Source organism: Paroedura picta, chromosome 7 (genome assembly GCF_049243985.1).
Source record: "Paroedura picta isolate Pp20150507F chromosome 7, Ppicta_v3.0, whole genome shotgun sequence".
Lineage (NCBI taxonomy): Eukaryota > Metazoa > Chordata > Lepidosauria > Squamata > Gekkonidae > Paroedura > Paroedura picta.
In genome coordinates, this window is record NC_135375.1 from 70183747 (window position 1) to 70245759 (window position 62013).

Sequence of the window (62013 nt, forward strand, 5' to 3'; positions counted from 1 at the left end):
ACATCTTGCTGTATCCATATTTCTTTACCGTATAGCTAATGAAGGTGAGGAATAGTAGAAAAATTAACATGGCTCATCCATTTTATGAAGTACTGCAACTGAAGTCAAAATCGCCAGGTCAATCTGAGACTAGACTTACAGTGAAGTCTTAAAAACATAACATTAGGTAGCACCTGCTGGATCAGGACCAATGGGCCATCAAATCCAACAGCCAACCTTGCTAGGATAAACCAACTGGGGACTGAGGCTGACCCCCGCTGCATGCTGTCTCCCAGCATTGATACTGAGGTTTTGCGGCCTATATAGATTAGGACTGTCAGCTCTAAGATGGGAAATTCCAATATTTTGCATAGGGTTAAGTCTTGACAGGAGGGAAGGGAGAGACTAATGCCACATACTACAGATTCCAAAGTATAGTCTCCAGAGAAACTGATCTCTGTCCACTGGAGATCAATTGTAATCCTGGGAGACTGCCAGCAATCACCTGGAGGATGGAAACCTATTACAGATGGAAGTTCCTTTCAGCTACTGTACCCAATAACCACTGATATGCCTTTCTTCCCTGAGAGTGTTTAGCCCTCTTTTAAAGTTATCTAAGCTTGTGGCCATTCCTCCATCCACTGGCAGTTAATTCCACAGTTTAACTACACATGGACTAAATAAATTCTGAACTGTTGGCTAACAGTTTCATTGGGTAGAATAAAGTTTGAGTCCAGTGACATCTTAATGACCATCCAAGTTTCCTTCAAAATATTTTATGTGCATGAATAGTCAACTGCACCCAAACTTCGTTCTGCTGCTTCAACATGCCTACCTACCTGAACCTAATTTCTTTGGGTGTTCCTGAGTTCTAGTATTATGTAGAAACTAGAATTAAAGCCCGTTGTAGCAGATATAACCGGCACTAGCAGGGGGAGAGGGGGGGAAATAGCAAAGAGAGAGGGAGGTAAAAAGGAAGAGAGTGATTAAGATAGAGAGAGCTTGGCACTGGGAAGAGTAAGGGGAGGGGGTTGTCCAGTCTGTAAGAAAATTAAGTTGAATATGTGTGTTGGAGGGGGGGTTGTGGTGGCGTGGTGACAAATGAGTGCATGGGCGTGGAGAGATGGGTGTCAAGAACCTGTGGTTTTGAATGTTCGTTGAATGTGGGAGAGGACTGATCTTTGGGAATTGTGGCATAGTGGTTACAGATGAGCTTTCAAGCACCCAGCAAGCCTCAGTTGTCTCCAAGCAGTTTAAAATAGCCTTCCCTTCCTCTCCCCGTAAGAGTCATCCTGTCAGGGAAGTGGGGCTGAGAGCTTTGTTAGACCTGGGAATGGCCCACAGGCACCCAGGAGGCTTCAGGTATCTCTCAGCAGTTTAAAATTGTTTTCCCTTCCTCTCCCTGTAATAGGCACAGCTGTGCTGGCCGCATCTTGATTGGCCCGTATTCCCTCACAGGCACCCAGAATATGCTCCTCTCACAAATATATAGAGGAACCATGGATACGATTGTGCCTCTACTTCCTCCATTCCACACATAATTTCATAGACTCCCATCATGCCTCTTAGCTGTCTTTTCTCTAGACTGAGAAGTCCCAGACCTCCCTCATAGTAAAAGTTCTCCAATCTTCTAACACCTGGTTTGCCCTCATTTGTACTTTTTCCAGCTGTGCAATATCCTTGCAGAGAAATCAGTGACCAGAACTGTATACAGCATTCTAAGTGGGGCCAAACAACAGATATATGCAGGAGTGTTACAATACTCATGTTTTATTCTCAGTCCCTTTATTTTAATTCTTATCATGGAGTTGGCCTGTATTCACAGTCAATATTAGAGATTCAGAGCCAACAGTTCTGCACCTTCGCTCAACTATATTAGCAATCCATGTATTATAAGTAGCACATCCTTCATTGTTTGATTAAAAATTCCCTAAATCTATTCTGACTAATGGTATTTTGAACTATTGGGATGATCTCCACTAATGATTTCTAAGGCGACAAAAGTACCTAAGTTGCCGCCATTAGTTGCAATTTTCTAATGCTTCTGAGATACTGCTATTGTGTGAAATTAAAGGACACCTTTCTTAAATAGCTGGCCTGAGACACCCCCCCCCCCAATAGCTTCTTTTCCAATTCCTCAGAGCAGATTAACATGCTTTTGTGAGATTTGGAGATAACTTCCTGTATGATCAAACCCTTCTTGGCTTAGACCTTAGCTCAAAAGCAATTACTAAACTAATGAGTAGGGGAAAAAGGGCCTAGCAACATTACCACCCCCCTGCCCAGTAAGCTCTGGGGCTGAACAGTGTTTCAAGGCTCAACATATTCCCAATCAGCCCTACAGGGTTAGTTTAGATAAACTCTCCCCTCAACATCTAATTACTTGGGGTGTTTATCATAGAAAGTGGCAAAGACTTAGCTGCAGCTGCCATTGATGCAACAGGAGCTGACAGTGAGAAGCGCTGGGGGGGGGGAGGTCCTACGGGTGGGAGCTGCGCAAGAGTGTTGCACCGCACCATTGACATCCGGTTGTGGGCTTGGAGTGCCTTAAAAGGCGCCATGTGGACAAGCCCTGCCTCTTGACACCAAGCTTGCTACCCAAGCAGCTTCCCTCCCACCCACCCTGTTTTGTTAGCTGTTAAACTTATGTCTGTATGGCCACTTGATGATGTCTTTATATTGCAGTTTGTCACAGCTGGCAGGTTTGGCATGAGATGGAGCTTGTTTGGGGAGAGTAGCAGGTCTACAAGCAGGGCCAACCTGGCTGGGAGGCATGGGGCTCACAGTGCCAGGTAGCCAGGGGTGGGACCAAGAAGGTGGATGCCTCTCCTGGGCACCCCAGGACTTAAGGGTGGCCTGGGGGGGTGGCAAGGGAAGTGGATGTTTCCTCTTGGCACCTCAGGTGGACACTTCCCTATGGTGGGAATCTGGCAAGGGTTCCTGCTGGCTCTTCCTGTGTGTGGGATCCCAGCAGCAAGAAGACCTGTGTTCCTAGTGGGGATCTGGATAGGCTCCAGACCGCTGCTAGGTCCAGGTTCTTGTGATCTTCTCACTGAAAGTCAGGCTCCCTCTCCCATGCTGTGCCAACACTCCTGGAAATTATTAATAAAGCAGTGGCCTTTTTAAGCCAATGGAAATGTGTACATGCCTTTCTTGAGCCCAAAATGCCCTCCTGCAAGTAAATACTCTGTTGTACTACAAACACATGATTCTTTTGATAAACTATGTGTTGGGGACCAATTACGAAATTATCCCATGTCTACAGAGCACAGTAAATAAAAATAAAATCTCCCTCCTAATTAATTGCAGAGCAAACCCAAAGAATTCTTGTTTGAGTCACATGATGTTCCACTAATCATTGCCTTGGCCTAGTGTGAAGGGCATTGTTCTGCTTCTGTATGACACCCAAAACAAGTGCACTCCATCTAAGGATGCCAACCTCAAGATAATACATGGAGATCACCCAGAATTATCCCCAGATAGAATACCTTCCCTTGTAGAAAAAGGGCTGGTGGTAGGGGAGAACTCCATGGCATTTGACCCCACTAGCATTCTTCCCTTTAAGACCTACCCCCAAATCTCTTGAACATTCCCAAGCCAGGACTGGCAAACCAAGCTCTATCTACACTAATTAGTGCAGTGATTTATGAAGGCCCATCCCTTTATCTCACCCTTTGGAGTACAAGGGGCAGCAAAATTACCCTTTCCATTGGAGCAGTGAGGTGAAGATCTTAAATCAGCAGGGAACAGCCATGGAGAACTACAGACAAACACTTCTAATGTTCTCTCCATGGCCCATTTAGATGCTTGAAATACTATATATTGATGACCTTTTACAGTTGACACAATACATGTGTCATAAATTAAACTCATCAGTTTCACCAGATAAACTGCAGGCATTCCTTTGATATAAAAAAACTTCCAGGACAATGCGGTTCCCTAGCAAGTCATGCAGTATGTTTGTGAAGTCATGAGATGGATTTCTAAGACCACCAGATTGAACCATAATGCTTTAGCTACAGCATTCATAAAACATATATGAATAGGATCATAACTTGTACATGAAAGCTTTCTCACTACAAGTACAAGGCTATTTTTGTCAATACCCACACATCTACCATATTCCAGCAATAATATGAGTGTACCAAAAGCTTGAAAAACCAGTCCTTTATTACAAAAGAACCACAGACCGGGAACAAACAGCCTCACCCCTCCTTCGAAAGTATTCATGGAAAGTCTGAGCATATCTCGGAGTGAGACTCTGCTACTCCTACTCATACGTAATGTAACTTGCTAATTTATGGTTAAGCAATTAGTTCCTTTGCATTCCCTAAGCTCATATTTTAATCGGCACCTAAAGTTGGCCAGAAAGCGAAAACTCAACTAGCATTAAATAGTTAAGCAATGTCATATCCAAGGCTCTTCCCCCCCCCCCCCCAGCAGGCACATTTTTTCCTTCTAAGTCATTTGCTAGTGGATAAAAATAATTTGCTTTTTCCATGGTAACTCCCTTCCTCCTTTACAAGCACAATTCTTCAAGTTGGAAACTCTAAAAAACTCACAGGGGAGTAGCCTTTCTAGTTTAAATGTTATGAAACATTAGCAGCCAGCCCAGTAAACAAAAAGTACAGTTTACAGGCAGTTTAATATATTCACTTGGGAGCAAAACCCCAACCCTAGTGCAACAAATAGTCTTGTTAACACTATAAATAAGCAGCATTCAGTAAATAACATACCAACAATATATTTATACAATCATCAGCAGCAACATAAAGTTTTTAAAAAAGAATCATACCTTCTGCTTCCTAGAACTCTAAAACGCTACCCTCGGGTATGGAAAGTTACTGACTGCAGGACTAAAGCTTCAGTCTTGTGGTTCTTATAAAGGCAATCAGGAAGCCACACCTAGCAACCAAGGTTTATTCCTGCAACTCTTCTGATTGGTTGCTGTGTGGCAGAGGGCTAAACAAGAGATCTAGCCAAAACACACCCGCACTTAAAGACAAACTGCCCACTGAAACGAAGAAAGGGATTGTTGAGAAACAGCAGCTTGGCCAGATGAATGAAGGGTGTAGATCAGTACTCATGAGTTCAGTACTGGTGATTTAAAAAAACCTAAAAACATACAAGCTGTGTTGGATCAGACCAGGGCCTAGTCTGCACACATGAGATAATGCACTTTCAATGCACTTTAGAAGTAGATTTTCCTGTTCTGCACAGGAAAACCCAACTGCGAAAGCACATTGAAAGTGCATTATCTATTGTATGCAGACTAGGCCCAGTAGTCCACCTAATCTAGAATCCTGTCTCATGCAGTGGCCAACAATGAGGTATAGAGACCAAGGCCTCCTATGATGGGGTTTAGAGGTTTACTGCCCTTTAGTCACCGTAGCTAGTAGCCATTGATAGACCTCCACTCCATAGTCACTGGTGCTAATAGTGGAAAGGACTGTGTGAAGTGCAGCTGCTGCTGTGTTTCACACAGGCCAATGTATCCATGCATACCAAACACAGAACTCCCATCCTCACCAAGAATGGGCTTCCAGCGTTCTGTCCAGGATTTCTGATTCTGGGCCCCAGCGGCAGGAGGAACTGCTTCCATTCTTTGTATCAGAAACCAGCTCTAGCTACCAGATGCTGCTGCAGGAAGATCTGCCAAACTTCATCAGATGCAGAGGGAGAGATTTGGGCAGAGGCTAGTGTGCCACAGAAGCAGGAGACTTGCAGTGGAGTTGCCAGAATGATTGGAATATCAGAGAAGCGGGGCCTGCAGAGAGGTGTAGGACTGGTACTGTTGCATGAAGCTGGCAGCTCAGCACCCATCCACCACTGCCTGTGAACTTGAGTCACCACAGGATCAGGGCTGCCAACCACCTAGGATGCTCAGCCATTGATGAGTTGCACCTGTCCCTGGCTGACTCAGCAGGATGATGAGTTGCACCTGTTTCTGAATGACCTAACCCAGTTATCTTGATAGAAAGAGTGAACTGGTGTGGAAGCAACTTATCTACGGTTGTTGTGTGTCTGTTGTCATTTGTCTTATTCCAGACCTCAGTATACTTGGCATGGCTTATGCTCTATGGGTTTGCACTTCTATTTTTGATGCTTAGACTTCCAAATACCTATGCCTTGATCCCTGGACTTTATTTTGATTATGCTTCTTGTCTCTTGCCTCAGGTGCTTCCTTGAAGTTAGATGTATTCTGAATTTGTGCCTATGTACACATTGAAGCATTTTGTCCACTGGGATTTGTTTTTTTTTGTGGGGGGGGATATTTTAGAAGGCTGCCAATAGGGGGTGGGGAAATGAAACATAATGAAGTTGGCTAATGTTAGGGATGGAGTTTGTAGAAAAGGAAGAAGCTACCCATTTTCCTTGGTTCAATACTAAGTATCTGCCCATTTCTGTAGTGACAATCTCCATACATTAAATTGAATATCAGTCTGGGATGGAGCAATCTGAGATGAAACCAGGGAGAAGGAGAGTACTCTTTGTTCTGTTTTGAACAGTTTGGCAACTCTAGAGAAACAAAAATGAACCAAGCTTCAAACTGATGCCTGAAGGCCAATGTCTTAGATCAGAAAGGGGAAAAGTAATGGCTCCAGTTCAAAAATGCACTGCCCTATGACTAACCTGTAATCTTTAGCTAAGATTATTTTGCATAGTATTACCTCTATAGGAAAACATGACAAGACTGATTAATTTCCCAGGGACAATTAAGTGATGTGGATAGTAATGATCAAATTGATTGCATCTACCTATGATGTAGAATGAAGGTAATTACTCAGAACTTCGGATTCAGGAAATCACTGAATGAGAAACTTTGAAGTGGTTAAAGATTATGGTGAACAACAGCAAAATGTTCTTCCTTTTTCTGTTTAATATTTTCTGCAAACCGTAAGACATGTTTACATGGTGAAACTGTTAAATGGGTAAGATGGCTAGGAGGCAAAGTGGAAGGGAAAAAAGATTTTGTTCACCAGACATTAGCAGTTCATTGCTGTGTATTATTTTAAAACTAGGTGCAACCATGTGGATGAAATGGCTGCATGATTTATTTTTTCCTCCCTGTGATCAGCAGCACTAGTTTGGGAACATCTCTGATGATGGGGAAGTAATGAACATGAATTGGCTCTATCACACACAGAGATGTACACATGTATCTGCAGGATGTGTATTTTGCTGTAACATGTATACCGAGACCAGGGACTGAAGGGTAAACTAGAAGGATAGGTAAGTTCACCCCAGCCCACTGCCTCTCAGAAACAGAAGTGCCCCAGGGGAAACAACCCAAGCCAGTGTCACTGATCATGGGCATGGACAGTTTGCTCAGCCCCTTACTCCATGCAGCTGCCCTTGCAGATGACAGGACCAGAGCCAGCACAACTGCTCCTTCTCTCCCTCTCTGCATGTAAAATGAACACATGGGGTTGTCATGTGCACTGGGCTAAAATGTAACAGCAGCAAGCAAAACAATTCAAAACAGAAAGACTTATGAAAAAACCAACCTGCATCAGTAATAGCTCCCAACCACCAAAACAAAACAAAAAATAAAGGCAAGAAACTGATGATAAAACCAAATAAAGGCAGTATTAGTAAGGGAAATGTGTGGCTCCATTCTGAAAGGAATAAAACCTTTAAAGCAGGGGTAGTCAACCTGTGGTCTTCCAGATGTTCATGGACTACAATTCCTATGAGCCCCTGCCAGCAGCTGCTGACAGGGACTCATGGGAATTGTAGTCCATGAACATCTAGGGCAGTGGTCCCCAACCTGCGGGCTGCGGCCCGGCGGCGGGCCGCAAAGGCCATGGCGCCGGGCCGCGGTTCCCTCTCCCCGCCCCCCCTCCCACCGCAGTAAAAAACTTCCCGGGCCGCAAGCTTGCGGCCCGGGAAGCTTCTTACTGCGGGGAGGGCGGGGAGAGGGAAGCCCGATCAGCGGGCGCACCTCGCGGGCGTGGCTTGATCCGTGGGCGTGGCCCGCAGGTGCGGCCCGATGCGTGGCCGTGGCCCGCGCGGGCGCGGCCCGATGCCCTGCCGGTCCCCAGCCTAATAAAGGTTGGGGACCACTGATCTAGGGGACCACAGGTTGACTACTCCTGCTTTAAAGGATATCTGGAACAACACTGATTTCAGCAGCTCCCAGAAGGCCTGAAGTCAGGCTGCCCACCTCCAGGTGGGTCCTGGAGATCCTTTAGAATTACAGCTTCTGCCAGCCTACAGAGATCAATTCTCCCAAAGAAAAAGGACACTTCGGCTGGAGGACTTTATGGCATGGGGATCCCTGCCACCCCAGGCTCTATCCTCAAATCTCCAGGAGTTTTCCAATCAGTATCTAGCTATCCTACCCCAGTGGCCATGGGGACCTGACAAGGGAGTATGGTGAACTTCCAGGATTCCTGGTGAAACTTAAGGGAGTGCCTGCTGATCAAAAATAAAGGTCCAGGCATCAACTAGTTAATAGATGTTAGGCAAATCTCTCTTTCTGAGCCACTGTTAGTCACCAGTTACTCTTAATGATCTCACCAGGCTGATAGAAGGCCAAAAGTTTTATAAAGCATTTTGCATAGTGGCTTCCTGAAGATGAAGCATATTACCTTGAATTAAATATCCCTGATGACATTGGCATTTATTGCCAAGTAACAATCTGATCCTATGCATATTTACACAGAAATAAGTTTTAATGAGACTTGCTCTCCTGTAAGTAAAGTACAATATTGTCTCACTTTTAGGGCATCTTTACAGAGTGTGTAAAGAGAGAGACCTGAGGGCAGGATCTGCGTAAAGACAAACATGCATACTTACGATGTGGAAAACAAGCAGGCCACATGGACATGGTAGCAATTAATCAGCACTGTCTATCTACCACCTAAGTCTGATCAGAGAGGGCAGTCTATAAATTAAATAATAATAATCTGTGTTAGTCCTAAAGTAACATTCCCTCTCCCAGAAAAAACTATATCACCACAAAAACTGCTTTTCCCCAGTCAACTATTTTTTTTTGCTTTTTGTCCTGTCTGAATTTAAATTCAGATCAAAATTCTATCCAGACTCTCCAGTCACACCTGGGTTAGCATGTCAAAGATTAATCTTAGTGAATTTTGAGGGCTTATTGGTTAGTATTCATGAGCCTCTTGTGGTGCAGAGTGGTAAGGCAGCAGACATGCAGTCTGAAATCTGGGAGTTCGATCCCAGCAGCCGGCTCAAGGTTGACTCAGCCTTCAATCCTTCCGAGGTCAGTAAAATGAGTACCCAGCTTGCTGGGGGGTAAACGGTAATGACTGGGGAAGGCACTGGCAAACCACCCCGTATTGAGTCTGCCAAGAAAACGCTAGAGGGCATCTCCCCAAGGGTCAGACATGACCCGGTGCTTGCACAGGGGATTCCTTTACCTTTACCTGGTTAGTATTCATTACTAACAGTAACTAAGTAAATGAAGGCTTAGAAAAGCAGGAGTATAGGAACCCCGGTGATAACTCGAACTGCCTCAACTTAAATGTGCTTTTAATATAGCATATCTATATTGCTTTGTTAGAGAAGAACTTCCATCTTGGGACCAAACTAGGTGTGCTTAAGAAGAAGAGGAGGAGTTGGTTCTTATATGCCGCTTTTCTCTACCCGAAGGAGTCTCAAAGCAGTTAAGTGTAACTCTGCCTACTAGTTTTATTTTAAAACAAAAAGAGCTGTTTTTTGTACCCCGCTTTTCATTACCCGGGGGAGTCTCAAAGCAGCTTACAATCAGCTACACTTCCTTTCCCCACAACAGACACCGTGTGAGGTAAGTGAGGCCAAGAGAGGTTTGAGAAAGCTGTGACTGTCCCAAGGTCACCCAGCTGACTGCTTGTGGGGAAGGAGTCCAGAATCAAACCTGGTTCTCCAGATTAAACTCTGCTGCTTTTAACCACACTGACCAAAGGAGGCTGCTGGTTTGAACACTGTTGAATCATTTCCTTTACTACCAAGCTGTTTCAAATCCCACATAATATCTGTTTAGGCCCTTTGGAGAGACCTATAAACAACATGTGCAGTAGAAGAAATTATCTTTCAAAAAGAACATCCAAGTGCTTCCAGGGATGTTCTCTGGCAACCAGAAGACTCACTTAAGAGGCAGTAGTACTTCCTAAGACCAGCTACCACTATTTTGGCATAGCCACCCATAAGAAAGCAGCACAGGGACTGGCACAACCCTCTGGTGGCTTGCTAGTTCCCTTCAGTGCTCTGATTCTGCACACGGGTACCAATTCACAAGTACCTCTGCCTAATGGGGGGGGGGGAGCAAGCAGTGAACAAATGAGCAGACATATACCCCAGTGACAATATTGCTAGCAAAGGCATCATAATTTACTATCATCTTCCTTTAGTTTAGGTTCATTCAGTATCTGCTTGATAGCAGCTAACTAATGTGGCAAAGAAACTGCAGCTTTGCTCATTCACTGAAAAGAGTCACCAAGGGGTGTTTTTCCAAGCGGCTTAGGGAAAGACTGTGTGCCTTCAGGCACGGCCCTGACAAGTAGAAGCTCCATGACTCAGAGGCACAGCCCTCGGCTTCCTCCTCCTGTTGGTGAGAGAATTTCCCCTTTGTGGGCTACAAATCCCAGCACTCCCTTTGCCAGCTCAGTTCTGCAAGCCGTTTGACTTTCGTTGCTGCCTGTACTGCCCTGTGTCTAGGAATTTCATCTGTTATGTGGCAATTTATGAGTGCATCTGTTAGGAATATCTCGAGTAGGAAAGAAGGGGAAATCACTAGTACTGGGCAGGGCTTTGGTGTGCCAGTTCAATGGAACTAACTCAGATGAAAAGGGGTGGGAGAAGTCTTACCTCCTAACCCCTCCTTCAGTTCTTTCTGCTGGGAAAGGATCACAAACGCAACACTGCCCTGACAGGACATATAGGGTTATGTTCACAAAGAAGTATAGTACTTCCACCAGCATAATAGTTAATGCTGGCAACTGTAAGCCTTGGAACTAGGGTATGATGTTGCATCAGAGTGCTGGTGCTGGCAGAACACCTGCATAAAGGAGTGAGTGGGCCCCTAGGGCTGGACTTAAGCCTGCATAGCTTTTGGAAGTGACACTAGCATAGCTCCATTCTGCCATGCACAGCTCATGCTGCAACCCATTTACCTCTGCCCCACCACCTTCTTTGCTTCCCCTTCCCCTTCTGATTTCCTGGATGTGACTGAGAGAGAATAACATGAGCCACCAAATTTGAGCCCTAAACTCCCAGCTCCTAGTCCGGCAGTCTCATTGCTATACCATACTGGACCTTCAAGCTGTATCAAGAACCTCAGCTCTTTTTTTGTAACAAGGGCTGCTGTAGGAACCACTGCAAGAGAGAAAGGAGATCTTCATAACTTGTTGGAGCTGAGTTGTTCTCTCTTGCCCCAGAGGGACAGACCAGAACCAATGGGATGAAATTAATTGAAAATAAATTTGGTCTAAACATTAGGAAGATGTTCCTGACAGAGTGGTTGCTCAGTGGAACAGGCTTCCTTAGGAGGAGATGGGTTCTCCACCTTTGGAAATTTTAAAACAGGGGCTAGATAGCCATCTGACAGAGAGGCTGATTCTGTGAAGGCTCAAGGGGGTGGCAGGTTAGAGTGGATAAGCACTAGGGATGTGACTGTCCCGCATAGTGCAGGGGGCGGGACTAGATGACCCATGAGGTTCCTTCCAATTCTATTAATCTATGATTCTATGGTGCCCTCTTCACTGTCCCCTGATTACTGATGGTGTAATTATGAACCACTGTGGTAACCATTCAGTTAGTTATCTGAACTACTTATAAGCCACTTTACAAAGGAAGTCATAGGATCAGGCCAGAAGGAATGATGAATACTGGGCTATGAACTGTATCACTTTCCTACATGAAGGTTCATGAACCCTGTGCTAGTGATTGGCTAGCTACCTTGTGTCTTCTCCCAACCTGTACTTAAGGTTCGTGATTAAGCTGTACGTGGTTTGTCCTTGTTTTTCTATTGAGAAGCAGATCCACGTGGTTGTCCATCTGGCTATATGGTTGGGATGCTGGGTGAGACATGTGAAAATGAGTACAGCTCCTAGAAGAGTATGAAGACCTTGTCATGAGCCAGGTGCTCCTAGACCCATGGTTAGAATGATGCTTAGATCAGCTTGAGCTGCTACTGCACCCACATTCTCTCTAAATATTATTTCCAGCAGGTCACCTCAAAGGTATGTCTTGCCTTGCCTTGTGGAGTCCATGTCAGGATTGAACCACTTCTCTGTTTACCTAGCACATTGCTCTTTCTCAGTAACCTGCTGACTGACTCATGGTATCGCCTTGGTACTGTAGTGTGCATTTCTCTGTTTCCTTCTGTGAGACTACAATACAGCACATTGTGTGCAAATCATAAAAGGAATCTTTGGGACCCAAATCTTATAATAATAGAGTTGGAAGGGACCTCATGGGTCATTTAGTCTAACCCCCTGCACTATGCAGGACACTTACAACCCTATCGCTCATCCACTGAGCCTTCACAGAATCAGCCTCTCCATCATATGGCTATCCAGCCTTTGTTTTAAAATTTCCAAATAAGAATAACCTACCACCCCCTGAGGAAGCCTGTTCTACTGAGAAACCACTCTGTCAGGAACTTCTTCCAGAGGTTTAGACGGAATTTCTTTTGAATTAATTTCATCCCATTTGTTCTGGTCTGTTCCTCCGGGGCAAGAGAGAACTCTGTTCCATCCTCGATATGGCAGCCTTTCTTCTGGAAGACTTGCTACATAGGGGTACTCCATGCAGGCTTCCCACCCACTGGACTAGGGAATGTGCTGTATCAATACTGGTCATTTCCCTGTAAAAGAGTGGATTCCAGGCAAGTTCTAGCTGGCAGTGTGTCAGCTGCCAGAGACTGAGATGAGGGTGTGGTTGTAGGCATGAGTTACTGTCTTAAGCTTGGAAGTCTCTGACAGAGGGTGCTTATAGCTCCTCTTGGCAGTGTACTTACTTCATTCTGCAAAGGAGAAGGTATGAAGTGGTGGGTTTGACAAAAAAATTTGGCGTCTGTGACCTAAATGAGAACTCTTAGAAATAACTCCCTATTTCTGATAGATGCTTAATAACTTGTATTTAAAAAAAAATGTTACTTTTAGACATCACAAACCCACCCAAATCATCTACTCTTTTACTCAACATGGCTTATTATCCCCACCCTCACCCCACCTCATGCAGTCTGTCTAGAAAATCTACGTCAGCCAAGTGGCCATCTCCCTTACCATCACAGGAAAAGTGTTTCCAGACCTCATGAAAGCAGTTCTTTGTCAGTGAAGAAGGGGCCAATTATATTAACCGCAGCTTTAACCAGTGCAGAGTTGCCTTTGCCTTCCAGGTGTAATAGAGGCTACCAGTAAACATTAATGTACTATAGGAAAGAACAACAGAAATAATAATAGGTTGCAAGCAAGACAGCTGGCATCATCATTACATGGTGGCATCTCACAATTACTACAAGAACCATGACTGGAAATCATGAATGCATTTTGCAGCTTTTCCTGACTGACATAACATATGTTGCAAAATCCCCCTGTAAATGGGACAAGCTGTAACCTCCTTGTGATTGTGAAAGAATGTATCTCTAAACATATAGCTGGTTTGAACTCATGGACTCAAAGAGGGTGGGGATACCAGATCTTACATTCTAGTACTGAGAAGAAAGCATATTCCCAAAGGTAAAACAAATCAAAGATGCACACAGTGGTGATGAGCAGCCTTTTGTAAGGTATACCTGTCATGTTTAACAAGCCAGTTTTTCTTGCCTCTTAGTACTAGCCATGACAAAATGCTTTATCTGAAATTGATTTATGATGGGATTTGTATCTATAAACAAATACATCATTGATGTGTCAAGGCACATCAGATGCTTGATTGCTGCACTGAGCCAAGCAGTAGCTTGTGTGTACATGTATTAGGTGCCATCAAGTCACTCCCACTTCATGGAGACCATATGAAATAATGACCTCCAAAATTGCCTATCACTGACAGCCTCGCTCAGTTCTTGCAAACTGAAGGCCCATGGCTTCCTTGATTGAATCAATCCATCTCAGGTTGGTTCTTCCTTTTTTTCCTGCTGCCTTCAGCTTTTCCTAGCATTATTTTTTCCAGTGACTCCTGTCTTCTCGTATTGTGACTAAAGTACAACAACCTAATTTGGGTCATTTTAGCTTCTAGAGAGGCTTGATTTGATGTGGAACCCATTTATCTGTAAAACTTTTCTGCAACACCACATTTCAAATAAATTCAAATAAATCAGCTTTCTTCCTGTCAGCTTTCTTCCATGTCCAACTTTCACACCCATACATTTGAGATACTATAGTATGTGTTGTCTTAATTAGGGATATATATATATACTAGGAATTAAGCCCACTGTGGAGTCAATACAGCGGGCGCTAGCTGTAGGAGTGTGAGGTTCCGGGCGGCTGGGCGGCCGGGCATGTTCGGCGGGGCTGCAGCCTGTCGCGCTGGGAGTGCCCCTTTCCCGCTCTGCAGCCAGGTGTGGTCGGCGGGGCTGCAGCCTGTTGCGCTGGGAGTGCCCCTTTCTGGCGGTGAGACTGACATTGCGGAGGCTCGCTGGGAGCGACGGTGGCGGTGGTCGGCAGTGGGCTGGCCAGTCCAGGGGGCCGGTTATGCGTCGGGCCGATGGCAGGTGGAAGGAGGCGAGCTTGGAGGCGGGCGGCCATGTGCCGTGGCGTGGCCGGTGCGGGCTAGCCGCGTCGCTGGCGGCGGAGCGGTTTGGCGGCAGCGTTTGTGCCGCCATTGTGGTGGCAGCCAGGTGGTCCTCGGACCCAGGTGCAGTGGTGGTGGCGAAGGCCAGGGACAGGCGGCCAAGCGGGGAAGCAGCGACTTGTAAGTGGGGGTCTCCGGGTCGGGTTGGGAAGGGGGCAGGCGTTGGCGGGCGGGGACGGAGGTTCGGGGTGGCAAGGGCGCGGGCTGGGGCGGCCGGGTATGGAGTGTTGGGGTCGGGGCGCGATGCAATGCGATGCGGGCAGGTGGCGGTGGCCAGGGAGGCGGGGGGGGGGGGGTAGGGGTGAGTTCCGTCGGCGGGCAAGGGCAGTCGCTGGGTGGAGGGAAAATAGTTTTCCCCGAGTCCAGTGGCGTGGGGCGATCCGCCTCCCCGGCAGCCATCGGCAAGGATGGCGGCTCAGGAGGACTGGAGAGTCGGCGGCACCGTGTTCGGGAGGCAGGCCAAGTAGCCAATAGGGAGGTGCGCAAAGCGCCACTTGGCCCTGGAGTGGCCACTTGGCCCTGGAGTGCCACTCCGAGGAGTGAATCAGGAGCCGCTTTGCGAGTTTTTATCCCAGACAGAGCCCGCCCACTCTCCTCCCACTTAGACCTTACCCTTTTTTAAAACACCTAAATATATCCCGGATTTCTTGACAAAACAAAATGAAGGGGTCCAGAAAAATCTCAGAAAAGGTTAGCAAACAGATTTAACTTTATGGGTCTTGGAAGTGTAATTACTGTAATTACTAAGAATCAGTATGGTTTCCTCAAGAACAAGTCATGTCAGACTAACCTTTTCTTTTTTGAAAAAGTTACTACCTTGCTAGATCATGGACATTGTTTACCTTGATTTCAGTAAGGCTTTTGATAAGGTTCCCTGTGAGATTCTTATTGGCAAGTTGGTAAAATCCGGTATGGATCCTAGTACAGTTAGGTGGATCAAGAACTGGTTGACAGATCGCACCCAAAGGGAGCTTGTAAATGGTTCATCATCTTCTTGGAAAGGAGTGGTGAGTGGAGTGCCCCAGGGATCTGTCATGGGCCCTGTGTTGTTCAACATATTCATAAATGATTTGAATGAAAGAATAGAGGGGGTGCTTATTAAATGTGCAGATGACACTAACCTGGGAGGGGTACAAAACACACCAGATGACAGAATCAGGATACAGGATGATCTTGGCAAGCTGGAAAACTGGGCTAAAATAAATAAAATGAATTTAATAGTGAAAAATGTAAAGTTCTGTATTTAGGTAGGAAAAATCAAATGCATCACTACAGGATCGGTGAGACTTGTCTTGGCAATAGTATGTGTGAAAAAGATCTGAGAATCTTATTATACCACATACTAAACAGTAGAGTCACACTGCTAGGGTTGTGCACGGTGGCATCCGAATCGGCTGTTCCAGGCCTACGCAGCCAGCGCCCCGCACCTGCGTGTGTGTGCATAGTTAGGCACCAGTGCCCTCCCTCCCCGCAGTGCGGTGCAGCACTGGCCTGTAATGGCTGATTTGGATGCCACTGCGCACAACCCTAGCTCAGCAGTGTGACTTGGTAGCTAAGAAGACAAATGGAATTTTGGGCTGTATAGTGTCCAGATCACACAAGGTCATTTTACCACTTTACTCTGCTCTGGTTAGATCTCACTTGGAGTACTGTGTTCAGTTTTGAGCACCACAGCTGTAGAAAGATGTAGAGAAACTGGAGTGTGTCTAGAGGAGGTCTATAAAGATGGTGAGGGATCTGGAGACCAAGTAGTATAAGGAAAGGTCGAGGGAGCTTGGTCAGATTAGCTTGGAGAGAAGGCGACTAAGAGGTGATCATGTAGAAGATGGAGCAGAGTTGTTTTCTGCTGTCTTAGAGGGTCGGACCAGGACCAATGGGTTGAAATTAATTCAAAAGTATTTTCAGCTAAACATCTGGAAGAAGTTCCTGCCAGAGCGGATCCTCAGTGGAAAGGCTTCTTCGGGAGGCTTTCCTCCAGGCCAAACTGGATTCTGGAGATTTTTCGTGGAAATATCACGGGCATAAAATTGGAATCACCATGGGTGGGCAGGTAGTTGTGAGTTCCTGCATAGGAGTTTGGACTAGATCAGTGGTCCCTGGTCCCCGGGACCGGTCCGTGATCAGTCGGTACCGGGCTGCAGCTCCTCGTCTTCTTCCCCAGCTGCTCACTGCTTCCCCAGCTGCTTCCCCAGCCTCACTGGCTGCCCTGCCACTCTGCCGCCAGCTCACCGGTGGTCTCTGGAGGCTTTCGTGGCTGGGGCTCCCCCTCGGCATGGCACTGCACAGCTGCTGCTGGCAGCACCCCCCAGCGGGCGACGGGAAGTCAGTGGCACCAGCAGGAAAGCAAGTGGAGCAGGGGCTCAGGTGGTGGTGGTGATGTCCCTCAGCAAAAGACTACCCCCCCAGCCCTCAGTGAAATTGTCAAGCATTGACCGGTCCTCGGTGATAAAAAGGTTGGGGACCACTGGACTAGATGACCCTGGATGTCCCTTCCAACTCTATGTTTCTAAGTGCATCCCATCTAGTTTGTTAACTCTTGTATTTGTATGCTAATTTACTGCTATTCACAGATCTTACTAACCACTTTAATCCAATCTCAACTATAATTGTCCAGTTACTTCCACATCTTGACTCTAACTAGCCCTTCCTGGCAACTAATCTCCTTCCCCATGTAATGAATGAGATGTTGATTTCACTGTATATAAAGAAGTGTGAATGCACACAAAAGCTAATACCTTGAATAAAACTGTGCTGGTCTTAAAGGTGCCACGAACTTTGTTTTACATATTATAGCAAGCCACCATAAACCACAAGGGACAGAGCAATATAAATGTTTAAATAAATAAATACCATCTCACATTCTACCTGTTAAAAAAACAGCATAGCAATAGCACAGGAATCAACATCCAGGGGCCTTAATTCAGAGCTCCAGGTAGCTCTTGCACACTTATGTATCTATTTGATGCATCAAGTAGAGAGAGTATGGGGGGGGGGACCTCTTTGTAGACTTTCCCAATGCACGTGTGGTGCTTTTCTGATCATTGAGGTGGCGTTTCAAAGCTGCTTCCCCCCTTCTCAGGATGTGTAGCAGAACAACTGGACTGCAGCAATGTACTTTCAGCTAATGGTCTGACTACTGGCCAAAGAAGAAACCTGATTCTCCAGCAGAAGCATTACTTCATTTCCATGGGAAGTGATATCCTATTCCCTATCAAGACTCTTGCATTTTTAAACATGTTCTGTGTCCAATTCTTTCAGATGAAGTAGCTAAAGTTTTGTTCTTTTTTGACAGGACTGAGTCCATTATCCACAATCTTCAGATTGCTTACCATGGAAGAAGGTAAATTTGCTCTATTTTATCCTTAAGTAAACTGTTTGCTCAGTGAAGTTATATCAGGTTTATTGGGAGTGGCAAATTTGGGTAGCATGATTATTGTTTGTTAAAGGTGATTGCTTGTTTATAAAGCCTGAATGCCACTGCCTGAAAATGCAGCTTTTGCTTTCATTCCATCCTTGAACACTTTGAGAAGATTTTAAGTAGAACAAGAAGGTGACATCCATTTTTCATATTTTAATTGTGAACTATTTTGGCAGGGCAGGGTAAAATGTGCAATTACCACTCCCCCCACAACTCCAGTACAGATAGGAGAATCCAGAAGAAGAAAAGACAGTAGATGTTTTAAACTTTGCAAGAATTTTATTGTTTCAGAATATTAAATGGTATAGGTATAGGTATATAGGTATACCATTTAAGGCATTCAGAGGTACACTTTTATTTATGCCGATAACTAGATAAACCTAAGTGTGTACAGCATGATGTCATAGATCCAGCTCTTATCATCACCTTGAATATTTCATGCTGAAGGTTCTCCGTAATCCAAAACATTTTAAGGCTATTCTGAAAGGTCACTGCTGCACAACACAAAGAATGCTGCAATTCATTGCTGTCGCCTGAGCCTGAAACCAAGCTGTTGCATTTCAAATATGGCTTAACCATGATGAAACATTAGCAACGGAAAAAAAGTGGTTTACCCTGTTTCACAAGAAATTTAGCACTTAGTAAACATTCCAGCTGCTACAGAAATTCATAATTTAAGGTTGAACACACTGCCTTCAGAAATAAGCAAACATTACTTTAATAAAATGATAGTTTGCTTTAATAGAGCAGAACATGGAGAACCTGCATGCAGACAGCACTTCTGCTCCCCCAAGAGTGGATGTCTCTCATTATGCAGATTCCCTCATCCAACTGCAGTCCCATATATGACATCTCATAGGTTCTACAGGGACCCCCAATCTTCCAAGAACTTTTAGAGGTGTTGAAGGGAGCTACTGCAGAGGAGGCAAAACTGCTGTGGAAGCAGAATTCCACTCACAGTTTTAGAATCTAGCTGAATATAACTGGGGCTTTATTTGAATAAAAATAAGAAAAAAAGAGGCGTGTATCTCTACCGGAAGGAGTATCAGTGTGGCTTACAATCACCCACCTATTCCTCTCCCTCACAGCAGAAACCCTGTGAGGGAGGTGAGGCCGAGAGAGGTTTAAGAGTACTGTGACTGGCACCAAGGTCACCCAGCTGACTGCATGTGGAGGAGGAATGGGGAATCAAACCCCATTCTCCAGATTATAGGCTGCTGCTCTTAACCACCAAAGGGACTCATCAAGTATACACAACCAAACCAACCTAGCTTTTAATGAATTCATGTAGAGAGTTACTCAAATTATCAATTGCCCCATTTTTAAAAAATTGGCTGGCAAAACTTTATTTACATGCTTATAAAAATGGATCCCTCCTCTTGAGGTTTCTGCATCAGGCTTGAGCTGCTTTGCACTTGCACCACAGTTGCTAGCAATACAGGCTCACTGACAAGTCAAGCCTTGCATCTGCATCTTATGTTGCATTTGTACCTTTTGTTGCAGTGCCTTGATTATTCTTGTACCTCAGCATCAGGGTTCTAAATCTTGATTATTGGAGAAGATGGTGCACAACCCCCAGGATCTCAATCCAATTTCAGGGGCTTCTCAATGGTAAAAAAGTTGGGCTGTCTTAGAGCCATCTGTGTGAAGAAGTTGTTGCCAGACATGCTAGTCAAAAAGAAAAATCCAGAGAGACCTGGAACACAATACTCATAATTTTCTCTCTCTCTCTCTCTCTCTCTCTCTCTCTCCCTCTCTCCCCCCCCCCCATCCATCCATCTATCCATCCATCCATCCATCCATCCAGTCATAAATTCTTTGTGGTTTAGTATCTTTCACTGGGACCAACCAAATGATATAACTGTGCTCAGAACCCTCTTCAGGCTGAATGTTACCATTTTTAAAAAAAATACAAAATAGGAAAAGGAAGATGGTTCAGAAAATGATGTACAATCCTAGTGTTGTGCTGTAGATGCTGGTGCAGAGTTTATGCCAATATCCAGTGACATCCAGCTTTTAGTAAGTAAGAGGCCATGAAAGGCACATATGGACTACTGTTGTTGGTAGACAGCTGTGGAAAAAAGCTATAGTTGTGATGTCAGGTTCCTTTTTAACCCTCTTTTTTCCCATCACCACCCTTAAAGGCTGTGACCATTTCCCATTTCTCAGTCATGAGGGCTGCTCGGGGAGTGTAGGCCAAGAGTCTGGACAAATTAATTTGGTTTATCTAGGGTTAACTGACAGTGGATACCACACAGATCCTTCTAAACCTTTCTCTCAGTCCAGCAGCAGAACCCCAAGCAAAAGTTAGCATTTATTAAGAGATTGGTTGTAAGTGGTCAGTAATGCCAAATATAATTGGAGCCATTTAAACTCCTGTTTTCTACTCCCCCCCCCCACCAGGGAGCAGAAAGCAGAGGTTTTAATTTTAAGTGGATCACAAATCTATATGAATTTGTTTGATTTTCACAAATGAAACTGGACTACAAAAATGTGATTTGTGCCCATCCCTACCCTATATGGCTTGGGACTAGCATATCTGATGCACCTCCTACTCCCTTATCAACCTTCCTATGCACTCCAGTCATATCTTGAAACCCTGCATTGGGTATTCCCATTTTATGAGATTAAACAGGTGGCAACTCAAAAGAAAATCTTGTCTGTTGTGGCACCAAAACTTAGTAACCCTCTCCCAAGGCAGATCTTCCTGTCCCCTTCTGTTGTTGTCTTCTGCCAGAAGGTAAAAATGTTTTTTGTTTCTTCTGGCATTCCTTCATTGATCCTTCCTTTCTTCCCTATGTCTAAATTGTTGTTTTAATGTATGTGCAACATAACTTGGTTTTAATTGTTTTAATGCTGTGCTTTGGTTTGGTTTTAATGGTTTTCATATTTTGTGTGTGTGTTTGTTTTGTCAGCTGCCTTTGTGATTCCAATGAATGCAGGAAGACAGGGTATAAATTTTGTAAATGAAATACATCCTGGTTTAAATCTTCACTCAGCTGTAAAGCAATGGGTAGTCTGTCTGCTCTTTCTTCCCCCTCACTCTCGAACTCACCTCATAAAATGTTTGTGAAGCTAAAGCACTACTCTAAGCTCAACTGAGGAATGGTTAGATAAATCAAGTGATCCAGCCTTACCCAGTGGGGCAATTGTTGTGTTCTTAACTTTCTGAGCTGTGACAAATGCCAGTAAAAGGAATTAAGACCACCTACTATTCTGCTGTCATCCAATTATAAAGCTGCCATCAAATTAAAAAGGGTTGCAACAACTTGAGCATCTTAATTAACAGTCTTGATTGGAACAAATAATTTCAGTGACTTCAATTAATTTAGCATTGGTGATACCTGGATGGCATTTAATGAAAGCAACAGATGCTTATAGCAAATATCACTATTTGTTTCAAAGATCATCTTAATTTCATTGCCAGTTATCAAGAGGCCCAAGGCATTCAGTGTACAACTGCAGGGTGAATATCCTTTTGTTTGAAATCATGCCATCAGTATTGGATACAAATTCATATGGTACAAAAATCTAATCACACTCCAGTTTGAACCCTACATTCATAATTTGAGTTAATGAATGATTGCATCCTACAGCTACACCTATTAATATGTTAAGCTTTATTAAACAGCCTTCTGTTTTTTAATGAACATAAGTAGTCATCAGTTTAATTTGCTGGTGGGTGAGGAAAAATATATTTAAATACATATATACAATCTAAGTACCCATGTAGAATTCCATTTAAGTAATCGTTGTAATTTGAATTGGTTTCTATTTATGTATGGGAAAAATTATAAAGAATCAAAAATGGTAGCCACAGGAAAATGAATGAAATAATAGAATTCTCTCACAGAGACAACATCACCTATAGGATTCTCTGGGAAATTAAGGCTGCTTCATAAATTATAAGAGTGGCAAATATTTGTGAAAGGAAAGGGTTTGTCCAAGAGATGCTTGAAAATACCTCTTAAAACAAATTTGCTTTAAATGTGTTCCTCTTTCTTTTTGTTTAAATGTTTACCACCATGTGTCTTTGGTACACATTCTCCAAAGTGATACAAAATGATATTAAAGGAAGGGTGTTTATGGGAGTCTATCAACAAACTGTCCCCCAGGGAGAGGAGGGGTCTACTTGCTAATATTGAGATATGGCATTGTACTCCATTGAAGTCCCTCCTTCCCCCCCCCCCAATCTCCAGGTATTTCCAACCCAGAGCTGGCAACTCTATACAGAGCAGTTTGCTGGGACTGAGGTGATAGAATGGGCTGTCAGTGTAGCACCCTATAAACTCAGCAAAACTGTGCAATTATAGCTTGATTCTAAGTTTGGGAATTTTTGTTACTGAAATGCTTATTGCTTTCAGTGAATGCTGTGAGGGCCAGATCAAGTTCAGGGTTTTGGTTCTCCCCTTCAGAGTTCTAAACAATATGAGACCACCATATATGCAGGACTGTCTCTCACCATTATGTCCCCCAAAGGAAATTAAGATCCAGTGAGAAATTAAGGTCCAGAGAGATTAAATTGGTCTCAACCAGGCCAGGGTTTTTGATATGAAACACATCTACTGGTACGGTCCCTGTAACAGAAATGATAACCGTCATGATGTCTATTGTCCGAACCCCAGGGATTGTTCCAGTAGATGGCCCACAGCGGCAATGGCACCGGAGCCGATAGGCCCAGCACTAAGGCTCTCTTTTTGCTCTGGAGCTGCCACCAGACTTCTGAGAGCAGGAATGGCCTCGGAAGATGCTTGGTGGCAGTGGCAGTGCCAGAGCAATGAGCAGGCCTCAATACGGGGCCTTGTTGCTTTGGCGCTATCACCAAGAGGAAGGGACCAGGAAGGAGAGATAAGGGGGAGAGGCAAGGGGGAAGGGATAGAGTCTGTCTGGGTGTGTTGTGTGTGTGTCTGAGAGAGAGGGAGGGGGAGGGACCAGGAAGGAGAGATAAGTGGGAGAGGCAAGGGTGGGGGGAAGGAGTTTGTGTGTGTGTGTGTGTGTCTGTGACAGAGAAGGATGGGGCCAGAACCAGAAGGTCCCAGAATAGGTATGTGTTCCATATACTGTGTTATATTTGGACTCTCACTAGATTTTTTTTTTGGGGGGGGGGGGGGGGTTCTACCGCTGTCCTGGTGGAACATTCTACCACATGAGATCACTGCCCTGTGGGACTTTCAGCAATTCTGCAGGGCTTGCAGCTTAGCCATCAAGCCTAGGGTTGAGGCCTGAAGTAATATCAGGAGCCACTGGCATCTCCATCTATTTCCACCAAGCTAAAACTCCTGAGTCTGTGGAGATAGAGTTGAATATAATTAGGCCTGCCATTGTTCCATTCAAGTTGCACTCAAAAGCAAAACTACATACACAACCCTGTGGCCAAATATTATTTTTATAATAGGTTGATATGGCTATAGGATGATGAGGCTGAAAAAGTGTTTGGCATGCTTAGTAAGCCATGTGGCTGCTACGTTGGTTCTCCTCATACAACATTTCTTATGTTTAAATTGCACCCAGCAGCCAGATGAGATTCTGGAAGGTCTGTGGGAGATCTTCCCCACATTTTTATTGATAAAACCTAGATAAGGTTGTAGCTGCAGTGCAGTGGAGAAGAAAGGTTAATTTTTTCCTTTCTCACAATTTTCTGTACCTCAAATTCCTCACCTATCATCTATTATGTACCATTTTGGGGGAAATGCAGGAGCACAAGATTGGTTACCAGCCCACTTTTCCCAATTGTGCAAATGAAATTAGCCCCACTTATCCAGCATTGTCAGTGGTCAGGTTACCCTGAGCAGTATTTTAAACATGTACTCTTTTTATAATCATGTTAAGAGTTCCTAACACAATACGAGCAATATTATAATTAGTGGAATCTGAACTATTTGCTGTCACTCAGTATATAACATAGATAATTGCTAGTGTAAATACTACAGCTAAAGCAATTCAGCATTTGAGTCCTTCAACATGTATAATGTTAACTAGCTGGAACAAAATGCAACACTGCCAAAGGGCACAAGCATAATAAATTATAGAGAGTAATAATGGGAGGTATTAATTGCTCGGATCTTGTTCTCCTGCTTTATCTGTTAATTGTATCCATATATCATTCCTTGTATATAAATTTGCTTCAATTATTTTTACTATCGCAGGGGTAAGACGCAGTCTTACCCAAAGGCAAATTGGGTGTAGTTAGGTTTTTGGGGGTTTTTTTAACACTGAAGAATGTAGAAGCTGCTCAGAAGAATAGAGTCAAGAACGTTGTTGGGTAATTCTTAAGTAATCTTCTTGCCTAAAGCTAATGGCCAAGAACACTCTGTGGTTAGAATAGGATGAGGAAAAGCTGGAAACAAATTATGTGTCAAAGATAGGCAACAACAAAATTTTGCTCCTGGTGCTAGGGAGAAACCTGTGTGTTTGTGTAAATTAGATAAGGAAGGCAAAGTTTGTGGGTCAGGAGGAAAGCAGTTAACATCCTTAGAGAGACCTAAAGCCAGTCTGCATACTGCTTTCAGCTGTATATCAGCTGAGCCCCATATCAGATCTGCTCAGAGGACTATTGAGGTAACTGAGAAAGACACCAACATGATTGAGATAAGCTGGTGTAGTTCTACAGTAAAACCTGGTGGCAATGCAGCTGCACCTGCATAGGGATTAAAAATGAGCAATCAAAACACAATTTCTGACATTATTCTATAGGTATTTGGACTATATGCTGCATAACAGAAGTTGTCTGACCTTCACTAGGTTAACTATCCTCAGCATGCACCAAGGGGGACAGCTGTACTTGTGCTTCTGATCTCTGTCAGTGCAGCTGACAAAGACACAGGAACCTTGGCTACCAGCAGCCAAACTGGCATCCCCGTACATTGGACCAACATTCACATCTCCATTCATGATGCCGTTCAGTAATTTTTTGGCTTCATAGCCAGATCCATATTCTAATAGAATCCAATGCATATGGATCTGTGCCCACCAGCAAAAGTATCTGAGGTGTCTTCAATATGAGACTCAAATTATAAGGCAGCTAAGATGGTCTATTTCTGCACAGATATCTTTCAGCAAGAGGACAGGCCAGGCTATTCAAATCACAACTACCTGATCAAAGTATAAACCATGCAGACTGCATGATGGAGAAGGGATATGAAAAACAAGAGTTGCAGGGTTGAAAAGTATGATGCAGCAGTAATGAAGGTCAGGGAAGCAACTTAGGGATGGCTACATGGGAATGATGGGAATCTGAGGTAGCCAATCAGCATGGCAGACCACCCCTAGTGATTTGGTCTCTGCTGTGCTTGGAACTGCTTACATGGCTGCTTTGTAGCAGGGCTTGAATGGGGGGCTTTGTGCACACTATGCCTATGCTTTTCCGTAGCATTACACTTTTGCAATGTTTTTTCTGCAGGTCTACATTGCTCTTTGAAGCCCGCAGAAAGTTAGAAGTCCCTTCCTGAGAGATCCCCAGCCACTTTCCCTCCCTGCATCTATACTAAATGTAATTAAATCAGTGTGGGTCAGCTGGGAGTCTAGATAACTGCTATTAAAGACAGTGGTATCTAAGGCACTAGGGTATAGGCACCACTCACTGGTGGTGATGCCAGTGTCACCTCATGCTAGGACCTAGGTGCCTTGGAGCCTTTTAGCCTGAAACATCCTATAGACACAATCCTAAGAATTCTCATCTGGCAGGGAAGAGTCAGGCCGTCCAGGCCTGGCTTCTCCCCTGACTAATGGCATTCTGGAAAGGACACCGTGGAGCTGATTAGGACTTTTTTCCCCCAGGAAGGTGGGATTGCATTGTAATGCAACCCCACCTTCTTGAAGATTTCAAAAAATGTCTTGCGCCACTGTGAAGCATGGCAGAACGTCTCCGCCCTGGCTGCCTTGTCTAGAGGCTCTAATCTGGGGCAGACTGGGTCCAACAGGGAACCCCCCCCCCTATCTGGACCTGAGAAGAGGCAGGGCAAACTACCCATCACAAACACCTGGTGGCAGCCTGAAATATAGCAGATTTCCCTTAAACTCATTTGGTTGTTCTGAATTAATCACAAATCAGAATATAGGCAGTTTGCATCACTGAACACTTTTAAAAGTAATGTCAGTGTTTTATTTTTACCTAGCCATATATCTTACCTCTGAAGAAAATATCCCCATGTCTTCCCAATCTTGGCTCTGGAAGAAAAGAAGAAATGCTGTCTTTCCTGCGACTGAAAGCCACAGCAAAATAGGTAACACATAACTCTGCTTCCTTCTAAGCACCATTTCACTTCTGAGTTCCAAAATGCTTACAAGGAAATTGTGAAATCTTAAGAATGCTTGATCTAAACTTTTGCACCACTGACCTAAGATAACTTTGAAAATAACAGACACCACTGCAAAACTTCTAGGTGTTGCAGCTCTTGATCATAATTCAAGTAGATGTCTAGTTTTCTACATATTTGTACATAGTGCAGTAGTAGAACCAAATTAGAGAAGCAGGTACTAGGGATGGGGATGAAGTGATGCTTTGGGGGGATACAGACTTTTGCAACTGTGACCCTTGACTGATCCTTTAAGTATAATAAAGGATGATTTGGGGAGTGTTTCTTGATTGATATCATGTAAAACTACATCTTTCCCATGAACACTTTTACTTGTTGGAAAAAGCCATGATGATCATGACATGCCAAACTATTTCTGGCAACGCACTGTTTTTCCTCATACCACAATTACATATACTCTTACATCTCATCTTATATTATTTATAAAAGAAGCACAGAAAAGCATATTCATGCAAAGAGAAGAACCAGATTACGGGTGGATGAGATCATGCCTGCTTGCCATGTCCTAATCTCCATACATTCAGTAAACAGAAATATGCACACAGGTAGGGACCCTTCCTTTTGCAGGATTCCCCATTAGGAAGAACCACAAGGTATTAAACAAAGTAAAATAAAAATAAATTTCTGACCTGCTTCATGGAGTCACCTGAATATGAGTGAATAGCCATGAGAAACACAGTGTCTTAGAATCATAGTTGGAAGGCATCTCCAGGGGCATCTAGTCCAACCTCCTGCACAATACAGGAACTCATAACTTTGATTTCTTGCTGAACACATTGCTCAAGTGGCTTCAGATATTTATATATTTAAACCATTACTATTAGAATTTATGTCTAACTGTTTTAACAAAATGAAAAAAGGTGTCGTGAAAATGCACCAGTTCTAACACATGTCCCAACTTACACACATTTAATGTTTTTATAGTTCAGCAAACTATATACATATAGGCTTGCTCATGTGATCATGAAGCTTCAGATCCTTTATATTTACAGTTTGTATTATGTAGAGACTATGCAAACATTCTGTGAAGAATATCAGGAGTGGATAGGCCCCAGTCTTTATTACATCTGTAATAAGTTAGCCTGATTGGCAGAGACACATTCACTTGCAAAGTTTCTCACTGACATCATGAGAACAGGAAGACTTTCTGTGGAATTTAAGAAAACAAAGATAGTTACTGTTCTGAAACCTAGAAAATCATAATACCTGGCAGAAAGTTCCAGGCCTATTTCCCTTCTGGGCTCCTGTTATAAGTTAATCAAGGCTAATTCTGAACAAAATTAGTAACAGAATTAACAAATAAATCCTTTTACAGCAAGAAAAAGGATTGAGCAATCCTTCCCCCCCCGCGTTTTCCATGTGATCCGAAATCGCCGTTTCGGCGGCCGTGCATAATGGGCCATAATGGCACCCAATTTACACACAACCATACACCTAGATACTTTGATACCCCAAACAGGAGCTTGAGCTTTAAATACCATCTTACCAATGTAGCAGCAAAAATACATCTACAAAATAACATACTAAAAAAATTATGTCATGCAACTTGGGGTGCATCTCTTACAACATTTAGATGCTCAGTTTTGGGGGTGATGTATAGTACAGTGGAATGCAGTGCTTCAGTGTGTGCTTAAGCCCCATATCTACAAACCTGATGCCCAACTCAAATACAACAATGAGAACCATTGGCTGCCTAAACTTGCCACATCTGAAGACAAGATGTTCTTCTCTGTGAATATAGAAAGATCATTGAAAACAGAGAGCTGCCCATTCACAAAGACATGGCTGATGCAGGCCTATCCAGACTAATATCCTGACACTCAACAATAAGATCTGCACAAATCCTACAATCACAAAATTTCAATCTAAAGAATGAATGATCACGAACATGGATACAGTTCCACCCAATATCCATAACCTAATAAACACCAACAAGATGCCACCAGAATTTGACTTGCCATATAAAGCATGGAATACAACTAATAGAATATGTACAGGCTTTGGGAGTTGCACTGACCAGTTGTTTAAAAGAACCAAATGTGATTGTGGAGTAGCCTGCCAAACTATTTTTCATCTGTCACCGGAATGTGAGCATCTTGCTTTCCAGGGAGATATGACAACTCTTTGAACTTTCCTCAGCTGCAACTGAGTGGACTGAAAATGTAAATAATAGTATTAATGGGATTGTTCAATCTGTCTGTATACTTGTTGTATCAACTTGTTTACAGATTTTATGTTGTTATATGCTTCCTGTAGAGCCTCTTGTGGTGCAGAGTGTTAAGGCAGCAGACATGCAGTCTGAAGCTCTGCCCATGAGGCTGGGAGTTCAGTCCCAGCAGCTGGCTCAAGGTTGACTCAGCCTTCCATCCTTCCAAGGTCGGTAAAATGAGTACCCAGCTTGCTGGGGGGTAAACGGTAATGACTGGGGAAGGCACTGGCAAACCACCCCATATTGAGTCTGCCATGAAAACGCTGGAGGGCGTCACCCCAAGGGTCAGACATGACTCAGTGCTTGCACAGGGGATACCTTTACCTTATGCTTCCCATGTGTAATCCTGTTATAAGACAAATATATCTATGGAGCTCTGGTTGGGGCTTGCTGCCACAACCCTACACTATATACCCTATATACTCACGTATAAGCCTAGTTTTTCAGCACATTTTTTCACACAGAAAAGGCCCTCCTCGGCTTATATGCAGGTATATACAGTAATTGAAGAAAGAGGTCTTGGTGGTTAGTGGAGCCTGGCCTGGGATTTGCCAAGGAGTCCACAACAGGAGCCTGGCCTCACAGTGTCTGGAGCATGGAAAGATCAGGAGCCAGCAGGCTTTGAGTTCAGACCCACCTCCTAGCTTCTCCCCAGCAGGGCAAGCAAATTGTGCTGCTGCTGGGGATGTTGGCAACAAAGAGCCAGTGATTTAAAACAGTGCTAGTGAGTTTCTGCTCTAGTTCCACACATTTGTGAATGAACATTACAATTAGAAACCAGAGGTTCCTAAATGCTGAGGTGAACATGAAAATTTGGCTCTGTTATTGTTTCAGGTTGATGGGAAGGTGATACTACACAATCCCTGACATTTCATGGGGTAACAATGCAAGGCATAAGTTTTGCTGCCTCCTTTGGTGACTGAAAGGTTATACAATGTTTATTTTGCTACTCTAAGAGCATTAGAAATAATTATGGCCTCTAACAATAGCAAATCATGGCAGCAATTTCTGTCACTGTCTGAAGTCTTCCCAAGTGAATTTCAAAAGCATTCTGAGAGCTTAATGGGAAAGATAATAAGGGAGTTTAGCTGCATGCCTGAATCTATTTGGAGGCAATGGTGCAATCCTGTGTGATCACTCCCTCTTTGCCCAAACGTCTTCACTAGGAATGTAACTTTAAAATAACAGCGCAAGCCAAAAGTCAATATTTTGGCTGGTTAATTTCAGTGCACTAGACACAGCCCTTCCCACCACCCACTGCCCCTCACTCAACAAGCCATGGGAAAATCTCTTTTTCTTTCCCATCCCTCTTTCATCTTGTGCAGGCTCTCTTCTCATACCTTTCTATCTTTTGCCATATTCTTGCCTATCTTTCACTCTCTTCCCAGTTCTCTGCCTCCCTCCATCCCTATTTCGTACACAAGTACCCGCACACACATGCACACACACACTGTCACAGCTGACTCCATCACTGGCAGTCTTCAAGCAAAGGTTGGATACACACTTTTCTTGGATGCTTTAGGATGCTTAGGGCTGATCCTGCGTTGAGCAGAGGGTTGGACTAGATGGCCTGTATGGCCTGTATGGCCCCTTCCAACTCTATGATTCTATGATTCTGTGATTCTATGATCATGGGTCTCATTTCTTTCTCTCTCCAGCGTTCTCAGCCATCATTTTCCCTCTTGCGTCTCATGTCCTGCCCCCCCTTCTCTGTGTTGTTTTCTTTGCCTCTTCCTTCCCTTCCCTACCCATGTCTGCCTTGTGATGTGTCTTCTCCATGACAATGCAAATATGAAATAATGCTGCTTTTGTGGGAGGTGGAAAGTGCTGTCAAGTCACCACCTACTTACAGTGACTCTGTAGGGTTTTCAATGTAAGAGATATTCCCCGGTGGTTTGCCTTTGCCTGCCTCTGCATCAGGACTCTGCCAATCCCTGGTCTCTCATCCTGGTACTAACCAGGGCTGACTCTGCTTATAGCTTCCATAACCTGACAAGATCAGGCAGGCCTGGGCCATCCAGGTCAGGGTGCTGCTTTTTGTTCTGGTCACTTATACATTTCCTGCCTTAATTTGCCATTTTCATTCCCTGATGTTACCAAAAGATTTTTCCTTGTACACAAAGAACGTTGCTAACATCCCCATGCTGCTAAAGTCTTTCCTTGGTTCTCTCTTCCTACCCCCATTCTTTCCTAAACTAGGGGCATTTCCGCACCCTGCCCCATCTGGCGTAATGCCCACTGAATAGGCTAGTGCTAAAAAATTCCAGTCTTATTTCTGTTTTGCACGCAGCCATTTTCTCGCTGGTCTTCAGCGCTTCTTGCGCCGGCTTCCGGTTTTGCTGGAGGGGAGAGCAAGGCACCTCTTTCATTTAGCGATTAATCTGGCTTGCTCTGTCAATCAAGGTGGAGAATTAATGAAATGTCGTGACATTCATGAGGCTCTGTCCTCACCCTTTCCTTTATTTTTTTTTAATTTAAAGATACACGTACAAATGCGTATTTGCTTCTTCATAGCTGCATAGGGCTCTTCAGGCCCTATGTATGCTAGTGGTCATGAATGCACTTATGCATTTGTATGTGTGTCCATGGTCAAAAAAAAAATTTTTTCATGAAAGTTAAAGCACAGGATATTTGGAGGGGAATGCTTTCAGTCACTATGAAATGGCTCTTTATCTTTCAGCAAGATCACCAGGACGAGGTGTGTGCTCACTTCCACATTGTTCCAGACATTTCGCCATTTAAAATAAAATAAGGCAGTCCCATCTCTCGGAGGTAGGGAAGGAGACAGGACCAAGGGTGGAACGAATCAAAGGCTCAATAGCACTACAGAAACAGCGCTCGTTTCTTTGATGGTTGTGCTGCTACTTGCTCCCAGCAAGCAACCAATATTTTTTGGGGGGGAGGGGAATCCACTTTTTGGGATTCCCTAGCTCCCGCTACAGACAGGATGATGCACTGGGCGTTCAGCAAGGAGTTGGTGGATTGTGTACGAAGTCGTACAAAAAAAAACACACAACGTTTACCAAAGGTAAGGATAACGTTCCTTTAGAGCTGTGCAGAAATCTCCTAGCTGTTCCTATACTTTCCCCCCTCCATTATAGAATGAATTTGCAAGATAGTCTCTTACTAAGAAGCTGAACATTTTTTTTTCAGCCTTGTGGATTACCACCCAAAGCCCACCCAGAAAGGGGACGTTTAGGTGGTGAACTTTTCATCTCTCTTATGCATGAATTGGCAGCAGCAAACATCAAGTTGTTCAGTGGGACTCTCACATGTCAAAAGCCTGGAGTCCTTGACCCTCATAGAAGAATAAAAGAATATTGTTTGACCAAAGCCCCATCCAGAGGAGTGGGGTGTTTGCATAAAACACAGAGTTTCTCTTGAGAGATCAGCCACCATTCCATTTGAAGTAGGTGGCTTGACAGGGTGAAGCAAGGTGGGGGCTTTCATGAAGCCTCTCCCCCCAAGAAAAGGGCACAGGTGCTGGAGACCAGGCCAGGCTCACCTTGGAAGTACCCCTTTCCGCACATGCTTACTTGAGCAAAAGCCCCCTGAGTTCAAAAGCCCCCTGAGTCTTATATGCCAGCAAATACTGTAGTTGCCCCTCGAGATCTGGCAGATTTGTGAATGTCAGCTTCATTCATAATCCAAACACAATGACTGTAGAACTGTGCACATGTATCAGTACAATGTATGGGGCAGTGGGGGGTCAAAGCAGAGAAGGGAAAAAAGATCGTTCCATGGGGGGAAAAAACTATATTTCGATCAGAGAGCCCTATGGGTTTTGCATACTGTTTAATCATCAGCGATCTAAAGTAATATATAAAAACAGACTTGATATTTTTTTCATTAGCTAGTAATTGAAAACTAACAACAGGAAACTCAGCACAAATTGAGTATGGCAGAAGTGCCCTCTCCCTCCACCCCCTGCATGGGCTGCATTCTGAAAGGACCCTATGCATACATTAGATACTCATTGCTGAAGGGAGCCAGGCATTGTGGGTAGTCAGGATCTTCCTCCCTCTTCCCATGTGCACTGAATCAACACTGAGCAACCTCAGATCATTGCTATTGGCATTCAGTTAGTATAATTCATTCAGCACAAACTGCTGTGAGAAGATGCCCTGCAGGAAATGTCTACATTGTAGTGACTTGAACAAGAGAGAAATAAAAATTCAGAGCACAGAGCAGAGAGATCATTGTAAGGTTACAACTCTATGCTGATCTGGCAACTGCTGGTGTTTGGGGAAGGCCCTCTGGTGGTGTGGGAGGGTGATGGCAGCTGTGAATGTTGAGGCAAGGAAAGAGTGGAGAAGACCGCTACGTAGACATTGCAAATGACTTTGCTGTCACATTAGCAATTAAAGGTCCATCAGTAAGCAACCATATGGAGGGGGGGGGAGCGTGATAGTCTTGGCATCTTTGTTCTACCCTCCCCTCTCCATTTCCTGCTCTGAGTAATTTCTTTTTTAATGGTGCGATTTGTGTTGCAACACAACTGCAAACGTACATTGTCAAAGGTGAGACAAAATGTTCTTTAAAGTGTCCATGGTTTTTTTGGGATCAGGCAGGCAAAACACAGCCCCTTTTCGGTTTTCTGGACATGGGAAATGTGCTGGGAAAGACGGGTGGGTGATCAGGCTGCCTTCTCCCGATCATACAGGGGTCTGAGCACCTAGTTTTAAAGCCAACCACTTACACAAAGTGTCTTTTTGTGCTCCAGTTATCATATTCAGAGTCTCAGAAATCCACCCAGACAAATAAACTGCAAAAGAACATGAATTCCAATGGGGAGGGGGAGATGATGTATTGTTCTGGCTTTTCCCCATAGCAACAGGGCAATGTTGATTTCTATTAAAAAATGCATCGGTGTTGTGGCATTACTGCATAGCAATGCGGAAGTGCCTTTTTTAAAATAATAATTTTGGTGCTGGGGGGGTGAAAGTTTCAGTCCATGGCAGAACTGCTGTGCTGTGATTGGTAGTTTGCAGTGATTGACAAGCCAAGGAGCAGAGGGGAAAGTTCACCTTGTTTTCCCTTACAAACTCATCAGGAAGCAAAAAGCTGTAGCAGAGTGAAGGGAAAATGTGAGAAAGGTCTCCCCATGAGGAGGGATGCAAATGCAAGATTTACCATTCCTCAATTACAAGCAGGAAACCATTCATGTGTTACCCCTCTGTGTGGAAATGGTCCTCAAGATTAATTTCAGCAGCACAGGGCGAACAATAGGAAATGAACAAAAAATGGAGAACCTGCATATCCTTTTTCTTGTACATGGACTGAAAGTGAGAGTTTTAAATTTAAACCAATTCAGAGAAGTAAGTTGGATGAGGCATTTAAAGGAAAAGGAAAAGGAACGTTAAAGGGAAACAGTAAATGTTTTAGACAGGAGTTAAAGGCACAGCTGAAGGAAGCCATTTTAGGGAATGGTGTGGGGAACCTCTAGGTTACTGGCAGTGTGATATGGGGGCACAAATGTAACAAGCAAAGAGTGAGATATAAGATCAGGAACAATGAAAAATGTCAAGTTTAAGTGAATATGCGTGTAATACATCTTCCAACTTTTATTTCTTTTTTATCAACGTTTTACTGTTGCAGAAGCCTGGGTTCAAACAGTCATCCCTTCAGACTCTCAAGTAACTGAAGATTGCTTAAGACGTAATGCTGAACCCAGGTCACAAGGAGCCATGGTCTCATCTGTTCATCTACCAGGTAGCATTTCCGACTACCTGGATGAGATACAAGTCCATCCTTCACATGCAGTGAAAAGCATTGCTATTGATGAGGAAACTGGCCATGGTAAGCATCTGATCACTCACTGGCACCCAAAGTTCCCTCTCATCACCTCCATTTGCCACACATACAACCAATTAAACATTTTACAAAAATGTACAGCAAGCAGTAAACATTTAAACTATATGTGTGCCGGTGTGTACATGGATTTTGATAGTTTCCTACAGTGGCAGTTCATCTGAGTGATTAGGGGCAGGAAAGGTTGGATGGTGCTGTAAGTCATTAATTCTTCTGCCAAACCAGTGAAGTGCCAACAAGAGATTATGCTCTTAATATGTATCATGCAATTAATATGCTACTTGGATCCCTGCTACTTGGTATGTTTGTACACTGCCAAAGAATTCAGGTTTATATTAGTGTGATTAGGGTTACGAGCTTGTAATCCAGGTAACCTGACATTATTTACCAATGGAAATGTATGAGAGATTGTAAAGCTGCCATGCTAAACAGTGGTTCCTTGACTAATCCTGCCACTTACCTTTCTCCCACTTGCTCCAGTATGACCAATTTCTGCTTCCTACAAGCAGGGCTGACTGAAACTATTTTACTGCCCCAAGCAGGTCCTGAGGAATGCAGGACAGAGAGGTGATAGTCCATTGCCTGGAGCTTGCCATTCTCACCAAGTGGCATAGATCACACAAACCATGGGCATAGCTTATGCTTGCCTCCTACTTCCATGCTACTGGTAGTTAAGAGGAGGGTAAACCCCAACAATGCTCCCAGTGTCAATTAGGTCAAAGGGATGATGGGTGACCAATCTCTTCCTCCTCCATTGTCAAAAGTTGGGACTCACAGGAACTTATTTTGGGGCCCTGATGAGCCAGGTCTGAGATGTAACGGTAACTGCAAGACATCTCTGTCCCCTTGGCTTAGATTGCAACTAGAAAAAAGATCCCTGTTAAATTGATGGTAGGAAGAAAATGGCTAGAGAGAAATTTTATTCCCATTTTCACAATATTAAAATTCAAAGTGACCTGCTTATTTAACTGATCAGCAGTTCAATAAGTTAAACATGGACAAAAGACTTTCACACAACTTATTGGGTATCCGTAGAAATCACTGTCATGGGAAATGGTGATACCTCTACCTTAGATGGCCTTTTAAAGGTTTAGATACTACACTGATGGGGATTTATAAACTGGGGGGGGGGGGCTATAAATGCTCAGTTCTGTCTTCTCATTCCAAGGTCTTGCAGCACCTCAGCCAGTCCCCTGATCACACCAGACTTCAGGTGATAAAGCCCAAATGTTACATCAATGCCACCTCTTCCTTTCACCCCTACATTCTTCCGGTAGGTTTATACATGGTAGAAAGGAACCCTTGTAATGCTCATTTAATGTTTATCTGCCTTCGGTATCTGTTTTCACTTGGCCAAAATCTCATGGATTGTGACCATATTCCTGCACGTGTTCTTCCAGCTGTGCCCTGTTTTTATGCAACAAAAGCTATACAGAGCAGATATCTAAGCAGATTTTTTAAAGCTTGCCTGCTTTTTAAAGAAAGGGTGGAATCATTGTAAGTTGGACAGGTTATGTAGTTTTATAACCTGTAAATTGGACAGGTTATGCAATTTTTAACATAATTTTTCCTAGATTACAAAGTTGTGATATTCCTTGTGGCTGTTATCATAGTGTAGATGGCCTCAGATCTCTTTGGAAAGAGAAGGAGATGAAATCTCAGATTATATGGTATAATTCCCCATTTCTTTTCCTGCTTTTGAAAAAACACTGGAATATTGAAATGGTGATCTATGGAAGAGTGAAATTCTCTGCTTTCAACTATGAAAGGGGAAATGAATAACTCTGGGCACATCTATTCTTTATTGACTTGCAGAGAGGGGACCATTTAGAACATATACATAATGGATTGTATTTTTTTAGTGAACATCAAAAAGAAACCTCATTCAGTATATATGTAAGATTGCATGGCATTTTGGATTGTGATGGAGAACAATGGCAGCCCACGGTGGAAGTAGAAGTAGCCCATGGCATCATCTCTCCTAGAGAGCAGCAGTTGCTTTCAGACTGCTTCAACACAAAGGTTTTGCTCTGGCTTGGCATCCAAACAGGACAGGTTTTTGAGGGTAGGGATGGGCACAAACAAGTCAGCATACTAAATTTTGTCATGAATTAGCAGTTTGTGGTTCACAAAATTATATTCACCAACTGTAGAGCAACCACAAACTTTCATGAATTTTCATACAGTTCATAATGGTTGGTGAAGAGCAGAAAACAGGTGTTTAAGCCATTAAAACTTCTACTTTCTGCCCAGTGTCAAAAGTTGCAGCCAGCAGAAAGCAGGGGGTAAAATGGCTCCCAGCTATGTCACCTCTGTTTTTGTTCACTGCCAAAAAAACATGGTGAGCAGAAAGCTCAGAGCCATTTAAACCCCTGCTTTCTGCTCCCCATGAAAAGCAGCAGGCATAGAACCATTTAAACCCCTATTTTCTGTTTCCTGCCACTTTTCACAGGAAGCAGATGTTTACATTTTAAATGGCTCACAATCCAATATAAACCACTTTGGTTTGCAAACTAGCCTATTGGTTCGTGGTTCAGTTTGTGGTTCAGCCACAAACCATGAACCAAGCTGCAATAATGCAGTTAATTCCCATCCCTATTTGGGACCATTGGAGCATCCATCTGACGTTGACCTCTAATTGTCCACCTTCCAGGGTTTTCCTGTTTTGATACAATTGTGTATGTTTTCTTTTAAAAGACTGAAATCAAACCATGTTTGCATACCTTGTGGTCTTGAAGGGGTGCATTTAAAAGACTGCAAGGAAAGAAACACAGTATAAGATGAAGAATATATATAACGTAACAAATGGGTGTGTCAGGGATAATGGGCAACTAATGACAGAGTCTTGTAATGCTTTCCCAATTTATTTAGTTTTGGCTTTATTTGTATAGGTGAAATCAAGCAGGGACAAAGTTGGCTGAACAAACTTGGATTTAACAAGTTGTCTTTTCTAAAATGCTTCAATGAATGGAAAAGAAACAAAACACCTGTCTCCAAAGGTATTTCCACATAAGCAGTATTATGTTTGTCTTTCCATACTACAGTTCCCACAATGAGATAGAGGCGTTCCCTTGGGCAGGTAATCCCCTTATAATTTACACATGTTAAGTGAATTTAGGTGGTTCTTTTGTAAGTCTCATGTAGGTGACTTTGCCCAGCTGCAAGATTTCTTAGCTATTATTTTGTATGATTTTGATTTACATGTCTTCTAGCACTTCTGTTTGCTTTCTGTTGAAAAACAAATATATAAAGTGCATTTTTTCCTGGTCTGTGAAAGATGCCACAATATGGTGAATATAATTTTATTACAAGTAGGGGATGGATGCACAGAGAACATGTTTTTGTTAGTTTTGCCAGCAACAATCCTTGAGGGCAGTGCACAAACTTGCTCAAACTCGCTCACTTGTCACTCTGAGACTTCCTTGGGTAAAAAAGCCCTCATATTTGTACTTTGGCTATGCTTCTGAGTTGATAACTCATCCCACACAACACCATGCTTTGAATTAACAGTGCTCTGGAGAATGTAGGTCCTAAAATGAATGCAGTTTTCATATAAAAGGACAGGAAACATGGGCACAGCAGTACATTCTTATATCAACATGTTTGCAAGGGGCTTTGTGTTTTTTTAATAGTGTGTGATGTGAGATGGAGAATGGTGGCTCCTCGGGAGAAAGGAGGCTTAGAGCAGGAATGGTTGCAAAGGGGCAGCACTTTTGGAACCACAGCAAATCACACAAACTCCACACAAAAACCTAATCCAGTGCATCCTTTGGGAAACACCAGCACACAACTGTTCTGCTAAAACATGGGGGAAAGCCGGCTACCATAGCAATCACTTGCCAAGGATGTTGTCTGCAAGGCTGAGAGGAATGTGGTGTGGTTAAAAAGTCAAGCTGGAGCCAAGAGTCTGTTTCCTATTATGCACACATCATTTTAAAGGGAATCCTTTTCAGTGGAGGCCCTCCATACATTCTTGTGTTACAGGTCATTGTATCATGAGTGGTGGGTCATCAAGTGCTGCATATCAGGCCAATTTCCCAGCCAAGGCATTCAAGCAACTGTTTCAAGTAGCACAAGAAGGAGATTACCAGCTCACCACAAGAGTTTGGCTTCCGCCGCCCCCATCCATTGCTGGCCCAGGAGGCTCTAGGTATCATCTCCTGGACCTGCACTAGTGTTACCATAGTTGTTTGGTTTGGACCCTACTAGTGATGATACAAGAGGAGACAGAGTAACAAAACATTTGGAATGGATCCTGCTGTTCATACATATTAGAGATTCATCTGATCATTTTCACATTAAAGGCAGACATCTACATGTAAAACCACCCTCATATCAATGATTATTAGGAGCACAGTCACTGCACTGATATTTTTCATGTTTTGAGAATGTGTTCAGAGAAATTTGCAAGTGACAAAGATTTTAAAAATGTATTAATCTTTCTCCCCAATGGAGATGCAAAGTGGCTTATATCATTCTCCTCTCCTCCATGTTATCTTCATAACAACCCTCTGTTGGCTAGACTGAAAGTGTGCTGGGCCAAGTTCACTCAGCAAGCCTTCATGACAGAATGGGTCTCCCTAATCCAAGTTCAACTCACTACTGCTTGTCCTTCCTTGAGTCTCTCTCTTTAGCTTAGCACAAGTGTTTCTTGGCTTGGAGGGAAGGGCAAGTAGTCCACAGGGCAATCCTATGCAGAGTTACTTTATTGAACTCAGTGGGATTCTGTTAGAGTAACTGTGTTGGGTTGCATTGCTAGTTTCCTTGCCAGTTTTAGAGTTTATGTCAGAGAGGGGCAAGGAGCAAGCCTCTTGTTGCCCTTTGACCCCCAAGGAAGCTTCCATGTTAGCATGAGGTCAGGATGTGTGTTCAGAGGGGTGAGATGTGCCCTTTAGTGTGTATTGGAAGAAAACAAACTTTCTATAAACGTTGGAGTTTGCCAGAGAGACAGGAACCATCATCTTTGTAATGATTAGCACATGTCACCTACTTTACTATTAGAGGAGACAAGCCAGTGACCCACAAGAACCTGGGGGGAGGGATGGAGGAATCTCATTTTCTTCTCTCCCATTTTCTCTCTTCTCTGAATGACCCCATAACCTCTTTGCTTTTCCTACTTCCTTTTTATTTCCACTTATCAACCAACTTACTCTATCTGTCCCATGGCTTCAGCTTTCCTTTCTTCCTCTACCCAGGAAAGCTATGGCCTGGTTGTGCTACGTTGGTCACTGGACTGGGCCCAGGGCCACAGTGGGGAACCTGCAGGGACAAACAAGGGTACCTCTTCATGATATTGCTCTTTCCCTCCTCCTGGCAGCCCCCATATACTCAACTTTCTTGGATGTCCTTCTATCCTTTTCATCCACCAACCAATATATCTTTGATCTGCTCCAATCTTCATTTATATTATTTCATTCATAACGTGCCTTTCTCCACAATGGGGACCCAGAGCAGCTTACACATTGTTCTTTCCTCCATTTTATCCTCACAATCCCTTGATGTAGGTTAGACAGGGGCTCATGGGAATTATAGTCCATGAACATCTGGAGGACCACAGGTTGACTACCCCTGGGTTAGAGGAGAGAAACTGGCCCAAAGATCACTTTGTGAGGTTCCATTGGGGAGCAGTAATTCAAACTTAGTTCTCCCAGATCCTAACCACTACATCACACAAGCTTGGGAGGTGGGTGCTGTGTTTCCCCATATTTTTACCAAATGTCAATGTTTCTTTTAGGACTTGGAAGCAATAAACACACAACATGGAATGTATTGGAATTAAAATATTTTTATTAACACACTAGCAGATAAGTATCTACATAAGGAAAAGACAGCCTATACAAACAGCCACTCCTTCAAACCAGAGAGCAGCCAGAGTCCTCTCTCTAACCCAGCTGAGACTGTTTCAGAGTTCTATACAACTAGAAATCTTACACCTGTGTTCCTAATCAGACATTGCTAACATTGAGAAGAGATGCCCTCCCAATTTTCACTGCTTAGCTTTCTGATTGCCTCGGCTCCTGTACCTATTAAAGGCATACGCTCCTACATTTAAAGAAAAGGAAAGCAAACAGATGGCTGTTTGGGTTGGAAAGGATAAGGTACGGAGGAGCATTGTAGCACACCACACATAACTCCCAGAAACAATCTTCCACATTTTCGCTATACTGCTGTTGAATAATAGAAGGCCCCTAGGGCTGGGTGAGCTATGCAAGTCACATGATAGTGGGTCATCTGGTAGTTGCTGCCAAGCCCAGCCACAATTCCTTCTCCCAGGGACAGATTGAGCATAATGGGAACACGACCTGGTGGGCTTTTAATGGCATTCCTACCACTTGGGTGCAACCATCCCTGTGGCAGAAGGTCTATATCTGGTCCTTTCAAGCTCTTTGTGGTATGAAGGAGGTGGAGCCCAGCTCAAAGCAAGACCAGAGAGGTGACACCTAACCCACCCAACGTAAAAGAAGGCAATTTGAGGAAGCTCGCACCCAGTACACTCATCCCACACCCAAGGTGAGAGAGGAAGTGCTTGGGCAATTGAAGGGACACCTGGCCTTTGGAAGCTGGAGGAGCAGATTCCCTGCCTGCCTCTCTCCTTTAGAGGAGTGAGGGAGTGAGGCCCTTTAATAGGGCTCTTTTTCACTCCAAGTATACCCTTGCTTCCTCCTTCAAAGGCCAAAACTGTTGACAGAGTAATTAACATAGCAACAGTGAGCAACCTGATTAAAGTATAGGTAAGGTTTATTTAGGAATTAATAAACTTGACAGAAAAGACAGAGGGGTTCCTAGCTGCATGTCTTGCTGAGATAGTGGTTAAGACTGGGTGTGGCACTACTGAGAAGAAGGGGGTAAATGTCCTAAGTAGCAATCAAATAAGGAATGAAACTTAACACGAGAGAATGTGTTAACCTGTATCCTAATAGGCTTCTTACTGTCCACTTCAGGGTCATCGTTGTACACCAGTCATTGCCTTTCCCAACAACAATAGTCCTGGAAATGGAACTGCATGCTCTTTACTGACAAAAACTAAGATTTAAAGGTTGACAGTACTGTATGACTGCCTAGCAATGGCCACTGAGGGCATTTGTTTCTTTAAAAATACAGGCACTGCTTGTGTTATTGGCATGGGGAGATTCACCTGCAGTAAGATTTTTATGTTTTAGATTTTTCTGCAAAGCTGAGTTGTTTTCCAGGATTATACAAAAACCTGTGTTTTTGTATAATTTTCTTCAATTTTCTTAATTTAAGTATTTATTTATTTATGTGTTCATTTATTCAATTTGTAGCCCACCACTACCATACTAGTGGCTCGTGGTGGGCTACAACATATAATGCCCACAATAAAATCCCCATAAAAGAATAAAACCCACTAATAGCAGTGATAAATAAAATCTCCCCACACATACACACACACTCCACAGGTTTCCATCAAGTGCCTCAGGAGACACAGTAGAGGTAAGCCAGTGACCTGGCTAATTCAAATTAGATTTAGTTGAGATTTAGATTTATTGATTTGATTTGTGTGCATATATATTATATATTGTAGGTCAACCAAGTTCTCCTAGAGTACTGTCTCATGACAACCAGCTGGGTGGATATCTATCCAAGGAAGGACACTTCTACATCCCATGCAGATTAGCTAAATTATATATTACCAAGGTAAAAAGACAATGAAGATAATTTCCAATACAAGGTTATTTAATGGATATTTCAATACAAATGCATTAACTGATTAGTTTAAGGCATTACTTCACACAAGGTGATATTTCTTTCTATTTTTCTCAGTCATGCACTTTCTTTCAAAGTGGATGTAATGTTACTCATTATAAACATAATTTCTTTTTTTTTATGATAATTTTATTGTTTATTATTATATAAAGCATTTACAGAGAAGTTGTAAAGAAAAAGCGACCAGTTGATATGGTTTGCCATCTCTTTTAACATAGATATTTAGTTCTCATCACATATTATTCCTAGTCTAAAAGTTTTTACCATTTTTCTTAGCCAAGTGATTGTTAATACATATGAGATCTGTTATAGGAATACATTCTGTTATTATCTTAAATGATATTAGGTCAGTCTCCTTCACTACTGTTGTCTTGTTAATGCCTATAAAATATGGTTTGTCATCCTCTTTTGGCATACATATTAACATACATATTCAATTCCCATCGCATATTAATCCTGATCTAGGAGTTATTACCATCTTTCTTAACAAAGTAGTTGTTGATACATAGGAAGGTATAATCTATTATAAGGATATATTCTATTATTGTCTTAAGTGATATAAAGTCAGTTCCCTTCATATATTAGACCTGTCCTAAAGGTTGCTACTGCTTTTTTTTTTTCTCACAAGAAGCCAGGAGAGTACTCCATTGTTCAGCTCATCTTTCAGGTGGTCGCAGAAAATGAAATTGTATTTTTTTCCATAGTAGAGTGTTTCTGATTGTCCTTCTGTCAGGGCCAGAGAAATCTCTTGCTTGATTCTTGCTTGTAATCGCCTTTGAGGAGGCTCTGAATCCTTTGTCAATCTGGATCTCTTCCTCTGGTCGCACAGAAATATCTCCTGATAGCTTCCTAGTTGCTGTCGCTTTTGAATAGACTCTTTTTATTTTGCTGATCCAAGTCATTTCCTGCTCTGAATAGACTTCCAGGTTTTTGGTACTTTCCTTCCATGAATCTGTTTTCCCAGGTTCTTTAAAGATACTTTGGGTTTTTACATCTCTGGCACTCTCTCCCTCCAGTTGGTTAACTTCCAGACATTGAAGTTTCACTTGATTTACTGTTAGCTGAGCTGCGTCATCAGCTGGTCTCTCCGGATCTTGGGCTCCATCCAAAAGCTCCCCCTTAGTCCCACGAATTTCCTTTTCCAGCTTATTGACTGCTTTCAGTATCTCTGAGTTTCCTTTGCATAACAGATAGAGAAGCTGTGCCTTTGTTAATTCTCCAGTTGTTAATTCTTCCATAGTTCTAGGCAGACACAAACTATAAACAGAAAGTCTCGTGAGGTCTCGCGGGAGCACGAGCGATCCCAAATTATCAGTTTGTCGATCTCCGTATCAAGTCAAATTCTCCCACTGAACGTTCACCCATAAATCTTCAAAGCACTCTCTTTGTTTGGTTAATGGGTGTAATTAGCTGGGAGTCTCTCACTCGGGGAAAGAAGGAATTCGCTTGTAAATTGGTTGAGGGGGGGGAGGGAAGAGCTTGTGAGAGGAGAGAGAGAAAAGCCAGAAAGCTTTCAATTCTTACTGTTGTAGGTTCCAGCTTCTGTCAGCTTCTGCTCCTATCGATCTGGTAAATGATGGTCTGGGAAGAATGTGAGGTCGGCTGGTCGTTTCAAGCTTGTAAAGTTGTTTGCGACAAAGACGCCATCTTGACCTTGAGCTCAAGCCGCTATTAATCCAGGGAGGTCTTGCTTCTCCCTACGGATCTGTAGGACCCTCAGGTCACCGTTCCCGGTTCCTGGGGCGACCGGTGAGCAGATTTGCGTATCTGTTCAGGTCTGCCAGGTGCATAAGCCCCTGACCCTCGGCATGGCTTAAGAGCTGAACTGAAGTCCAGCTTTCTTATGGCGCCATCTTGAGGTCTCCCAACATAATTTCTTTTTTGCATTGGTGGTGTCTGCAGGTATTAGTTTATGTCCTAAATAAATATCTGTTCCTAGATATATGACTTTTGAATAACTAGTGAGATTTTTATAACATAACTAGTGAGATTTTTATAGTATAATAATTTTTACAAGCCCTGATCCTATGAAAATTCTGACAGAGCAAGCTACATTCGAGTTTGTACTGATGGGATCCTGGCTCACATCCAATAATCAAAGGTGCTTAAAGTGCTTATACATACCAGAAATTCCAAAACTATCTATCTGGGCATCAAATAATTTTAGGCACATGAGAAGGATCAGCATTATGTTTTCTTCCTATTTTCTCTCTAAGCATGCTTTCATCCATAACATTGTTCCATTGGAATACCTAATTGGGAAATGCCAGAAATAGTCTGGGCTTCCACAGTATGGCAAAATGCCTGAATTAACCAAAGAGGCTTCCTAGGTATGTACAGCTTCAGTCACACATAGTGAGGATACTTTATTTTAACTGTCCAGGTCTTGCCCAGTCTAAGAATAGGTACCTTTAGGGATAGGCAAGAACAGAAAAAAATGTGGTTTGGCCAAATCATGACCCAATTTGAACCAGGTGGCCAGTTCGTGAATCAGCCCAGCTTATGGTTCATGATCCCACAAACCTTACTGAAAGGGACATCACTGTTTTAAATAATGCAATTCTCTTTCCGTTATTTTCTATAATGATAATCAAATGTCTCAGTTCATTCAGGCACTCATGTAGCAATACTACTGCAATCTAAATAAACATACAAAATTGGTAAAACTGACTTAATATTTTAATACAGAAGATCACACCTTCCTCGTGGATCAGACTGGCAGCAATTTTGCAACTTTTTCATAGCACACTTCTACTGAGAATACTAGTTCTCTTTTTCATCTGACCCTGGTTTGGTCGTAGCTCTCTTGGATGATTTGTCTAAAATGAAGGCTACATGATGGTGAATGAACTGCAGGTCAATCCAGATAAGGCAGCGATTATATAATGGTGGGAACCATGATGGTCCAACTAACTGGGAAAATGGCTAGTTAGGTTTTCAGCATGGGAAAACAGCCAGATTCAGCTGTGATCAGGTTAGCTGTTGTCCATGCTGCTTTTCATCATCTTTCATTGCTTCACTCAGTGGCCTCAATGGCCTTCCTGCTAGAGGAACCGATTATTCTGTCACGCGAGTCTTAGTAACTTCCAGAGTAGATTGTTGTAAGTGCTTTCTGTAAGTCTGCCCTTGAAGACAACTTAGAAACTTCAATTTTAGAGTCTGCCCACTGAAGACTACAATTGCAACCACTGAAGAAGCAATAGAAAACAGGACAGAATACCTGGGACCCCGTTCTGGTTGCAAAATTATTTAGGATTTAATAAATCTCAAGAAGACACAACCTTTTGCCTATTGGTTTCATTTGCTTTGGATGTCCTCCACTCAGAGCAGAGCTTTTCTCCAACCATATTACAATCTGGGAAGCCAGGGTGATTGTTAGATATTGAGAATTCTGAGCTGATAACTTCCTTTTACCTTCTGTGACAGATTATAAAAGACATGCACCAGATGAAAACTGGATATGTAAAGGTAATCAAAGAGCTGGAGCGTGTAGGAAAAGAAAATCAGGTGATTTCATATATCATAATGAAGATAAAATCAAAGTATTCTATTTTCTATCTCTTGCAATGAGAAAGTGTCTCAATAAACTATACTAGCCACATATCTTCAGCCTAATATATTTCTCAGGGTTGTTGTGAAGAGAGAATGAAGGAGAGGAGACAGATGTAAGCTGCTTTAGTTCTCCTGTTAAGGAGAAAGGCAGGGGAAAGTTAGAGAAATAAACTTTCAAAAGAAGCTCCAAATTTTTATTTCCCCCCCCCCCACATACTTTTTTCCTGAAATTTAGTTAATTGTACTTTTTTGGGGGGGGGAGTTCTTGCATAAATAGGGAGCTCTTCTTATAAATAGAATCTGACCTTATGCCCAGCCAAATTTATGTCAACAGAAAAGAGTGGTCTTCAGTGCTCATACACAGCATCAGGCTGGGATTCTAGACCTATTGACTTCAAGTTAATTATAGTAATTATTTTAAAAACTGATTATAATGGGCCTTCCATTAGGTCTTAATTCATATTTATGCCTTTTATGTATTAAACTCACTGTCCTTATTTGAGTTACAAATGCACCGTCTTGCTTTTAAGATTAAACCCAGGCTCCATTTTTCTTGTTAGATGGTAGCTCCCTCTGGTGCCAGTTTTAGGGAGCAAAATGACATGCATTGAAAGAAAGGACCCTACAATTTACTGCCAATGGCCCTCAGATTTAGATTTCTCTTTGACTTTAAGGAGTTGTAGAGGCACTGGGGAAGAACAAAGAAACAGCAGAGGGAAGATGGAACTATGAGGGATAAATAGAATTCTACCTCCTGAGATGGTATATTTCTACTGTTTGAGCCTTTAATAGAAACTGTACGCACACTTACATAAATCCCCCCTTCAAATTAGTAGTTTCTCCTCCTTGCTAAAGAATGGAAGGTCTATGACATTTTAACCCCACCCTTCCTCCAAGCAAAATGCGTGGTTATCACCATTTCCAATTTATCCTCAGAACAGCCCTGTAAGAGAGGATAGGCAAGTGATTAACTGGCTTACAGTGAATTGAAGCTTGAGCAGGAATTTGAACATAGGTCTTCCTTATATTACCCTAATCGCAACACTCCAACTAAGGATCCACTACTAATCACCATAGACAGTGCTGACCCGGATGGGCCAATGGTATAAGGCAATATAAGGCAGCTTTGTAGGTTTGTGAAGAGGAACACCCACTTGAATTATTATTGTTAGCTGAATATAGCCAGATTAGTACAACAGCCAGTTGACACTGATAACAGTGAGTAAATACTGACATCAAAATTCAGACTTAGAAACAGTTATGCTTTTATGGTCTGAAGCATCATGCTTTTAGTATCTGCCCTCTGTGTCATACCCAGTACTTTGTAATGCCTGCTTTATTAAAGCTGTATAAGCAAGATTATTGAGACTCTAAATTTGAAAAATTACTTAGATTTTCTGTATTATTTCTACTGTTTTCGGTTCAGTATTATTACCACTCAATGGTATAACCAAACAGTTGTACCAATGGAGCCGCTTGCACCAGTGAAAGAGAAAAACCAGATGATTTTGTTCTTTGATGCATTTTGTCCACAAAGCAAACTAGAAACCAGATGACTATCAAATGTATGCTATAATGAAAGAAACCCAGAGATTTAGGTTGAAATGGGTCATTTCCATGTTTAGTTCCCTTTGTCATTAGCTTCTTTGCTTCTACACAATATATTGGACAGGAGCAAGCCTTAACAGCCCTGAAAAATCAATACAACAGCAAAATGAAGATCCTGAGAGTTCACCTTGAAGCTTATCAGAAGCTGATAGACAAGAAAAACCAAGACTGGCAAGTCACAGTGAAGGTAAAAGGAGAAATACAGGCACTTAGAATGAACAATTGTCGGTGTGAAACTTGCACGCTTCATAAACATTAGATTTTCAAGGGGCTTAAGAAGGCCATTCAGGGTAAGGCCATTCATTTGGCATCAATCCACTAAAGCAAAATGGTGCTACTTTTTTTTTGCAGGACTAACTGCCAATTTGTTCTTTGAACTACTTTATTATGATATTAGGGTGTGAGCTAATTTGCATGAAATTTTTGTTTTGTTTTGTGATGGGCTGCAGAAATCATCACCTGAAACCAAACACGTGAAATCACAGGTAAAACCAAACATGTGAAATCACAGGCAAGACTGAGCAGCATATGAAGTCATTTGCTATTGTTGCTCTTGGCCTGTACGGGAAGGGGGAATTTCTCTCCTGGATGAACAGACTGTAATTTGGAACGTATGTCTACAGCCACTCAAGAGCACACTGACATGCCTGCAGCAGCTGTCACCCAGACAATTCCACAACTTTCACTTTTTCTAAGTGCTTTTTTTAAAAGCAGTCTTGTGTGTTACAATGCAGCAGCAGCAACATTGTAATACAATAATCTTGGGTTCTTTAAAATAATCTAGGTTTCTTAAAAAAAAAAAAAAACATCCAGTATACTGGGAGAGAAGGAGGAGGGAATCAAGGACACAGAATGGTGGAATGAAGGGGTGCAATGGGGAAAAAGGTGTAAGCAGGCACCATTTTTTCCATGTTGTCTGTGAATTAGGCAGTGCTCCCAAGGCTTTCAATGGAAAGAGAGTGAGACACACAGCAGATGGAAGAGGGAAGCACGTAGGCACCTTTCCCATGGGAAGTGGAAGAAGGGAAGGAGGATGGTGATAAGGAAAGGGGCATGTATAACTGACTCAAAATGGAGGGCATGGGGAAAAAACCCCAAATACATGCATTTCCTCATTGGGCAGCCCCGAGGTAGATTCTGCCTTGAAAGATGAAATCACTGTAACCAGGAATTTCCTAAACACATGGCAATTTGGGGCTGTGCCCGGAAAAGTGAATTTAAATGCAGAAATGGACAGAAAAGGCAACCCTTTAAAAATGCAAGACTGAACAATATTGCTAGTGCAGAAACAGCAGTGAATATGTGCCTTTCACATCTTAAAAAATGTCATAGCTTGTTATTGGTAGGAGGTGATACTAGGGTTGTGCGCTCCGGTACACTCTGGCTACTTCAGTGAGCACTGAAGCCTGAGGCAGCCAGTGCTCCGCGCCTGCATGCGGGTACCAGCTGGAGCACCATCACCACTCCTCCCCTCCACGCCATAGCGCTGGCTGCCTTGGGCTTCGGTGCTCACCAAAGTGGCCAAAGCACACAACCCTACGTGATACCTTAGAGTAATATATTGTCAGTTTTATGTATTCTAGTACATTGATGTCATTTCCTATTGAGCAAGTAGAACAGAGACATACCACAAATCCCATGCTTGTTATACCCATGAGAAATCATGAGGAGTAAACAGTTAGGATTCTCCCCCACATTTTGAAATGTCACAGGACTGCTGAACATTGAGAGTAGCTACGCTCAATTGTTTTTCAAGTCCTGAAGCTCAGTAGTCTAGCACAGACTTATAATTGTCCTCGGGCACTGACTACATAGTTTTGAGTATGGGTGTAAAGAGACATTCATCTGGCTTGGAACCACAGTTTGTATCATGCATGGAATATTGGCAGAGTGCCTGTACAGTAGCCAGGAGACTGAACTGATTAAAAATAAAGGAAGCTTTATTTACAAAATAATAAACTGGATAAGAAAGACAAAAAGAAGAGATAAGCCTGGCTGCCTTGCTAGCTAAGAGAGTGTGTGAGTTATAGAAGAAAAGCCTAAGAAGAGCATTCCACAAATACACGAGAAGTGCATTTTAGAACAAAGTTATCACCTGTACAGTCCTATCTAGCTAGAGCTGCTGCCCCCTACATGATCTTCTTTCTTCTTCTTTGTACACAACATATTGCTCTATTCCAACATGAAAGAGGTTACTTTTACCACTCCTTTCATGTGCAGTGTGGGAGCATTGGTGGGAGGGGGAGATGCATGCCTTACCACATCAAGCATTCAGTATGCCATTAGGAGCTCTACCCTGCTCCCTCCTTCTCCATTTTCTTTTTTGTTTAACTGATGCTCATCTGTCCTTAGCATCAATCAGCATGTTCAGCCTTCATGGGGCAGTGTGTCCTTTCAATATAAATTATAAGGTAATCTTTGGAAAGCCCTGTTTTGCTGCTGTTCTGATAGGCACTCAACTATCCTGTCTACTGTAGAGCAAATATGGTTGCCAACTCTGCATTGGGAAATGCCTGGAGTTTTTGGAGGTTGAGCCTGGGGAGGGGAGGGTTTAGGGTGGAGAGCTCATCATGTCAAACTTCGAAAACAGCCATTTTCTCCACGGGGATCATTGCCTAGCAATCAGCTCCAGGTGCCACCTGGAGGTCAGCAATTCTAAGAGCAAGGGAGAGAATCCATTAGGAAAAATTCATACTCTCTTTCTATAACCTGTTACAGCAAAAATATTGTTTCCATATTTTTACATATCCAGAGACTGGAGGAAGAAAACAATAAACTGAACCAGGAAAATGGAGTGCTTGTAGAGCAAATAAGAATGCAAAAGGAGGAATGGGATAATGAAAAGGTAACCCAGTAGAATTGCTGTTTTTTCCTCTTTAGGAAGTCAGTGGATAATTTTAACTTCCTTTTTTAAAGCTAATATATTGATTTTTGCCTTCACTTTATGACTCATGAAGTTACACAGATGTCTATACTTACATAGCAAGACTAGCTGTCCTGGAAAGTGTACTCAAGCTGGAAACCTTGTGCCTGTAACATCACACCCGTCCCCCTCCCAACACACCCCATTAATATTTTCATGCACTCAAGCAAAATATGTACATGCAAATGAGGTAGTTCTGCTGCCTGTCTTGCATACAGGCCTCACCAGACAATGGGATTCCTTAGTCTTGGGACTAGTACAGTGTCATGCAATAACTGGCAGAAATGAGCCACAGGATCCTGAGAAGCCAAAGGCATGGCCTGGGGCAGAACAGGAAACCCTGGATGACCCTTGCAGGGCAGATGCCCTTGGTCCATCTGCTCTAGAACTTGCCCCTGCAAAATCTTCAGTGGGAGATCATCCAGAACTTACCGCTGAGGAGCGAGGCAACAGACTCCTTAAAGAATAACAGTTTTATTGTGAAGAGAAAGAAATTTTATATAGAGAGGAGAGGGGGAGAGAGAGACCTGTCTAACTGTTCAGTTACCTTCATTCACTCTGTTGTGGAGGCTAGCTGGGAGGAAGTATGCCCACAGGAGTAAGAAGTCTCCAAAGGAGCCATCAGGATACAGGAGGAGCTTATTTGAAATACATCAGGAAAGCTAACCATGCTAAATACACATCTCCTCCAATATCCCTGTAGGAATGTTCCTTATACTGTTAATTCATACACACTAGCATATTCCCACACTCTTCTGTCAGGACTCAGTCCACAAGCCCCAAAGAATCCACCTCCACCCATCAGGAGCAGTGGAAACAATGGGCTTGTGCTGAGATAGACCAGCAAAAAAGTCCCAGGTTTGCAGCCCATTATGCAGCCCCTGAGCTACTTCACGGTGGATGTAATTCTTTGTGGGATTCTTGTTCCAGATAAGCCTGGCAAGATGAGTCCCAGGTGCTGTTTCCAGAGCAGGTGGACCTGATATCCTCTCAGCCTATTTGAGCGGAGGGCACCTCTGCAGGGAAAGGTTAACAGTTTTAGCGCTCTAAATGAACAGAGCAAGGTTGAAATCTAGAAGCCTGTCCAACTTACAACTTAGGACAATTAGACTGCTGCTGCTACAGCCACTACCCTAATTAAAGAAAAAAATCCCACATGTTTGCCAAATGACATAACTATGAAAGGCACATTTCCTGTGTCTTAATCAAAATCGCCCAAAGACCCTGGGTTTTCTGAGTTCATGAGACTGAATGTCAGGCAGACCCCCCCCCCCCCCAACATTGGTTTTCCCCATCAACAAACTGTTGATATGTTTGTACAGTTGCAATACTTATATTTTAAGAGAGTCATCCATCAACAAGCTCTTGTGTTGCCTACTCAGCATTATCCTTCCTCGCCCTAGTTGGATGAAGGGCACAGGAGAGCTGCTTAGGCAAGGAGGAAAGACTATTCTGAAGAGGCAGGAGCTGAAATAGCAGCTTTTGAAATAGCAGCTTTGCAAGTGGGGCAGTGGAAAATAACATGTTTCCCCCATTTCCACACCCCTTTCCCAAAATTGATGACATATTTCTTAATGCAAGGTAGGCCCTCACTCTCAAAAAAAATTGCCACAGACCATACTCTAGTTGTAGAATAGCACAGAAGGCAACAGGAACTGTTGATGCTGCCATTCTGATATTTGACATCTGATGTTTGAACTAATTTGCTCTTTGGTTTTAAATTTTATCTAATTTTATATTTTAAAATTGAATATTTTAACAAACTGTTTTAACTTCGTATGTGATGTACAGCACTCTGAGTTGGTTTCCTGGGAAGGTGATATATAAATTTGATAAATATTATCATTGTGTATGTATGTATTTAATCAATGACCTGCTCTCTTCTACAGGTCTATAGCAGACTGCAAATTCTCTCCCTTCTGTTATTTTACTGGGAAGAAACTAAGGGTAGTCCTTGCCTTCTTTTAATCTTTTGCAGGCTTGTCTCATCAAAAGTAACACAGAGAAGTTAGAATGTCTTTATACCCAGCATGCCATAAGTAAGTGGGATGTTGTTGCTTTAATTCATTAGCAGTGTCCCCATCAGTCATCGGTTTATTCCTTCTCTGAGCTTCCTTTGCGTTCCATCCAATGCCTAAGTTTTCCCTGTGGGCTTTTAATCACATTGTAATTGGAAAACACAGAACAGACTCCAGCTGGAGCCTCCCTTACATTTTACTACCAGTGTGAGAATGTACAAGATTTATAGCCCAATGCTGAGGGCTGCTGTGGCACTCGTGGCCAGCTGCCAATGTAATAATTATGATATTGGCTATATCCCTGAGGACATTCTGCAGGAGGTAACAGCACATGCTCCTCAGCAAGGTGCAGGCTGCATAGTGAGCACACTAGAGCAACTCTAGCAACAGCCACCAGTCAGGCTGTGTGCACAATGACTTTTCTCTGATGCTCCTCAACGATATTCCTTACCAACACAGAGAGGTGGTGAAAACATGCAACAATAGAGCAACCCCAACTAAGGCATGTGACCTGGGTTTCCTGCAAATAGGTACAGAAGAAAGAGACCCAAATGTCCCCCTGGTCAGGCTCTGACTGGCACCAACAGCAACCAACCCAGCTCCGGGCCATCAATAGCCTGAAAAGGCGAGATAGAAGGGGTAGAGGAGAAGCTATCCCCCACACCACAAGACCAGCATCTGAACCACTGAGCCAAGAAGACAGCCCTACTGTCACCATCAGTGTTATTTCCATGGGGAGAGAGGCCAAAGGGTTGGAGTTGACATTTTGGTCCTGTGAAGTGGCAAAAGGAGGAACAGGCTGGTCCATAATTTCAGAAGAGATACCCATTCATGACTCCTCTGTGCCACACTTTTGTATTCCCTCTACTGGATGTCTATTTTTTAATAATTATTAAAATGCTACCCACTTTTTCCCTTTCCCTTTTTTCCTCTTTCAATTAAGCCATAGAAGATCTTCAGAAGACTAGGCTACATCTAGGAAAAGTTCAGAAAATTGTAAACTTTCAGATGGACTTACCCTGTGAACAACAAAAAGAATTAATTCTGTCAGATGAGGTAAACATTTGCCTTTCAGATGCCATTTGTCCATTTTGAGAACAAAAACACTTTAAAATAGTCAATGAACAATTTAACTGGTCTTTCTAGTCTGGGAGCACCCTAAAGTGTCTGATCTTTTTTTTTTTGTCCATGGTAATTGATTTAAGCTTCCTATTGTTGGTTTCCATGAAAGTCAAGCCTTTTAATTTTTTTAATCTATTTAATAAATTTTTATCCCCTTGTTATATCCACCTTACTTACTTGAAAAGTTCCAAGAACTAGTGCTTACCTGGGTTGGTTCCCTTTGTAGGGAAGCATTTCTGTGGTGTTTCTTTTACTGATAGGTATACAACAGAGGCAGTTTGGTGTAGTGGTTAGGAGTGGGGACTTCTAAACTGGCATGCCGGGTTCGATTCTGCACTCCCCCACATGCTGCCAGCTGGGTGACCTTGGGCTCGCCACGGCACTGATAAAACTGTTGTGACTGGGCAGTGATATCAGGGCTCTCTCAACCTCACCCACCTCACCGGGTGTCTGTTGTCGGGAGAGGAAAGTGAAGGTGACTGTAAGCCGCTATGAGATTCCTTTGGGTAGAGAAAAGCGGCATATAAGAACCAATTCTTATTTTTCAAGTAGAACACAGGTGTGGGAAAGAAGCAGCAAGCCTACATCAGATCTCAGAGAGAGATTCTGCATGCCCAACTCATTCCCAGTGAAGTCTGTACTCTTCTTTCTGATCTTTTTTGCACAGCGGCTGGGCTGCTGGCAGTTCTGTGTGATGGGGCAATTAGCCCTGTGGCTTCCTGTGTCCTCACAGGGAAAGATTTCCCCTGACCCACCTGGTCTGCCCCAGATCTCTTCCTCCACATGGAGGCAGCCAGGGCAGGAAGGTTCTTCTTGGTGGTGGTGGTGGTGGTGGTGGGAATGGAGGGGTCTTTTCACAAAGGTAGGATTGCATGACAATGCCGTGGCTGGTCCCACAAAGATCTGCAAAGCAGAATGTATATGTGTCTGTGTGATTGAGTGAGTGAATGTAAAGTGCCATTAAGTTACAGCCTATTTATGACTACCCCAGAAGGGTTTTTCAAGGCAAATGAGAAGTTGAGGCAGCTTGCCATTGCCTTTGTGAAGCCTTCCTTGGTGGTTTTCCCTCCAAATACCAACCCTGTTTATCCTCCAAGATCTGATGAGATCAGGCTGTCTGGGCTATCAAAGTCAAAGTAATGTACCTTCTACTGGAAAAGCTGCCAAAAAACCCACCAGCAGCAGAGACAGGGAATGCAGGCATGAGGAGATACAGATGCAGGATGTGGGTAAGGAGGCTTCCATCCCCATTCTGACACAACCCACTTGATTGTGATCTTTCTAGAAATCAATGAAGGTGTAGAGAAACATGCTGGGAGGCAGAAGCAACCCCCAGGTGGACAATTACATGATGATATGTGGAAACTAAAAACAGGCGATAGGGGGGAACACAAAGATTCATGGGAACAGCCTGGATCCCAAATTCCCTCCTGGGTTGCCAACAGCTGTAATTTTATAATTAATGTAGTGTTGATGGTAAAAATTGCTTGATTCAACTGAAGAATGCCCCAACTTTTTTCCAGATATCACAAACTACAGGTGAGATTAATTCTAAATCAGCGACTACAAAATCTGATCAGAGTTCAAAATCTTTTGTGGTGAGCCTTCCCTTCATCTTTCATTTGCAATGACACATATTGCTGAGTTGCTACTGTGCTCTTGTTTTCAAAACAGCTGGATGCTGTGCAGTGGGAGGTGGAAGTACTTAATCTATATCAAGGGAGTTCAAACTGTTTGTCCCAAAGGCACCAAAGCAAAACCTAAAGACGCTGCCCTACCCCAGCTGTTTTCTAGGCAGCAATAAACCTTGTGTAGTTACAGAACAGAACAATAAAGTAACATTTTATCTGGGCACTCAGAGTAGAGGCCTGTCTGTGTCAGATAGCCCCATAGTCTTTACTTGTTTTTCTCAAGGTTTAGAAAATTGCATACATGGAGATATTTATTTTATTTATATAAAACATGTTTATGCTGCCTTTCTACCCAGTTCAAGATTCCCAAGGCAGTAAATAATCCAAACATTAAATATTAAAGCCATTAGCTAACAATGATAGACAGTGACAGATGAGTCTGTTTGGGGAGGAAATTCTGTCACTTCAGTGCCATGTAGGGCTGCCAGCTCTGAGTTAAGAAATATTTGGAGATTTTGGGGGTGGAGCTTGAAGAGGGTGGGGTTTGAGCAGGACAAGGACAACAATGGGGTATACTGTCATAATGTCCACATTCCACAAAGGCCCTTTTCTCCAGGTGAACTGATCTGTGTCACCTGTAATTCTGAAAGATCTCAAGCCACCACCTGGAGGTTGTCACCCCTGCTGCCATGACTGAGAAACCACCAGTCTAACCACAGAAGGCAGAAGTAACCAAAGCAGGCCCTCTGCATATGACTGTAGTAGTTGGATATGTTCAGATGGTCATGAAGGCAGGCAGGCCCCAAACCAAATAGGGCTATAAAGGTTAATCCCAACATGTTGAATTGGGACAGAAGCAAAGCACTGAGACCCATTGTTTGTGGAAGGTTATGCTGGAATAATCTGTGAATCTAAACCTTACAAAATTTTGTTTTTGCTCAGGTGGAAACAGTTGGGGTACATGATTGCTCTCCACAAAAGAAACTTTTGTTGGAAGTGAGGACAACTTTGGAAATGGTTGAAGAGTCTTTACAGAAGCGATATGGAAATATCAGTGAACTTCTACAAAGTTCACTTGGGTCTAATTCTCAAATCACAAATGCAGCATCGTTGACAAGATCAGTAAACCAAGCAGGTGAGTATTCACTCCTGATATCTGCTTGGCTTTCCAAGGTTCCTAGGGGACACACTCATGAAGCATGCTTATAACATGCCAAGTTGCTTAAGGGAAATAGTTCTGTCATCCTTCTTACCAGCTTTTAATGTTATGTAAGGTGACTGATACAATATAAGCTATAATTGGAATAGGAAAATGTACACGGGGCAATAGGAGCAATTTAGCCTGTTATGATCAACCTCTTTCCCCCCTGAAAATTGCACTGCCCAACTACTTTGGCCTTACTGGTGAACAAAAGGGTTGAAAATCAAGCTCCTCTCCTCTGCACTTGATTCTCTTTTTAGTCACAGTCACGGTTTGTGAAAGTGACACTGGCAAACACATACCTTACCATCTTGATTCTGAGTAAATTCTTGTGCATTTCCTACTAGTAGACATAGTGTACAAATTATTATTAAAAGTATATGTCTGTGTATTTGTATATATGTGCTTACAGCATAATTTCTTTTTAGAGTTCTGAAGTGATAAAGGAGCAGAAAGAAGTTCACCAATTCTCACCCTGTTGAGACAGCAGAAAGGTTGTGGAGTGAGCGTGTAGATGGGAGACCCATGCGAGACTGATCAGGAATGAAGAAATAACTTGGTGACTTTGAAAATGGCTCAGTATCACCAACAGAATTTGAGACTTATTCCAGGAAGAGTTTATGAACCTTCTCACTGTATCACACATTATATAATCTAATGCCCTTAAAATAGGTATCAAGGTTATAAAAGCATGCCTATATCTCATATGTGTTTTGTAACCATAATGAATATAAAACCAGTATGGGGTAAAATATCCCCTCGATTTTTTTCCTGATGATATTGCCCCTTACCCCTAAACATAGATTAGCTATCTAAAAGAATCTGAAGAAGTAAGCAGTGATTCTTCAAAGCTCATATCCTGCCACAAATTGTGTTAGTGTTTAAGGTGCTACTGTACTCCCCCCCTCCCCCCCCCCCCCGCTGCTATTTAAAAGCATTGGATATTCTTTTAATTGTATAATGTTGGAAATATTTCTGGAATCTCCATTGAATCAATTGTGGGGCAGTTGCTTGATTGTGTTAGTAGGATTCAGATGTGTAGTTAAATTTTACTGGGATAACTTCTAGGATTTCAGTGGACACATTGTTAGCTGCTTTCATAAGGGCTCCTGTTTGGCTGTATGTGCTGTGATAGCTTTCCAGTACTCATTGTGTGTATATGTACGTTACTTTTGTGAATTCGAGAGTTTACAAATATCCCAGTATTCTAAACTCTGATCTTCCACAGTGATCTGTGATTGCTTTGCTTGAACATGAGGACACTGAAGTTGTTTCTGTGGCGATGAGCTGATGTTCAAATTATTTAAGACAATGACCATGGGAGACTAGAGTTGGGATTATTGAATTATTCTGCAATTCACCAACTGCAAAGACTGGACAAAACTTCCCCCTCATATTTAGTTTTGAAACAAGCTTACCTCTGCTGGTGATTTTTGTTAAACAAGGGCAAAAGGTTCTTGGATTTAAAGGGTATCCTTTTATAATGTTACCAACTTTTTAAAAAATCCTTGTTTTAGAGCAGTATCTGTAGCACTGGAATCTTGCTCAGGAAACAAAAACGGATACTGCTGTGCATGAAATCAGAAAGAAGGGGCTCCTATGCTGAAAATCCTCATGAGCGCTCCCAGAATTCAAAGCACATGAATGGATGGTTCTGACATGCAGCAGGGGGCGCTGGCAGCTCAGGATTAAGACCACTTTTATAACAATGGCTTTATGCTACCCATCTGCAGGACTGTTGATAGCATGGAAAGAAGTTTTTGCTGTTTAAGAAATCCTTCTTTCAATGTTATGGCTAGCATATCATTGCAAATCCTGTTTTAAGAAAGAGGCATGGTAAACACAGGGTGGGGAATGACCCAATCCAGATCCAATGGAACTGGATGATCTAGCAGTCCTTGCTACCCTAGGCGATCTCCAGAACAGGGAATAAACCTGGATGACGGACGTAAAAAATTATTGATTTTTTTAAAAGTAAAAATTAAATTTAAATTAAACTGGGCAGTTGGCATATGTTACCTTTCTGTTCAATGAGACACACATACTCCCTGTAGGCACACCCATTTTAACGTACCGTATTTGCCGGCGTATAAGATGACTGGGCGTATAAGGCGACCCCCCCCAATATTTCCACTCAAAATATAGAGTTTGTTATATACCTGGCCCGCCCCTGCATCTCCCTGTGACCGGCACTAGTGCGCAAGTGTGCATGTGCGAACTCTGCGTAGACAAGGGGCGGGGAGGAGCGCCGCGCAGCGCCGCTGCTTCCCGCTGAGCAGAATGGGCCGGTCACGCCAAAAAGGCTGGCACCCCTGTCTCGCTGCTGATGCTCGCCACAGCCACGCTGATGACTCGCTGCGGCCACACTGGATACTGCGTGATACTGGATGGTATGTAGAATGAGGTGGGCGAGCATCGGGAGGACACTATGGGCACCGGGTGAGCATCGGGAGGCCACTATGGGCAGCTATGTCTATCTCAATTGAAGTGCACCTGGCGTATAGGACAACCCCCCCACTTGGAGGCATGTTTTTCAGGGGGGGGAAGTAGCCTTATATGCCAACAAATACAGTAGTCCATTTTCTAATTCTGCCCAAAATTATACTAGGGCAGCATGAGCATAAACCCTGCTGCCTTTCTGTCCTAGAGTGATCCAAGAATTAGTCCACCAGCAAACCCCATCCCCAGTGGTGAGTACTGGGAAAAGGCAAAAGGAAACTCAGCAGTGGAATGCAGAAAAGAAGGGGCTCTGCATTGTAGGGAAATCTATGTAGTACAAAAGTTTCCAGTAGTCAAGAAAGACTGGCATTTGAGAAGTTAATGGAAAAATGGATAGAATACAATAGAATACATATGTATACATGTCAACTGAGGAACCATCTTCTGAGAGAAGTTCCACTTAACACTTTTTTCGTTTTGCTCCAGACTTTTAACATCTGGTGTGGGTCACTTCCTTTCCATGGATGGTCAGTTTGTCAAGGTCACTTTTCAGGCATTCTAATAAGCTGGGTAATGAAGGGAGGGAGGAACTTGCTCTTTTTTTCAGAGTATTCCTCAATGATTGGTTGGAGGGTCAAGAGATTTATGGCCCACATTTTCTATAAATTCTAGCACTTTTAATCTTTCCACCAATGCAAGGTTTGATTGATTAATCATTCAGGATTCATGTTAGTATTGCAAGTGTGCAGGTAGAAAACAGATATCTTATTTTCCAAAGCTGTCATAAGCACCAAGGGTCAATAGAAGAAGCTTTGCAGAGGTTGTAAAAAAAAAAAAAACCCTCACCTCTCCATCAGGCCTGGATCCAAACTATAGGCATGCAAGTCAGAAATGCACTTTTGAAGGCAGTAGGATGATTTGATCATGGCTTGCTCAGTGTCTTGTTAGCATTGACACCTTCTTGGACTTTCAGTGTACTTGCCGCCCAGTACCCTTGCTACTGAAGAGAGCCTAGTAAGAACAGCTTTACCATCTGGCTAGTTATGACAGAACAGAGAACTGATGTCCAGAAATGCTATTGTGTAGTGAGATTCTAAGTCACTGCCAAATATTATCAGAACATACACTATCTGAAAGGTTTTGTTAGCAGAGGTTGCCATTAGATGCTCAGGAGGTCAGCTGTGGCCATGAATGTGGGTTTCTAAACCACCTACACTTATCTATTCTAATCTCTTCAAGGGTCTGAGGAATCTTCCTTTGGTGCAGAATGGTAGAGGAGATGGCTTTCAGCTATCCTGTACTATATATGTATACAGTTAGATGCCTTTTGTTTTCTTACCCATCTTTTGTTACAACAAAACATCACTGTAATTCCAAGCAGCAATCTGAGCCTCTGTGATGTCGTGTGGTTTTTGTCTCTTTCAGAAATGGGCCAGAGACACTGGTTTCATGCCAATGACCTTTGGGCAGCTGAGCAGCAGCTTTATATGAATGAATTTTGAAAAGAATGGATCTTGTGGACCATAATCACCCACACCAGTGCTTTGTCTTGCTTAACTCCTTTCTTATATGATTGTTTTTTTTTTAAGAAACCTTCACTGTTCTTTTTTGCAATGGCAGGTTTTACCTGTTTAATGAAGCAGCTTCTAAATAAAATTCACAAACTTACTACCACACCTTGGCCCTGCCTTACTCTCTGGGCCTGTTGAATCGTGTCCAACTCTTTAGCTCTGCCAGGTTTTCCCAGTCGTCTCCTCTGAGCTCAGGCTGTTGTCTTGGAACTGGTCTTGGCTTGAACTACAAATACAACTCTGTCCCGATCTCAGTCCCTCCTTAAGAAAGATGTAAGCTGTTGCTATGCGTGGTCAGAAAGGTATGTGCATCTGAAGGACATATTCATGCAAATAGGCCCGCTTTCCTGTCTAATGTGGAAACCTAAGCATAAGGAAGAAAACCTTCTGCTGCCTCTCAGTCCTAGAAGCAGGCCAGTTTAAAAGAATGCACCTAAGCAGAAATCAAGGGACTGTTGCCAAAAGTTGAAAGAAATACTAAGCCCTTGAACATGGGGAAATCAGAGAAAGATTTATCCAGAGGAATAATTAGTACACTCAAACAATCATGATAACATCAGGCAAACAGTAAAAGTACAAAATCTTAGAATGCTCATGTTAAGAATGTACACATACACACACTGCAATGTATATCACTCGAGAGAAGCTAAAGGCCAAAGAAGCAGCGCAGGAGAATAAATCAAAGTTTGTTAGTCTCCTTTCCATATAGGTTCTCCACAAAAGATTCAAATGTGGGATTCACAGATTTCAGGGCCACCAATAAGTCAAAATGACAAAACCAAAGGCAAAGGATCAGAATCATTGTGACACTTCCTTAAGAGGCCTGGAGCTGATCAGAAATGCCTGGTTGCAGACTGCAAAGCAAGTAACCTAAGAAGGTCCGGAAGAGGGTGAGCAGCAGGTAAACACATAATGTGTACAAGGAACAGGACCTTTCCTCTCTCTAGACTGTGATAAATTAAGGCAGGCAGAAGCTAATTTGGAGTCTGACTCTAATCTCAGTTTAAAAACCCAAAATAAAACCCTTAAAACCCAAAATAAAAAATATTCCTTTTCTCTAGGCTTAAAGAAGAGGAAAGGGGGATTCAAGTGTGTGAACAGCTATGCTCCCTGCTTAACTGAAAGGGAATCAATGGCTGTTCCAGGGTCCTGAGGATGCTTCCAAAGGAAAGTTGTGTGAAAGCAATTTTAATTACCTCCTCATGGACGCCCATTATGCACGTCCGCCGAAACAGCGATTTCGGGTCACATGGAAAACGCGGAGGGGGAAGACGCGAAGCACACCGGTTATGCACGGGACAGGATGGGACAGGACAGCGGCAAAACCCAGAATAACTGATTATGCACGTGGCGATCCCGGCGCCAATTCTGGTTGCGCCCCGGTCACCCGGAAGCTGCGCTTTCTTCCACGTTTCGCTAATGCGGCTTTTTCGGCGGCATGCACCGATGCTGCGGCCGGTTGCAGCTGGCACCGTGCGTTATCGGTGATTTTAGTCGCCGCCATTCCACCCCGAATGTGCGTTATTCCCCCCGTGCATAATGGGTCGGAGCGAGGATTTGTGGCACAAAATTCTACAATCCAAATTGGATTATTCTTGAATATGAATCTCTTAGCACGAGATGATAAATGTGAACTTTAGTTCATGCTAAGCCTTGAGACTGCCAGATCTTTAGAACTGGAGTACTCTTGATCAATTACTGAGCAGTCTGATCTTATTCCCTGATGATATTATGGAGAATTGTGGCCCA

General features: G+C 43.0%; 2 protein-coding genes across 2 annotated transcripts in view; one reads left to right on the top strand and one right to left on the bottom strand.

The window, feature by feature from the left end:
• Nucleotides 1-4924, bottom strand: part of ANXA1 (annexin A1) — an 18559-nt gene extending 13635 nt beyond the window's left edge. Inside the window, exon 1 of the mRNA XM_077344785.1 lies at nucleotides 4775-4924. The gene's annotated coding sequence lies outside the window, so the exon portion shown is untranslated. The remainder of the gene's footprint in view (nucleotides 1-4774) is intronic.
• A 13094-nt stretch (nucleotides 4925-18018) lies between these two features.
• On the top strand, nucleotides 18019-60513 carry LOC143841077 (uncharacterized). Its single transcript, XM_077344786.1, has 13 exons — nucleotides 18019-18061; nucleotides 26254-26361; nucleotides 34262-34462; nucleotides 37366-37473; nucleotides 42018-42130; nucleotides 45626-45706; nucleotides 47424-47546; nucleotides 50112-50204; nucleotides 52261-52321; nucleotides 53244-53356; nucleotides 54946-55020; nucleotides 55996-56188; nucleotides 56683-60513. Exons 1-13 carry the CDS (start codon nucleotides 18052-18054, stop codon nucleotides 56688-56690), a joined length of 1287 nt encoding a protein of 428 aa, XP_077200901.1. The 5' UTR covers nucleotides 18019-18051; the 3' UTR covers nucleotides 56691-60513.
• Nucleotides 60514-62013: the final 1500 nt, after the last annotated feature.

Excerpts from the sequence above, each read along its gene's own strand:
- LOC143841077 (XM_077344786.1), top strand. Across the intron at positions 37,474-42,017 it reads CAAAACACCTGTCTCCAAAG|GTCAACCAAGTTCTCCTAGA; the intron begins GTATTTCCACAT and ends TATATATTGTAG. Across the intron at positions 45,707-47,423 it reads GTGTAGGAAAAGAAAATCAG|GAGCAAGCCTTAACAGCCCT; the intron begins GTGATTTCATAT and ends TATATTGGACAG.